The sequence below is a fragment of the Perca fluviatilis genome, chromosome 20 (assembly GCF_010015445.1).
Source record: "Perca fluviatilis chromosome 20, GENO_Pfluv_1.0, whole genome shotgun sequence".
NCBI classification, from domain to species: Eukaryota; Metazoa; Chordata; class Actinopteri; order Perciformes; family Percidae; genus Perca; species Perca fluviatilis.
Genome location: NC_053131.1, coordinates 22,286,536 through 22,358,624, shown reverse-complemented (window position 1 = coordinate 22,358,624; position 72,089 = coordinate 22,286,536). Strand labels below are relative to the sequence as shown.

Below are 72,089 nucleotides of genomic sequence, written 5' to 3'. Positions count from 1 at the left end.
GAGGTTCAGGAGTGAATAAAATATCATTCTTTACATACTATAATGCAAGTTGTAATTGAAGAAAAAACAAATCCCACTACGAAAAGTTATTTGACTGTATTCCAGACAGGACAACCTGCCGGTTTTTAACATTTGGTATTTAAAATAGAAAGACAAATTATTCTCAATTCAACAGAAGAAATAAACTTTATGCCTGGTAATGTCAAATGCGCAATACCTCAGACATGCCACACACAACATCAAGCTTTCTATAATAAATGTGTCTGATGGATTTACTTGCTGTGAATGTGTGTGGGTGAAGACCTGCACTGGATAGCTGCGCTGCTAAAGCAATTGCTTTAAATCACTGAGTGGGGACTGAATGGGAATGAATTATACAGCAGGCGGTGTGTGTATGAAGGTGATTTACTGTAGGTGTATGTTGGAGTAATAATCCATTATCCAGCAGATAGATGTCTGCTCTCTGATAGATTGGGTATTAGGGTTACACTCTGTATAGGTTTATATCTGCTTAATTGTGATGAATCGCTGTATTGTTGAGCCATGTATTTCTTTGTGAGACTTTTGCATTTTTACTTGTGTGTCTGCATCTGCCTGTGCAGTGCAGTTTCCCTCTGAGGAGCTTCACAGTCCCTCCTCTGCAAAGAGATACATCATTGACCTCCTTTCCAGATTACAGCCAGCAGCTTACATAATGCGTCTCCATGCTGCAGAGATATTATCCAGCGGCAAGGTTAAATTCTCCTTTCCTCCTCTTCTCTTTGTCTCTTATTTTTACTTTGCCTCACCTCTCTTCCTACTTCGTCATGCTGCGCTCACTGATAGCTGATACCGCTGGCTTTAGGAATTACACAACACAGCATAGCTGTACGTACATGGCTGGGAAGCATTTCAAGCGCTGTCACCAGGTTAACATTTTGTTGAGAAACACCAGGATGCGGTTTCAGTGGTTATGCATACTGGAAGGGTTTGTTTAGGGAGACTTTCTCTCAGTGATTAAGAATAATGTCATTAGGAGTTTGGAACAACATGTTCTTACACTCTGTGTCTTTTCTCTCATCACCTCGATTCAGATCTTGATTTTGTGCTAGGAGCATTTCCCTATTGACAACCACAACTGGGGCCAGTTGGACTATTAGTAACAGGAAACAACATGATGCGTAATAAACACAGAGGAACAGAGGAGAGATTTAAGACGCCTTGAATGTATCCACCATATAGCCAAGTTTGTCGCTCAGCATTCCTCATCTGTGTTGCATCCCAGTGAGTTTGACCACAGTAATGTGCATTTAGTAAGACAAATTATTACTACTGAGGCAAAGCTGACTCTGGATTTTTTAGTTAGACAGAGAAAAATAGACACAACAATTTATATTCTTTGTTATGTGAATCATCTACACATACTGTACTGTTCAGGTCTTCCAGAAAGCTCCAGAAACAGCTGTTCAAGATAGAAATCCTTTGGGATTATTAGCAAATCAGTGGCTATAAAACCTATGACTGACATTGACATGATTAATTAAATCATAATGTGAACGTTTCTGTTTAGACATTAGGTATTCACCCTAACTTGACGCTCTGCTATTGTAGACTTTCTAAAAAAAATCGGAACTATCCCTTTTTAAAGACCCCAGCCTGACCACCACTTTTCAGCTCATGTATTAACTTTTATTTCCTCTCATTATCAGATCATAAAAGTGTTTATTGCCATTTACCCCCTAAAGTCAAACATTTGTTTGAATATCCTGAAACTACATCAAAATGAAGAGAGAACTAGGTGAACGATGATGATGCTGGTAAAAATGTATTGCCTCAAATTATGGCTTAAAATTTAGAACATTTTACTGTGGTTAAATATACATATTTCTGAAGAATAACTTTTTTATATATATAATGCTCCTGTTTTAATAACATTTTAGATTTGAGGTGTTTTACACTTAACAGCTATTTTAGCATTATTTAGAACTGTCAGTTTATTATCCATCACAGCATGTCAGTATCTCTGTAAAGTAGTCTGGAAGAACAGCGAGGATGAAAAGTCTGAAGGGGATGGATCATTGTACAGAGAGAGGAATGACAACATGGATGCATACCGCTAGGACTGAGTCACATCATGATTCCCATCAGGCCTGTGGTTATTATCATGTTTTCTATTATATGTTGCAGCATGTGGTTGTTGTTTATGAACAAGTCCGGCAGAGGTAATTACTCAACGAAATCCCGACTGTTTGATGTCCTGGCTCCTAAATGGTGGAATGAGCTCCCTATTTACATCAAGATGGCCGAAAGCCTATGCATCTTCCGCCAAAGGCTAAAAACACATCTCTTCTGACTACACCTTGGATAAACATAAACAAAATAAATAAAATGTATATATATTTCTTGAAGCTGCACTTTCATATTGCTCTTTGTAGTTTTGCTTATTTGAAGCTAATGTACTTACTAATTGTTGTCTGGAGTTTGCACCTTCAGTAAGAAAGTAGGGCTGGGCGATGTGGAGAAAATTAAATATCACGATATTTTTGACCAAATACCTTGATATCGATACCGCAACAATATTGTAGGGTTGACTATTGGTGCTTTCATAAAATATTTACACAATGAGATTTTAGATAAATAATCATCAGTAATGTGGATATAATGACTAAGTGGGTAAATGCAAATAATAGAACAGTCTGGTAAGTTCAGAAAATGACATAACTTTACTGTAATGCTGCCTTTAAAACCAGGAAAAGACAACACTTATGTCATATCACGATATTACGATATCCAAAATCTAAGACGATATTTAGTCTCATATCATGATATTACGATATCCAAAATCTAAGACGATATCTAGTCTCATCACGATATCGATATAATATCAATATATTGCCCAGCTCTAGTTGAAAGCACTTAATTGGAAGTCGCTTTGGATAAAAGAGTCAGCTAAATGACATGTAATGTAATCTGCTCAGTGTATCGCTGCAGCTTCACTACACGAGGAATGGCTGCTTCTAGAAAAACAACTACGACATACTATATCATACAGGGAGCTCTGACAAGTTGGTTTACACTTATATATTACACTTATTTCTATACTTTATATATACATGGCATCAGGTCTTTTTCGTCACCCACTTCCTGTTAATGACTTCTGGTGATCACTTGTTGCCGTGGTTACTTTGCTATATAATGCTTAACTTGACCTAATGTGAGGGCTGAAGTGTCTGTGATTTATTAGGACTGTAAAATCCTTAACGAGCGTGCGTCAGCTACAGAAGCAGACATTACATTGTCCAATTCAAAGCCCTAAGATGATTTTCCATTAATAAATCAGGAGACCGTTGAAATGAAGAGCCTGACTGTCTGCTAAATATCCGGTCGGGGAAAGAACTGCTGTATGAACAGACTATCCAGATGCATACTGGTCTTTAATATTGCAGCCCACAGTTAACATTATAATCACGTGAAAGAGGAAAACTTCAATAGCTGCTGCCCTCACTTGCCCTGACAACAAAGGAGGAGTCTATTATGTGACAATGATGTCATGGTAGTACTGGCTCTGATCAAGACCATATGTCTCATGAGGTTCCCTTGCTTGCTCCATTACCTGCATCCTTCACATCACAAACTGAAATGGTCAGACTTAGAGTGATTGGAAGTACAGGTGAAGCATACAAATCACGTACAAACAATGTTGCAAACCCCAGACATATCGGTAAAAAGAAGTTATATTAGAAACGATCTATTGCCGCAATCATGCAAAACACCACTTCAACGCAGAACGACGATAAATTACCATCTGGCAGTGTGATTTTTATTGTCTTGTTGTGACAGATAACAAGTAAATTACCCCCTTCTGGTCTGAATCCCAAAAGGGAATGCATCCGGAATCTGACCGTTTAACACGATTTTGGGGTTTTGAGGAAAGCTAAGACTGGCCTGACTATCGTGAGTAACTCAGTGGAAATGTTATGGTTTTACAAGATGATAGATGGAGTTGAGGGCAAAAAGTCACATTCTTAAATGTAGTGTGGTTGGGAGGGTTGCTGTGTTCCCAGACCAATAGCTCACTGACACTTATCTAATTCATAATTTGCTGCTTTATTATACGCTTCAACTGAGGCACGGGGTCACGGGGGAGACACGGACACCCACACTGCTACACACAAGCACACACAATTACATGTTATGTGCTATTTCTGTTTGCATTTTCACTCCAATTTCTCAGTCTGTCTTTATCTCCCACTGTATTAAACTGAGTGGGAGGTTGAGTAATGAGGCTTAACATATAATCCAGACCTCCCTTTCTTATCATTGCTTGTTCTCTTCTTCGTTTTCACTCTCACCCCGTCCTCCTACGTCTAATTGCTTCTAGGAAAAGTCTGGGTTTCTTCAACACTCCTCTTTCCAGCTTAAACCAAATTGCATTCCACATAAGTCTGATCCTCTTTATCTTCTATTAGCACTGATGTTGGTGGATCACTTTATGATGTTGGGATGTCCCAGATGGAGCTTTTGCAGCTCTAGGATGTTAATTGTGCTTTCTAGAGCAGTAAATTAGTTGACTGTTGGAACATCTTGAGCGATAGTACTTTAATCGATTTGGCTTTCCTGAGCTGTAAAATGACCCTGTGTTCGAGGCAACTTGGAATGTTATCTCCCTGCTGAGAAAAGTGAGCTAAAACACCATTCTGTGTCGCATCAAAAACTACCACCATGGGCGGTTGACTAACATCGAAGAGACATGGAGATAGAGAGTTTAGAGAGTTCTATTGCTGGAATCAAAATGTTGCTTTCCAAAAGAGATGATTAAGTATGTTTTACTTTTATACGTGAGTTTTGGAGAAAATAAATCTTCATTTTTTAATCCTCCGCAAGCACATACATCATAATTTTAGTTGATAAGTTTTATCCATAATTTTGCGAATATTAACTAACCCCATTTCGAATTAGCTACATCTTCACAATTAAGAGGACATTATTTTATTGTTAACATTTAATTATGCTGTGTATATATATATATATAGAGGAGGCGTGTTGGTTGATCTGATTTAACTCAGCGATTGCACCTGTGTGGGATGGGATTGATTGAGGAGATTTATGTTTTCTACATGGAGAACATTATTGAAGACAAAGACGCTGAAAGACTATTCTTGTTTTTCCCACAACACAAACTTTTGTTAATACACCTTTCAATACCTGAACTACAACAACATGGAAGAGCGGGGCCGGCCCAGCGAGGTCACCGAAGCAAGCAGCCATCTTCAGATGCGAAACCATGCAGTGTCTGGGTGAGTCAGTTTAACACAGCACAAACCCCTCTAGAGGTAGGAAAGACATGCACTCATCCAGGCAAGTTTAGCCTCATCCTTATATATATATATTTATATATATAAAGGTTTTTCCTCATATATGTTGACATATTGTTGTTGGAAGGTTTTCTCTGCGTTCCAGCTAGTGATGGTCAAATGAAGCTTTGCGAACCACTGTCTTTATTTTCTGAACTTACTAGATGGCCCTCTCTGTTCAAAGAAAAAGGTTAAAGGAATGGCAATTCAGTGTGTTTTCAACCCTTTGTTGAACAGAGAGCTCAATCTAGTGAGCTCAGAAAGTAAAGACAGTGGTTCGCGAAGCTTCATTTGACCATCACTAGTTCCAGCTGTCTATTCTGTATTTTTCATATCAATACAAAGTTGATCACGATAGCCATGCTATGGTGTTTTACTAAGTTTGATTATGTGTTTCTTTGTATGTAGAATCCAACAACAATGTATGTCATACACAGTTTAAAGTAAAATCAGCTGATGTCTGATTTACGCAATAAAACAAAAGAAGAAAACTGAAAAACAGCTTTAATGCAAAGTATAGCAGTCAGTGGCTGCATTTCTATTTAGTATTTGTGAATAAATACTCTAAAAGTATACTGTGTTGGCATGAGTTCCCCAAGTGCTGCAGTGCTGAGACAGGATATGAAAACAATTGACAAAGATGTGTGCAAGATGACCTCTGAAAGATTAATACAAGGCATTATTCACTTTTGTGCTGAGTGTTCCAGGAAAGAAGAGCTTGTCTGGGAGCTGTGGTACTGTTGACTCAAAGCCACAGAGACTCCCCTTTCCTCCCCTCCGTCCCTCCATCTCCTCCCCTATCTACTTCATTCCAACCTTTTTCTCCTCCAGCTCTGCCTTTCCACTCCATCCCTGCCATTTTAACCCCCCTCCCCTCCCCGTTCCCCCCGTCACGGCCTTCACGGGCTGCTTCCCATCTTCTCTTTCGTCTCTGTGCACACAGCCAGCCTGGGGTGAGTATGGGATTAGTTTTGTGACTTTAATTCCAAGCAAAACTTCTCAAGTATCAAACAAAAAACACTAACTCAAGCAAAAAAATTGTCACCTCAAAGGTAAAACTTAAAACTTGCAAATAAAACATTTGTGTAGTTGTAAACTATTGGTCTTTTATTTGTTTGATATTTTGTCCTTTCGTTTACAGTTCCCTCTGCTTCTTTCTCAATGATCAGTCTTTTGCTCTCTCCATCACGTTTGCAGTCATGCTCTAGCTTTCTCGTTTGCGCTCCCTGACTTTTTGCTTGCGATTCTGACACAAACATCTCGCGTGGGCGGGTCTTACAGGGGTGCGTGCCCATTGGCTAATGAGACTTAAGGGGAAAGTTTGAGTGACAGCTCAGCCTCAGTGCAGGTAAACTAACGTTAGAGACTCAGAGTCTGGTCTGGAGGACACACAAGCCACTCCACAGGGGATTCCTACAAGATTAATAAAGTGTAAGTATTATTAATATATATATTATCTGTGATCTACGTTGCAAGCATGGTTACTAGACATTTGTTGTTTCGTTGTGTTAAGTGACTAGCTAGCTAGCTAGTAAAGCTTTTTTAAGTTAGCATTTAACATTAGCTATAGGCTACTGCTAACGTTATCTAAAACTTGTAGCCACCGGCTACCTTACTGAACTAATAATTTACCATGGGAATCATGTATTCTTCGTGAGGCCTTAGTCAATGGAGCTGTATTAATAATCGTCTTCTCTCTGTAGAGACCTGCAGGATCCGAGCAGAGCTACGATGCTCTCCCAGGTAACCTAAAGGTTAGTAACGTAGCTATATTATGGTCTATTAGGAAAAATTATTATCCAGCTAACTACTAATTGTTGTGGTTGCTATTGGCCTGATAATACACAATGCTAGGGTATTGGTTAAGTTGTACAATGTAGAAGCTGTGAATGTAATATATATAGGGTTCGACACATACATTAGATAATGTTCCATTTGTACACACTGTTCTTTCTTTGCACTACCTTAAGATGGCAGATAACGGACATATTATTTGTATTTTTTAGCGCTGTAAATGTCAACAATATTTAGTATTAATGCATAGTGTTACTACTGTCCAAACTATGTACTTTAACTAACACACCAGGCCCTTGACAAATACTTTGCTTAGTGATCCTTATGGTTTGATGTTTTGTGCATGTGTCCTGGTGGCTGGCCATATCTTACTTTACACATGTAGTCAACGTGGAGGTAGGAATCTAGAAAGTGTGATCAATAATATTCCAGAAATAAGTGTTCCAGTAGTGTTCAGAAAGCTAGAAAAATGTTTCTAGAGTGCATTACAATTATTTATTATTGAGCTAATTTCAAACACTTTTTTATCATCCAATAAGGTACTTCAAGCTTTACAATAAGAAGTCAAGGAAGTGAAGGACTACAGCCACATCCCAGCCCTTCAGAGAACTGTCCTGCAGAAAAGGCTGTCGTCCAGACTGGAGCGGTGGGCCATCAGTGAGCTCAGGAGACCAGATGATCCCAGGCGTCCAGGAGTTGTGTGTGATATTCCTGCACCACCCTCAGAAGTGTTGTTGCAGACACAAGTCAGCAGAGAAATACAGCTTGCCTTAGGTGAAACTGAATATGTGAAATATATACATAACCCAATTACTCAGTATGTTTGTGTATTGTTGGTGATGAAAAACTGACCCTGACCACATCACAGGTCAGGGTCAGTTTTTCATCACTGCAAATAATGACTGACACTGAGTTCCAGCTTCTTCTACCACCGGAGCCCCAGCTAAATATGTTCAAATATCCATTATGTATGTGAAGTTTTATATTGGACTAAAAATAAAGCATTATAATAGTCTCAACCTTATTTCCTGTTTTATATAATGAACCAAACAGACAAGGGTGAATGTAAAAAAAATGTTTTATATAGTATGTGCATTTTAAAATATAATTACAGTAAGACAATGTAAACACAAATTAAATTACAGGACAGTATACTGTAGTAGGATATATATTGACATACAATGGACTAAGAAACTACAAGTACACCAATGAAAACTTAAGAAAAAGGTTATTGTAAGTGTTAACTGAGTATCTGAGCAAAATATGATCAATACATACACTATTGGTCTATACCCTGGCTGTTTGAAGCCTTCGCACACAGTGTTTCCTCCACAGAGAGACTAAAGGCTCCTCTCCCTCTGCTGCTCCACATCCTCCTGGTTGGTCTGCCTGCTGCCTGATGTGAGCTGTGATAGAAAATTATAACAAAGTTTCTTACACAAATCAAATGGTAACAAAGTTCTTACTGATAACTGAGGCTTCCAAGGTTGTGTGATTTACAATTAAAATAACTTGCTTTTAAGTAGCCATTAGCAAATGTGTAGCCTTTAAAAACACTATGAACATTTTCCTTATGCTGACCTGCTTGCAAATGCAACAGAAGACATGTAATTAGAGTTAGGATAGCCAGTCTTTGTCATAACTAGGAAAGTACAGATGAGCACAAAACTATAAAGATGAACCAGTTAAGCAGTGCTAACACTGCATTTGTACTGTACAGTATGTGTCAACCTCTAGATATAATACATTACATTCACAGCTTCTACATTGTACAACTTAACCAATACCCTAGCATTGTGTATTATCAGGCCAATAGCAACCACAACAATTAGTAGTTAGCTGGATAATAATTTTTCCTAATAGACCATAATATAGCTACGTTACTAACCTTTAGGTTACCTGGGAGAGCATCGTAGCTCTGCTCGGGTCCTGCAGGTCTCTACAGAGAGAAGACGATAATTAATACAGCTCCATTGAGTAAGGCCTCACGAAGAATACATGATTCCCATGGTAAATTATTAGCTCAGTAAGGTAGCCGGTGGCTACAAGTTTTAGATAACGTTAGCAGTAGCCTATAGCTAATGTTAAATGCTAACTTAAAAAAGCTTTACTAGCTAGCTAGCTAGTCACTTAACACAACGAAACAACAAATGTCTAGTAACCATGCTCTAAATGATAAGACACACTTTCAACACGGGCCTTCCAGCCAAAGGTGTTGTCCATATGAACACCATTGGGCCTATAGGAGCAGAGCCGATGGATTGGTTCATTATTTATGACCTCTGATATCCTCTGACCCAGCTCTATCTCGAGAGTTATCTCAACTTCAGTTTCAAAGGGGGGGGGGCAGCTTTTCTTAGACATGAGTAGGGGGGACACCAAGGAAAAAAGGTTGGGAACCACTGACCCATGTCATGACCCTTTTCTCAGCTTGTGAAATGGTTGAATGAGATGTGTGAGTTTTGTCTTTGTGCAGTAGGGCTGAGGTAGAAGTGTGCCAAAAATGCCAAAACACATGTTGTATATGTATACATACCAAAACAAAGCTATATACATCTTACTCTGTGAACAAAAACCTCAGCAAAAATCTGCTTATCCTTTTAATTTCCTGAAAATGCTTCCTAAAACTAGTCCCTTCTTAATTTTGAAAAGGTAGTCTCAGTAAAGGCTACAAGCTGTAACCACGGTGATTGATATGAGGATCATCTTCTGAATATAATAATTAATATGTTAGGCCTACCATAAATTGATATTTCAAAAAAGTAATTTATTTAAAACAACTAATAATGCAGTGTGATTTTAAATCAAACTAAGTTCCACACATAAATATACTCATGTTTTTCCCCTTTAGTCTTTGCTATTAATATTCATCAACTGCAAAATTAGAAAATTGCGTTTTTAAATAACTATGCATGGAAAATAAAATAAAAAATGCTTCTCTTTGTATATAGTTTATTGTTTTTCACAACAGTACAATTCAAAACAAATGGAAATTAGTCAAACAAGCCATTAGGCTGTATTTCTAAACACTCAACTGTAGGTTTTTTATATAGTATATATAAGGCAAATCAAAGTGCTAAATATAAAACACCATTTTTTCATTATTAGTATTTTATTGTGTAAATTCTCACGTACAACGTGGAACATTCTTTCACAGACGAGGTTGTGGAATTTCCACGTCACTTCCGCGGATTCGTTTAAACGTAGACGTCACTTCCGGAGTTTTCCGCGAATTCGTTTAAACGTTATTATGGTTCATAACTTACTGGAACAAAACTGAGCAACGTGTTGTTGCTGGTGACGCAATCACTGACTGTATGTATGTATATTGAAGCGATCCTGGCGTTAAATACCCGCTGATCGCTGCCCGATTCTTTGAAATGAATGGCCGCATTGCATTGGGGGAATATCGGCTTTGAATGCGTCAAGCTCGGATCATATCGTAATGTTCTAATTACAGCATATACTGTAATATTTCACCGGTAATAAGACCGAAATAATATTATTAAAATAAAGAAATGAATACCATGATAACATCTAAATAAATGTTGATAGATGTAGCGTTATAGTTTAAAAAACTATAAATCAACAAAAAGCAACCCAGCTTCCTGGCACCAATAGACCGAAATAATAACATTAAAATAAATACATATAAACCATGATAATATCTCGTGAATAATGTTGATTAAAACAGTGGTTATTGGGCTAAAAATACCAATAATAACTGTCACAGATTTTCTGAAGTTATTTCGTTGAAACTTGACGCCAGGGTCCTTGACCATGCGTCATACATTTGACGAGTAGGGAGTGAGACTGTGTTGCCTGTGGAGTGGCTTGTGTGTCCTCCAGACCAGACTCTGAGTCTCTAACGTTAGTTTACCTGCACTGAGGCTGAGCTGTCACTCAAACTTTCCCCTTAAGTCTCATTAGCCAATGGGGACGCACCCCTGTAAGACCCGCCCACGCGAGATGTTTGTGTCAGAATCGCAAGCAAAAAGTCAGGGAGCGCAAACGAGAAAACTAAGAGCATGACTGCAAACGTGATGGAGAGAGCAAAAGACTGATCATTGAGAAAGAAGCAGAGGGAACTGTAAACAAAAGGACAAAATATCAAACAAATAAAAGACCAATAGTTTACAACTACACAAATGTTTTATTTGCAAGTTTTAAGTTTTACCTTTGAGGTGACATTTTTTTTGCTTGAGTTAGTGTTTTTTGTTTGATACTTGAGAAGTTTTGCTTGGAATTAAAGTCACAAAACTAATCCCATAGTTTTTTAGCCCTATCTCCCGGTTTTGAGTAAGATACTGGTTTCTGAATGTATCCTGCCTTCAGTCTCCGGGTGAGCTGTTCAAAATCTGCAGGGTTTTCTACGTCACTGTCCGAAAGCTAGCGGTTAGCCCCCTTGTTCTCAATGGCAAAACACTGCTAGAACACACACGAGTTCACCATAATCTACACAAAAACTACTTACATGTCCCTGTTATGCAGGTATTCCACGCAAAGTTGGAAGTGCGCCCTCATTTAGAAGAAGTCTCCCGGCTAATCCTGCATTGTACTAACTGAAGTTAGAGAAAGAGCTAGCTAGCTGATGTGATCCTTACCTAGCTACTGCGCATGTGCGACTCCCAACAAAGATGGTACAGAAGTGTGATGTCTCACTCTAGCTAAACAGAGACCTGAACACACAGGGTGAAAAAAGGAGCTGCAGCAATGTGCAGTACAACAAAAATATGGTGTTTTTTGAAAATTAAACCATGTAAACCTATTCTGGTACAACCTCAAAATACAATTATGAACCTGAAAATGAGCATAATATGGGCGCTTTAACACAATCCAAACACCATATACAATTTTCAACCCGTTTGTCACCTCAACCTGGCAACCTATAACCCAGTTGCGCAGTTGCTCTCTGCGCAAGTTTCACGGAAAGTTCAGACCCGAAAGCGAGCCAATAAAAATGGCAGGTGAAGGCGGTGTTCCCGCAAAGAAATCGAAATATAGCTGTAAATTTCAACAGTGTTGGGCGCAGCAATTTACATGCATCTTACCTAGTCATATCGACAACCTCCATGCTTTTTGTAAGGTGTGTCGCATTCATTTTAATGTAGCGCACAGTGGGAAAAGTGACATTACCCAGCACATTAAAACAGCGAGTCTTTTACAGTACACTTAACAGCTGTAACAGTTGAAACCCTCAGTATGGCTTGTTCATCAGTAAGTCTGGACCTGTACTTTGACTTATTGAAGTTCATGGTGGAGAAGAGCTTTTCACATAGATATGTGCTCCCAAAAAGGCACATGGTCCGCTTGAACATCCTGGAGAGCTCAGGGAAGGTGGGTGGCAATTCTCTCAAAAATTGTCCTAGCTTGTTTGCATTTCCACTCACCTCCCTGAACTTGGCTTTGAGTTCAGAATTGCACTGCAGGTCAGTGAGCTCCATTTGAAGTACAGGAGGAGCATCTTGCACATCGAAGGAGAAGGGGTCAGCAAAAATTTGAAAAGTGGCTCTGTGTGTCTTGAAGAAATGGAACCTGCGATCATATTCCTCCTGTAGCTTCATTATGGCATCTGCATACTTCTCACCACTGAATGGTGTGACCACATCCATGAGTGCCTTGCATGCTGGGAAATGGCAGAGGTTTGTCTGAGAGAGCTGGGCTTTCCATAACACAAGTTTTGTCATAGGCAGCACTGACAAGCTGCCCCTGGCCTTGTAACTTTGTGTTCAGTACATTCAGCTCCTGTGTGATGTCAACAAGAAAAGCTAGTCCATGAGCCATTTGGGATCACTTAACACAGGAACAGCCATCCCATCCTTCTCCATGAAGGCTTTTACTTCTGCTCTCAACTAAAAAAATCTCTTCAAGACGTTTCCCCTAGCTAACGTACCTCGGTGAAGTATAGCTCTGCCACTGTGTTAGCTGAAAGGCTGATGTTGCTAAAATGCCCCTTATTTTCCGGACAGACTTTACTTGCAGCTAGTAACATGCACTTTTTGATGAATTTGCGTTCCTTGAACGGCTTTCCGGCCTTAGCAATCATCTCACTCACCACGTAGCTAGCTTTGACTGCTGCTTCATTCTCTTTGTTTGCTTTCTTTAAAAAATCTTTTAAATCTTGCCTCAATAGACATTGTTTAAGACTGGCGGCCCGGTTCTATCTCCCATCTCCCTGGTATTTTGTAAACTCCTCAGCATGTCTAGTTGAGTAATGACGTCTGATGTTAGATTCCTTGTACACCGCAACTTTCTCTGTACATATGAGACATGTAGGGGTGCCCTTGTGCTCAACAAACAAATATTCCGTCTCCCACTTTCCCTGAAATTGCCTGTCCTCGTCGCCAATCTTTCTCTTCACGGCACGTTTTGAGAGAGACATGACTGGAACTGGGCGATGGCACAAATTTTCCGTCACTCCGGAACACGTTTCAACCACGTGACTAACGTTGATACTTCCCAAGGTTCTTCGCAGTTGGCTAGCTTGACAATCGTTGACAACAAACGCCGCTGTCAGGAGACTACCTATGGTAGCCCATAAGTGACAAATGCAATGACAAAAAGGTGACGCGCGGGCCGCACTAACACTAAACTTTGATGTCAAGTAGGGGACCACAAAATATCATCCCGTGGGCTTCAATTGGGCCCCGGGCTGCGAGTTTGAGACCCATGCCCTACAAGAAAATAAATTTGGGAACATACATAATTGACAAAACACACTCAGCTTCTGACCTGAAGCACACACGTTCACACACAGCATGCTCTCTGTCACGTACCATCTCCCTCTGGGTTTCTGGACCTCCGTGCAGCGAAAGCTGTGTGACTTGGCTGTACATACCGTGGCGCAGAAAACACAACACCCAGGAGGTCATCGGGTGTGTGTGTGTGTGTGTGTGTGTGTGTGTGTGTGTGTGTGTGTGTGTGTGTGTGTGTGAGAATGAGGGGAAAAGCCAGCGGTAGAGATACTGCATGCTCTGTGCAGTACAAAGTATGTTTTCACATGAGAGTGAGTGCATTCGTGTGTGCAGCATGTTTGTGTTTGTGCATGTAAAGCACCATTAAACAGGTGGCTCCGTATCACTGTGTAACCAGACCCTGATCCCCTCATCAGAGGAAACACTCCTACAACTCCCAGGTTCCCTGCTGGCTTTCTTCATTTCTGCACTGTAATAGCATTTGTCTCGCCTTGTCCCGTCATCCCTCCATATACTTTATTTGAACTCCCCCCCCCCTCTCCTGGCTATGGCTTCCTCTTTGCCCCCTCGGGCTATTTGGCTTGGCAGCTTGCCTGCATTAATACACATTCTGTCCCGCAGTCATCACGGTCATTTGGGAGGACTATTTTCCTTCATGCATGTTCAGTGTTCCCCCTGAAGTTCCTCCATTTACTCCCCCTCATCCTCCTTGTACCACTCCATTTAACTCCATTCTCTGGCACCCGGGCAAAGGAATGAGCCAGAAAAAGAGCATGCCACATGGAAATCTTTATGTGTTTCCTCCCAACACTCATCTGAAAGAGATGTCACAGGCTTATCTAGAGAATTGGGTAAGATTTGCTGCTCCCCTTCCCGCATCAGCGAGGCTTAGATAAAGCAATTTTCTAAAGATATGGGTCTGTTTTGTTATGCCTCAATATACCCTATAAATGTCAGATAATAACACACAATGTTCATCGCAAGCTATTTGACCACATCAGATGGCATGTAGCGGCTAAAAACGGCATCATAGGGATTTTGAATTTCAGTCCACATGCTAAGAAAATGCCAGCAAAAGCTTTCTTGGACTTGTTGCCAGATTCTTGAAAACCAAACATATTTCTTCTGCTGGTTCACCATTCTTATATTTCCAAGGTGAGGACCTGCCAAAATGGAACATGCCTCAAGATTTTTTATTTCCTTTACCCTTTCAAGTGAGTTACTTCCCTGTCCTGTTCCACAAACCCCTGCCTAGTCAATCACTTGTTTTGGCTGCGCAGATTCTTGCGCTGGCATCAAGCTGCACTTGTGTTTAACTGTTTAACTACATCCAGTGATAAATGTCCTTGGACTTTATGGAATTCCATCAATCCAGCACAGTCATTTCCTCGGTGCGAGTGCACCGTTTCACATGTGTGTTATAGTTGGCATGCTGAGCAACACGGTCTGCTTACATCTAATTAGCACTCTGACAAATTAACACTCCTCGTGCTAAACAAATGTCTTCCTTATTACCAATCACAGCATGAACAGCAATTCCCAGAAATATGGATGGTGCTGACTCTCTTTATACTGCACTCGTTTCCTGGCTTGGTTGTCTGTTATTTTTTATTCATCCTTTCAGCCTGCTCTTCGTTAAATCCTCCATTTCTAGTGCATTCTGAAGAAACAAAACATCGCAAATCACTGCATTATCGTTACCCGACTGATCAAGCTGTGGTAGATGTCAAAAAGATTCCCAATGCGAGAAGGCTGTTTTTGCTCATTGTACCTCAATACTTTTTAACCTTGTGGAAGTGGCATGATATTATCCAAAAATCAATCTGTTAAACTTCTTTTATTGAGCGCTGGCCTCTTAATGCCTTGATCACAGTCTGTGTAAGGTCAGACGGTAACCACAGAGATGCTTTTACTCTCTCTCCACCTCTTCTCTACTATATCCCTCCCATTTAGCCACTAATCTTTTCTAATTGGCTAAATTGACACAAGTCTAAATATTGGACTGTCAGAAAATACTCCCCTAGGCAATTGAAGCCCTATTATATTTAAATAATTTAAATTAAAAATATATATTTGTTGTTGCTATAATGCCTACATTGTTTGTAGTATTGTTTAATTCTTTTGTTCATTGTATCTACAATGTCTGGAGAGATCTTAAAGTTGAACTTGATGCGTGTGTGTTAGAGAACAGTATTAAGTGTTTCATAAAAGCTAAAAAAAAAATCATCCAATAATGCCCAGCCACAGGATAATGGTTAACATCACTGTCATGCTATTTTAACCACTGTGGGACCACGCAAGCTTTATGAATAAAGACATGGTCACACAAGTCACCACAGCCATTAGGAAAACAGATGCATTGTGGGATGAAAGCTAGGGATGATTGTTAGTAGTGATTTACATATGCAGCTCTCTTAGGGATGATTGCAATATGTATGTAGTTGTACTTAATGTAGTCGCTGTGCATTAGGATATACAAACTAAAATAAAAAAAAATATGCTGGAACCGCAGCATATTTCATCAGGGCTCATTCAAGCTCATATTAGCAAATATCCACCCTGCTCTCCTTATCACCTCCAGGGGGGTTCTTCAGCTCGCCCTGACATTTAACCTTCCTGGACTGAAGGAGTGGGAAAATAATTTATTTGTGATAATTCTGTCCACTTTTAACATCTCATTATTTTGTCCTTAGCTGTGTGAGAAACAGAATATAAATCTTGTAATTAAAGGTTTTGCGCATATTCTATTTACATTTAGTTACTAAATAAATGAATAATAAACTACACACCTGGTGGTGATCCCCTCCTGCTCCACACCAACACTCCTCCACTGACACTGGCTTATGCAGTCCTTGTAGGGTTCGATCACACAACAGCTCGATCAGGTATTTGTTGGTGCTGGCTGACAGATCCTCACTGATAGTGTCACAGTTGAATTGGTCAGTCACCCACTCAAACGTTTTGCTATCTTACCATGCTTCATAGGAAGACTGGCTTCCATGTCAAACTGTGCTGACTGCCAGGTCGCATTAGCGTTCATGAAGTTCAGTGGTCATGCAACTTAATTTAAACTTTAAAATTTAAAATTCTTTTTTTAAACATTGCAAACCAACATAATTCTCCAAAAGTGTATTCGCTGTGAGCGACCCCTTCCACATTAGGCATAGTCATTTGATCTATTATTAGTATAAAGATATTGAGAAGTGCAGCTTTAATATTTACGTATTAGAAAATCTGAACTATTTCAGGTGGGGTACTGTAGTTCCGAAGGTTGGAAAAGAATAGATTATTCCCAGATCCCTGAGTTTCTGAGTTGCTGAGTTTTCAAAAACAGTAGTACACCACAGAGCATTTCCCCATGTCATCCACTTTACATGATGGAATCGGATACGACTGAACTGCAGTGTTACAGTAAGTATACATTTTCCTGCAAAATCACCTGACGTCCTTTGTTATCTCACTCAAAAGCTCAGCGCCAGAATCGGTACTAGCTTTTATGGTTGGTCATAAATCAGCCCATGATGTACTGCATGTTAAAATCTTCACTAGCAGTATGTTATGAAATGAGGAGTAGGTGTGATGTCAGCTCCGGGCCAAACCAAATAGGTGCCGTGGGATGTTAGCGATGGAATTTAAAGTTTTTATGTTGCGCAGTGTGTAGCGAGGACTGTTTTCTCAGCTGCTCCACTCAGGAGGATGCAGGCAGCCGTCCCTTTGCACTCAAATGTCCACATGTTCGCGCTGGACCCAAAATACAGATGTGTCCATTACGTCAGTGAACATTTACGCTTCAATCCATTCAAGTTGGTGTGCCCCAATTTTGGTGACCTACCACAAGCACAAAGACAGATGTCAAATATGCATGTATGTCCGATTTGATACGTGAGCGCTTTTAGATCTTTTATTAGAAACTTACTCACTGGATGTAAAAGTCTATAAAATTTGCAGACATAAAAATACATGATGCTGAGCTAATTATAGGCTAGAGCTGGTTGTTAAGGTCATTTAAAGGCAAAAGTGATGTACCGTTGGGGTTGTAGGACGTCCGGATTTCTCCTTACAACAAATGCTTGAGACCATAATGACATTTATGTGTTGTTTTTCTTTTTTTTTTCACTCTGTGCAGTGATCACATTCCAACAAAAGAATATAACTAATATCTAAACTGAAATTAGAAAGTATTGCCATTATTTTGAAAAGAGGCTGCTCAGGGATTAGGGGTTTGGAACAGAGTTATAATTAGACTCGGTTAAAGTTAGGATAAGGATTACTGTCGACCATTTCATTGTTACTGTTATGATTAGTGCCTGAGGTTACAGCATGAGCATGACTCAATTACATGTCCCCACATATCTGCATGCCAATATTTGTATTTGTTTTACCCACAACTGTGCTAATGATATTGGCTGGTTCCTTTATTAAAGTGCAACCTTGGACTGGTTCTTATCTGTTAAACATGGCCAGAAGTCCAGATACTCTACAGCCCATGTAATTCCCTATTTCCAACCTAACAACAATAAATGCAACATGTGGTCTGCTCCTGTGTACATAGTAACCTATCTCAGGGAACACACGCCTCTCAAACTGGCTGGCCCCTATCTACATAAATGTTCTTGGTAAGTAAAGTAAATTTCTCTCACAAACAGAGGGGGGGGAAAGCCGGGGCATAGCAGAGTGTAGCTGTTGGCTGCAGTTTCTGGCAGCTCTTTGACTGCTGTGCTGCGGAGGGACTTGTGTTGCTGAGACGGCGAGAGAGAGAGCACAATGTCTTATTTTTGCTGGCAGAGGAGAGAAGTGCTACCTTGGAGGCGGTTCTCTGCAGAGGCCCATACATTTTAGTTTGGTTGGTTTGGGGGGGCTGGGGAGTCAGCCAAAGTCCAGGACTAGCTTAATGGGTTCTCCTCTGCTATGTGATCCCAGTTTGGAGAATTGGAGCAGACACCCCGACTCCTGTCTCCCCATCTCTGCCTACTGTGACAGGGCTTAGCATGTGGATGGTGATGGGTGGGTGAGATGAGGGGTTGTGGATGATTCTTTCTTTTCTGGTGTCTCCATATAGTCACAGGAAAGGCACTGGTGGACAAAACCAAAGCCACCTGTGTGCATGTGCGGCAATCTGAGTCAGTGGCTGTCATTCATACCAGGGCTCCCTCTTTCTCTGAGTCATCAAATGGCATTTACGTACTGATTTAAGCTATACACCTTTTGATTGAAACTGCTCTTGCACACTTCTTCTGTAGATACTCAAAGCCTGAACACTGTCTCCTAGGGATGGGACAATATGCTGTTGTCCCAATTTGATTCTTTCACGATACATGGGTGCCGATTCAATAAGTAATTGTGATTCAATAGTATTTAGTATTGCGATTTTCTTTTACTTTTTTTAACAAAAACAAAAGTTGAATAATACACTTTTAAAGACAATATATTATGAGATATTTCTAAAAAGTAATTGTTTTCTAAGAAGAATGCACATCACATGTCAGTTAGGCCATGTCCACACGTACCAAAACGATCTTTTTTCCCCCCGTCTTCCCTGGCATCGTTTCAAGAATGTTTGCGTCCAAACGGATCCATTTGTAAATGATTCAACACGCTACTTCATATTCCAGGCCTATAGGTGGCGCTGTTTCTGCTACAGAAATTCACCAAAAACAGAGAAGAAGAGGCGGAGTGTGCGCATAAAGCTTGTGCGCTGTATACAAACAGACAGTAGAAGAAACCAAACAGCCCTAGTAACCCTAATAGGCTCAATATCTCCTCCAGCAGGAACACAAGCATGTAGTCCGCCATTGTTGTTGTTATGAAACGTCGTCGCGGGCTAAGAGATCAAAGGCTAGAGGTCGAGGGGTGTGGCGATGACATCATTGATACGCAAGTATGTGGCTTCGCCGTCCAAACGAAGACGCAAGGCGGCGTTTTCGAATTTTTTCACCCTGGGATCAGGTTTCAATAAAGTGCGTCTTCAGGCAGTGCGTTAACAGGATTCGTTTGGACGATCGGCCAAAATTATGCAAAACATGTGCGTTTACACCAACAAGCGTCTCCGTGTGGAAGACCCCTGAGTCAGTCTGACATCTATTTAATTTGTAAAGAAGTACATAACATTTTTAACATTTTTAACATTTTTAACATTTTTAACATTTTCTGCATCTTCTGCATCTTCTGCATCTTCTGCTTTTGCTTTTTTGCTGGAAACGGATATGATGTAGTTGCCGTCAGCAGTACCATATACATTTTTATTTAATATTTAGGTGAATCATTGGTAAAAAATAAATACAAAAATAAATATTGATTCTAGAGAAAAGAATCGATTTTAAAAATCGTCGCAAAAAAAATCACGATTCATACGATTTTGTGTGTAAGGTTACCAGATGCCTTTCTTTATTTTTAATTTTCCGTGTTCTAGTCGACACTCTGCGACCACCAGAGTAATGAGAGGAAAATCATAATTAATCGTTGTTATGATTCCGTCATTTACCTCCTCTAAGGAAATCAGAATCAAATATTTTTTAAGTAATTTTACTGGGTAAGAGTTTGGGAAAGTGGGTACAATTTGCACAAACATGTAATTGTATTTGAAAGCTGAGCTGCAGCTTCATGTGAGAGGTCCCACAGCCACTATGGTTCAGACAGAGGTAGCTCACTGCAGCTGTGTTAACTCCTTCTCTGCCTAAACTGAATTATGTAATCACCAGTTTAGTGATTTAAACAGCTTACATTTATGGTTTTGTTTTACTGTAAACATGAAAGGTATTATTTTTTCAAAAACATTTTACTACCCCACCTCTTTTAAAAGCTTGGCTTGGGATTGTTACTGCGGTAATCAAGTTGACCGAGCTCAAAAAACTATTTCCAAGTATGGCAGGCAAAGAAGAGAGCTGCGTGCTCAGCGGCATGCACCTGAATGTCTCCCCTGCACACTGTCTGAGGGTCTGGCACAGTCATTGCTGTCTTACATAATGCTCTGAGATCACCCACCAAAGATTTAATGCTGTAATATGTATTTGTTGTCATCAGTCACATTGCATGGCTTTACACTCCAGTAAACTTAGTATCCATCCAAGTGGGAGCTGGAGATGATGTACCTGTATGCAGAACCCCCCCCAGTCTTTTCCAAATCTTAAATATTGCCATGACTTTGACATCTAATTTCTCTCTGGAATACTGAGTGGATACGATGCCACCGTACAAACACTCTGAACATGATCGGCTTCTGTGTCCTCTCAGTTTTTCCTCAGGGATGGAGCTGGTCTCCTTGTGCTGGAGGAGGAGAGGAACAGCCGGGCCAAGTCCTCTAATGCTGGCAGGCTGAGTAAACGGTGTCTCCGGAACCTTGTGTTAGCCCCAGCATTTCGATAAGCACCCTTCATCCCCGCTTTGTTATTCTTTATGATCCGCACCTCCGCTCCAGCTCAAGCCGTCTTCCAGGACCTCTCGCTCTGTCCTGAGTGCCCCCCCTGACACACTCAGATGCCATTTTACAGCGTAGAGTCCCACATTAGGGTCCACCGGATGTGTTGTCCTGCAAACTAACTGATAGCCAGTGTGATTAAAGTTGCAGAGTCACCCACACCCGCACATTTGACATCCTGTCAACAGCTGTTCTCCAGGAATTGTTGGATGCTTGTCTAATTGAATATATGTGGCGTTGTGTGTCCCAAAGAAACAGACTGTAGAATGTATTTTGTAATATCTGGCTCCTCAACACTCACATGATCAACAGATTCAGAGAGCACTGAGCTAGGTAAGAAACACAGATACGCAGAAAGAGACAAACTGTCCGTGGGATGTTGACCTCTCCTGGTGCAAGTGGACTGCTTATGTACCCTGTGTGCTGTCATGAAGCTAACAAGTGCTAAATAAAGCATAGAGTACACAGTGTCTTAGCCTGTCTGTATGTATGTGTCCACATGAACAGAATTGAACTCCAGGTACTGACTCCTAAAGTAGCTTCATTGTCAAAGTGTCGTTGCTGAATTTTTTATCAGATCTTTATAAAAGAATCCTTAACCAAAAAGTACGATATATTTAAGCATTTTTACCTAATATTTAAGAGTAAGAATTACAAAAAAAATGCCAAAATGTGCAGTCCACGTTTTCATTTTTTTCAGTGAAAGTGAACCCCCTCAAAATAGGCACAACATTTAGACGATGAAATTGTCGTTTAGGATAACAGCAACTGAAATATAACATCTCAGACTGTCAACATGCCAACATGTTCCAAGCGTGTACTGTTCCAAGTCTGAACAGAGCAAAGTATTTTCAGCAGAGTGGTCAGCTCCAGCAAACCGTTCTTCTTTATGTGAGTGGGGAAATTCTGACAGGCAATCAGAGCCCACTACAAAAGGAGAATGTAAAAACAACTGAAAATGAATCCCCACGAACGCAAATAGCTTATTGCTAAATTATTTTGGTCTGGCATAAAGCATTGCCAAGAAAAGAGCTTGAAGTGGGATGGCGTGAAAGCGAAGGATGTAAGGAGAGGGGTTCTGCTGCAGTGGAGAGCTGAATTATGGGTAGCTTGTTTGACATGGGAGCATGTGTCTTTATTTTTTGTCAGGGAGATTGTTACAAAATATTTCATATCCCAATACATCAGCTAGAATTTCATATACACTACAAAACAGAGGCAGGTTATGACAGATGCAGGGTCATTACTTTTTCTTCATTTTTTCAGTTGTTCATCATGACGATTATCAACAATGAAATAATGACGATTACACAAAGACAGTTCTGCCTGTCTCTTCTGTCATTTCTCCAAAAGATGATGATTACCCTCTGCACTCTGCCAAGGCCACTGTGTCAGACCACAGACACACACTCTTGGACTTCCATTGACTCAGACATCAATGTTCAGACTAAACCATTTATTGTCTGGTACACTATGTGGCCAAAAGTATACAGACACCCTTTTCTACTTCCTCTTGTGAACTTTTGCGTTTGGGCATCGTCCCTTTGTTCAAATGAATAGAAAACGTAATGCTACAGAAGACTGTATTTTACAATTGTGGCTTTCAACTTTGTGGCAATAGTTTGGTGAAGGCCATTTCTATTTCAATATGACAATACCTCCGTGCACCATGTAAGTTTTGGTGTGGAAGGGTTCTGTACAAAAACTTCAATTCATCCAAGTCATGACTTTTGAAAAATAGTCAAAAGTCGCATTTATTTGCATGACTTCTAGTTCATCTTCAAGTCTCTCTCCCACTCATGTATGGAATATCACTCTGTTGATCATTTCCAACATTCTCATGTTACTTGAAAAAATACACAGTGCAATAATCTGATTTATTTCTCTCTTTTCAAAACAAAATCAGATATGTCTACTTCTCACACAGGTTCCAGTCTGGGTTACACAAAACTGGTGCCAGTACTTTGTTATCGTCTGAGCAGACACCACTATCTATGACAATGCACAGGATTGATGGGCTCTTGAAGGTGCTTCCTGGATCTACAGGGAAGTACCAGATACTCACTCTGATTTATCATGAGAGAGATGAGATCACAAGCTGTTTGTAGGAGACATGTAGTCTTAGATAGATAGGCAAAGTCCCTCCCCTTTTGGTGGACCTCATGGGACCTTATTTCAGGAAAAAATATGTATGGTAGTGAACGGGGAGAGACTAATTATTTTTTGATCCCGTTTGAATTGAGCCATGAATTACACATATGATGTTTATCAGTTTAAAAGATAATTTTGCAATTAAGGAAAGTCTCAGTTTTTTGTAGGTTTGTCATAGTACCACTTAGTTTTATGTGAAACTGCTCAGTGAACTACATATCTCGTCTCACACAAAATACATTACCTTGCTTGATGCTCGGCTTGGTTGCTAGCTAGCTAGCTTAGCTATTTTCCACAACACATGTAACGTTATCTTACCTTTTATCAGCCGAGAAGCAAAAGAACAAGCACGATCCGTTGCTCGTGTGAGAAACATTACATCCCGGTACGAAACACACAAACTCCGTAGCTTCAGCGAGACGTAACCCATGTGACTTTGAAGTGTGTAGTCTTTCTAATTACGTATTTTCTTATACTTTAACAGTTTTACAACAAACTGAGACTTTCCGGACTTGAAGAATTACCTTTTAAACGGATATGTGTCATCCATGGCTCAACTCAAACGGGATAAAAAAACTATTTAGTGCATATTTTTTCTGAAATTAGGTCCCATGGTGGTCCACTGGAAGGGGAGGGACTTTGCCTCTCAATTGCTTTCTAGGTTTTAGCAGGTAAAAAGGGAGTTTTTGTGTTTGCGTGAGTTAAAACTTGCAGAGTCCTGTTCTTGATGGAAAGTACAGCTGTTTAGACACCGAAGAATGTGAATGGTGCAACTGCGGGTTGATAGCCACATCACGTCTGCGCGGTGTACACAGCCACGACCTCAGACTCCATATCAGCATGTCTTAGGGATGGACGGCAGACTAGAGGAGAAGAGGCGCAAACTTCTGCACCGCCATAGCCTCCACGCCCTTCTCGTCTCACTCCACTCTGTGAACATTAGTGCTTCCTGCACTTGCAGTCAACATAGCCATTTAACATAAATCACAGGAGACAGGGTTGCTGCATTTCCATACTAACCGAAAATGACCACTTAATATGAGTGACTGTGTCAGACCGTGATGTAAACTCCCATCCATGAACAAAAACCACATGCTCGTCGTGTTCTCATCCTGACCATCACGGATGACTTCCTCCTGCACTTCCTGAAAAATAATTGTTTGTTATATGGAAAGAAATGTGGCAAATGGGAACTGCATATTGTGTTATTTTATATCAAAGGTCCTTTCCTTGCCTCCGCTCCAAAACAATCCCAAGCACGGACAAAACAACAATCACTAACCATCCCGCCCTATAATAATGAGTTAGGTAATTGTTTATTGAAAAGGGTCACTTCACATGTCTTCATGATGGTTGCGTGAGGTTGTATTCCAAAACCATGAAGTGAATTGTCACTAATTGTTGGACTCCATGTCAGTGATGTGTTTAAAACACAGAGTCTATAGCAGGATATCGAACTTAAAGGTGGCACGACTTGATTATAATGTCAACTGGAACATTATTATAACTCCTGCTTAGTGTTTATGTCTATGACATAATTCCACAGGGGGTTTCAAAAGAGGGGAAACATTTTTTTGAGTTAACAAATGGAACATCACACACACACTGTGGAATATATTACACTGAATCAGAATGCAAATTACCACTATTTTCATTTTGCTTTGGACAAAATTTAATTATTTGTATATTCCAACATGCTCTGAGGACAGGATGACAGTCTTTTAAAACATGGACCCTCAGTTTAGGGAGGGATTGGGATTATATGCTACTGTAAAAAGACAGAGGAGAGACTGAGTATATGTTGACCTTTGGGCATTGACGGTTATTTGACTTGTTGGAAATTTCATCTATGCCTTCCCAGTGTGCTCTTTGGGAAAAAAGTTGATTTATAGTTAGCATGGTCTTCTTTTTTTTCCCCACACAGGCTATTGGTTCTTGTTATTCAAAGAAAAATGTTTACTGGGATACTTACCCCTCCCCAACTGAATGATTAATGATCTGCTTTGATCTGTTTGATGCATGCAGAATTAAAGTCATATTATTTGTCTGCAACATTTTGGATTTTGAATCAAGCTGTGGTCAGTGTGTTGGTGTTGAGGGCGGCGTTATAGGAAAGACTGACTGAATACGAGCATGGGGCCGTTTCCAGCTCAGACACAATGTTCCGCTGTGTTGCAGCAGTTGATGGCAGGGGACAGAGAAAGGGATTTTCTGGAGAATTACATTTGTCTGCTTCCAAGTAATTCTACCTCACTGTGTGTCATCTACCAAGCAGTGACTGCAGTTTGCATGTCAAACCTTTAGCAGAGGAGAGAGGGTTTTGGATAGAGTGCTGAGCTGTGTCTTGTGGTAGCTGAGAGAACCTTGTGGGAGGTCACTCTGTGGCTCTGTGTACGTGCAGAATGTGAATAACCTCAGCTTGTACACTTTCCTGTTTTCCTTTAAGGAGTGAAACTCCGCAGGTCAAGGGCTGCGGGGTATGTGGAGCTGTGAGAGGGTGACTCGGGGTGAAAGGGAGTCTTTCAGCTGGACACATTTTAAGGATGTTTTGGGAAGCAGTGATGGAAACGGGGGAGGTTAGGGTCCTTGGGGTGTCAGAGCAAAGAGAGAGGGATAGAGAGCCTGTTGCTGTACAGAATGTCTTCAGCCTGCTCTGTATTAACCTCAGTGAAAACAAGCCTCCGTCTTAATTCAGCCTCGATGCTGCTCCTGCAAGTACACAGGTAGACTCCAGAGCATAGGACCACTTACTGAGGAAATGTTCCAATGTGGCAAGGACGGGGAGATAAAAGGAAGAGGGGGTATGGAAATGATAAACTGCTAACCCACACTTAAACTAATATTTATGTAATCTACCTACAGCAAGGATATATCTTAGCATATATGCATTGGGCTGTTTTGGTTTTCCCAAAATAAGGAAAGTCAATCAGGAGGAAGAATTTTCGGGAGGTTGTTGACTGCATTTGTTGGAGTAGATAGATCTCATATGATTGCCACTGTAAATCCTAAGATACTGAAGGTGATAATGGCAACCTTAATCACCATGGCAGACACTATCAGGGGCATAGCACAAAATTCTGGGCCCTGTAGAAAGGCGTTTTCTATGGGCCTCTCCCCGCATTCACAGCTATTCATTCTAGCATCTTTTTGGGCCCTCCTCACATGAGGGCCCTGGGTACTCAGTCCCCTTCCCCCCCCAGTCCGACGCCCCTGGACACTAGTACAAACACAGGTGGGCCACGTCCGGTTAAATGCCAGTAAGCAGCATTTGACGGCCATGAAAAATGTCTAGTAATCATTGCTTTGGTATATGAGTTTATGTGGAAAAAGTACTCAGATCGTACTTAAGTAAAAGTAACAATACAACAATATAAAAAGAAAAGAGTCATTTCTTTATTATTTATTTAAAATATCCCCTAAGTACAGAAGTATCATCAGCAAAATGCACGTAATGTAACAAAAGTGAAAGTACTCCTCTGCAGACACGGCTGACAAATATTACTTACTGGCATACAACCTAATGTGACCCCCCTCTGTAACAGTGTTTCTTAAGGTGATTTAGTGAACTCACTGTGTTTCCTGTTCCCTAATGCCAACCTTGTAATTTTTCATAACTCCAGTCTTTACTATTTCACACGTTTTATTTAACATGATGTTAAAAGAAGAACTGCTCTGTGTATTGATAAATGGAAGATAACACTGACTTGGCTGAAACTGAATGTGCTTGTTCAGAAGAAGAAAAAAGACACAGCAGTCAAAAGTACACCGCGCTCCGTGTAAAATATTGACGAGTGAACCTTGTGGCTGCCTACTGTTGCCTGTACTGATGTACTGAGTCGCAGCCTGCTTGTAAGGAGTGGAGAACAAGAGCATGCAGGGCCTGACTGTAACCCATATTAATCTTTCACAACAACACTGAGACATCATGATCTATTATTACTTCTTTGACCTCTCTGGCCTCTGCGGTTCTCAACACTTTGGCTGCTCTGACTGATACACCCCACAGGTTCAGTTAGAAATCCATACAAATTGTTTATTGTACATTGTAGAGTACAGAGTGTATGACACTGGGCCATGTTCATTATGCAAAACATTATTTAGATATTCTACACAGCTTGTTATTCAGTGTGCCGTAATAGTTTATAAGCATGTTCTGTAAGGCTTTCAACATATAATACATGTGAGTTATTATCAGAATACAACAGTATTATGCATGATTTAAAAGCACGTGACTGTAAATGACTTGCACACTGTATTTGTAATAAGCTCAAACATGAAAAAGGTCAATACATGGGAAGATAAATGAGTCTGGGTAAATTACTGCTCTGTTGAGACCACACAGCTGGCATGTGATTTCTCCCCATCAGCGAGAAACACAAAATGCTTAAAGTGAAAATCATTCATCACCACCAGTTTATATTGCTATTTAGGGTGATTCCGCTGATTACCCTCATATAAATAACAATACATACTTAAGGTTTATTATGAATTGTGGTTTTGGGCAAACAAATCAAAAGCTTTCATTACATTTTCTTCTGTGACAGATGCATATATATTTAGATTTTCTCAGTTAGTCACAGTTTTTCAAAGTTTTACTAATAATACATTAACTGGCAACTTGTAACAAAGTGAATGGTTATATTGCTTGTCAGTCACAATTTTAAATGTCAGTAGAAGTAAGAAAGCTTATCATTTGCATATTGCATATTTTGGGTTAGTTAAAGCTTATTACAAAAAAAAAACAACTTTGATACAAGGCATAGATATTTATTTTAGAACACATACCTTATATTGCATTGCTGTTCTTTATTGGATAACCAGTTTTACAACACTTTTATTAGCCTTTAAGTAATTCTCCCCTGAGTTTGGCAGTAATCTTGTAATTTAAAGGCTTTAGTGTTAAACCATAGGAGCAGTTTAAAGACAGGTCCTCATGAGAACTTTTCTCAAAGCTACATTGATGGAGTAGAATTGCAAAGAACAAAAATATTTCGACTTTGGCAATCTGGTCCCCAATACATCTTCTCTTCCCTGCAGAAAAGATCATAACATTGTTTGTGAGATCCTTGTCTAGGGAGCCCTTTTCATCCAGGAAGCGCAAGGGGTCAAAGATATGTGGATCCTTCCACTTCAAGGGGTCGTGATTGACGGACCACTGATTGATGAAGACCACCGTGTCTTTGGGGATGTGGAGACCTTCGATGGTGACGTCTGAGGTTGTGGAGTGGGGGATGGTGATGGGGACAAAGCTAGTGAAGCGCATGGTTTCGTAGATGAATGCATCCAGGTAGGCCAGGCTGATTCTGTCCTCAACAGATGGCAGCCTTTTTCTCCCCACCACTTTGTCAAGGAGCTCATGGAGTTTGGTTTGTATCTCAGGGTGTTTAGCCAGCAGAAGGAGAATCCAATGAATAGCGGTGGAGACGGTATCCTGGCCTGCACCAATCAGATCTGACACCGTGCTCTCTGTGTGGCCTTTGGTGAGGCCATTGTCACTGTCAGCCTTGTCAATCACGCCAATAATGGCATCACTCATATCCCTCGTTACCTCTGGATCAAATGTCTCTCTGTGCTCCTCCACCTTGTTATGGACAAACCCAAAGAACTCTTGATTCAGGTCTTTGAAGTTCTTGAACATGCTGCGGACTGGATTAGGGAAAGACTGAAGCCATGGCATTACATCCACCAAGCTGCCAGCCCCTACTGTCTCTCCAAACTTATCTAACTTCTGTAACAATGCTTTAAACTCAACATCATCATGTCCATAACGTTTTCCAAAGCACAAGGCACAGATCACATTCGCTGCAGCTACTGTCAGCTCATGAGCGGGGTTGAAATACTGGCCCTGAGCACTGAGTTTGAGGAAAATCTCAACTAGCTCTGTGGCTTCAGCCACAATTTGCTGCTCAAAGGCTTTTTTGGTCTGGCTGTTGGCAGATGAGAATGCTCTGATCGTTGATTGAGCAATTTTCCTGTGCATCTTCCACTGTTTGCTGTAATTAGTGAAAGTCATACTTTTCCCCCCTGAGACAGCCTGAAAAGAGGCAAAGTTTGGTCTGCCTGCAAACTCTGTGCTGTGCTGTATGAGAGCCTCACGTATCGCCCTGTCTCCATTCAGAACCACAACGTTGCTGCAGCCCAGCCGTATCTGATACACATTGCCGTATTTTTTGGCTAGCTTGGCAAAGGTGATGTGAGGCATCTGGCCCAGCTGCATGGCGTTGCCGACCACGGGCCAGGCGAAGGGTCCCGGTAGTCTTCTCTTGAGCCTGAGGTTCCTGACCCACAGACAGGCTTCCAGACAGAAGAGGAAAACAAAGGAGGCGACCAGAGCAGGCTGGACCTGTCCACTCCATTCCCTGATGAAGCTGCTGCCCTTCACACCAAACTCTGCGTCGATTTGAGCCATTGTGTTATCCTGTAGTTTGTCTATCATCCAATAAAAAAGGCAATTTTCACTAAAAACAGGAGAAAGTTTCAAGGGATCTTTCTTTGTGCAGTCTTACATACATTAAAATACTAATTATTTTTGATTTCTCAACCTATATCATAATCACACTGATAAAAAAGCCAAAATAAAAGAACTCTAAGCAGCACTCACATTTTGTTTCACCACTCCACCACAGAAGCTAGTGAGAAGGACTAGATCAGGTTCAAGCCTTAATACTTCGCTTATATGTATCTCTATTGTGGGAGGGGTCAGCGACGTTTTTTTTATTATCTCTCCCCTCCCATTTTGACCACAGCCTGCAGTCCTTACTTCTCCCACTCAGGCCTCCTTCCTACCCTTGTAGGATGACAGAAAAGGAGAGCACCTACTCACTGTAATAGGCCCTGTTGCCAAAATCTACATATTTAAAGTTTTATTGCCCAAGGATATAACAGAGATTACTATGACACCTTTAAAAGATAATCAACTCTACACAACATGTGTGCCCTGATATGTATTTTCATAAAATAAAGTTGTTAATGTTGTTAAAGTTGTTAATGTTTGAAAATTAAGCACTTTAGTAATGTGATGGAATGGATGGAAGTGGTAGCATATACAGTAGTGTAAGTAATGGACAATAAGCTGGAGTTGATTGTTTTTTCCAATGGAGTTTCCTATGGACTTTCCGTGGCCATTTTTAAACATGATTTGGTTTCTGTTATTTACAGCCAAGCTGTTAATTATAACCATACTGGGAAAAGGGCTCTGGGGTATTATCATGAAAGCTGAGAGCTTCAGATTCAAACTCTGAACAGATACAAACAGCACAATTAATTATGCTCCATAAAACGTTCATACAAGTTATTGTTGGCATGCAGTAATAGCCCTTTAAACAAAGGTCACTGAGATAATGTAGCTGTTACATTGTGTGGCTGCATCAAAATACTTTTATAGAGAAATCAGTGTAGCTATAAATCTGCTTATGTGGGTGCTTGTGCAACAAAAGGAGGAACTTAAAACAACATCAGCTTTGGTTTTAGTAATGTTCAGCCACAAGTCAAGTATTTCAGAGGTTTCTGTTTTTGTAACAATGAGCAATGAAAGACATCTAAACTGTGGTGGCGCCTAATATCACATTGTTGGCACATATCTGCCAGCGCCAACACTAGCTAAGAAACGCTTTGAGACTTAGAAAGTAGTTCATAGTCACACCTTGCTCAGCAGGTTTAAAGGAGTATTGTGAGATTTTGCCTGTTTAGCCTAACTCTAAAAGCTAAGTGAAAATTAAACAGGACACATTGAGCATTAACAATTCACTTTATTAATTTCAGATATAGCTTATTGTTCCATCATATAAAGCCAACACATTGATAAAATATCCTCTATGAGGAATGCTTAAACATTCGAGGCAGAGAAACACATCCCTTGGGCATTGTAATATCTATAATTCCTGAATGCAGAGGCTTAAAGAGAGTGCTGTGACCATGTGATCCATGTAGCTTTGAAAAAGTGACTTTGTAAACAAACATGTTTTTGAGAATGCCCCAGGAGTGAAAGTTTTTTTTTGTACTGGTGAGATTTGTGTGTTTGGCACGAGGTCGCTGCAGTGCTTGTACAGTAAAACTGAACCCTTGTTGCATAAAGTTTGTGAAGGGTTCATGGTTCATGGCAATGTCTCTTCTTCATCCTGAAGACTTCCTCCTTCACAAACATGCCAGCCTTTTTCCTCCACTTTGATCAGCATTCTTTGTTTAATGTGTTCATATGCTTTGAGTACAGTAGATAGTGAAATACCTTAAACATCATTACATTTATTGTCATACCTGAAATATGAAATTATAAAAAACAAATTGTAACTGCTTTACGTGGCAAAGGTTAAATATAATCTTACATATTACAAATGAGAACAAGAAGTCATCAAGTGACTTTATAACATTCACAAGCATTTTGAATACAATTATATTAGTTTAAATTGACATTTAAGGGATGTAGCTATGTCTTGCATACACACTATACATGTACATGCGCAATAGTGGATGTAAAACAAGCTCACGATTCAGAATTATATACAACATCTGATCAAGTATAGAGTATTTTGTAAAGCAGAAATGTAATACATTTTCATTGATTTCAACAGTCCACAGCCTTGAATTCTACCTGTAGCTAGTATTGCATCTTTGACATCATATTCTCAGCCCTGCACCAACAATAATTCAAATATGACTGTGTTAAGATACCCATTAAATATTATTAAATATGAAAATCATACAACAGTAGGATTTAGTGCAGGCATGTTGATACTCACTGTTAAATGTCATTGGTGGAAAAGTGTTTGCTGGCCTTGAGTCACAGTATTGGGACATGCTGTTCATGCTGGGGAAACTAAGCCCAGCAGCTTTCCCCTGAGCTTGGCACTGACAGAGAATTGGAGGGGCTTCAGCGCGAGCCCGTACGAGCAGTCAAGAGTGAGAGGCACAGATGGGTTGCTTTCAAAGCTGCACTGGTGCAGCAGGACAGCTATGAATAAAAACACTTCCACCTTGGCGATCTGTTCGCCGATGCAGCGTCTTTTACCCGTGGAAAAAATCATCACGCCGTTGGTTATGTCCTTAATGAGGGCCCCAGTTTCATCAAGGAAGCGTGCAGGGTCAAAAATGTGAGGGTCCTTCCACTTCAGGGGGTCATGGTTGACGGACCACTGATTGATAAAGACAACCGTGTCTTTGGGGATGTGGAAACCCTCGATAGTGACGTCTGAGGTTGTGGAGTGTGGGATGGTGAGGGGGACGAAGCTGGTGAAGCGCATGGTCTCGTAGATGAAGGCGTCCAGGTAGGCCAGGCTGCCTCTGTCCTCAATTGATGGCAGTCTGTCTGGGCCTACTACTTTGTCTATGAGCTCCTGCAGTTTGGATTGCATTTCTGGGTATTTGACCAGGAGCAGGAGGATCCACTGCATGGTAGTTGACACAGTGTCTTGACCTGCTCCAATCAGATCTGTCACTGTTGCTTCAACAAACTCTTTGGTCAGTCCGCTGTCCTGTCTGTGCTCAATCACATTGATGATGGCATCACTCATGTCTCTGGTCACATTTGGGTTATAGGACTCTCTGTGCTGCGTCACTTTGTCTTTCACGAAGGCGAAAAACTCCTCGTTGAGGTTTTTAAAGTTTTCATAGACACTGCGGACTGGATTAGGGAAGGACTGAAGCCAGGGCATGACATCTACCAAGCTACCCGCCCCCACGGTCTCCCCAAACTTGTCCAACTTTTTTAATAAGGTCCTGAACTCCAGGTCGTCATGTCCGTATCGCTTGCCAAAGCAGAGAGCGCACATGGTATTAGCAGCAGCTACTGTAAATTCATGAGCCGGGTCAACATACCGTCCATCAGTGCTGTGGCGCAAAAATGCCTGCACCAACTCCATGGCCTCGGCTGTAACATGTTGCTCAAAGGCTTTTTTGGTCTGACAGTTTGCAGAGGAAAAGGCTCTGAGGCTGGACTGGGCTATTTTCCTGTGCGCTTTCCACTGTTTGCCATAATTAGTAAATGTCACACTTCTGCCTCCAGAGATCATCTGAAAAGAGGCAAATTTTGGTCTGCCTGCAAACTCTGTGCTGTGCTGTATGAGAGCCTCACGTATCGCCCTGTCTCCATTCAGAACCACAACGTCGCTGCAGCCCAGCCGTATCTGGTACACATTGCCGTATTTTTTGGCTAGCTTGGCAAAGGTGATGTGAGGCATCTGGCCCAGCTGCATGGCGTTGCCGACCACGGGCCAGGCGAAGGGTCCCGGCAGTCTTCTCTTGAGCCTGAGGTTCCTGACCCACAGACAGGCTTCCAGACAGAAGAGGAAAACAAAGGAGGCGACCAGAGCAGGCTGGACCTGTCCACTCCATTCCCTGATGATGCTGCTGCCCTTCACACCAAACTCTGTGTCCAGTGCCATTGTGACTAATTTTCTGCACACTTGTTCCTCAAAAAAAATAAAAAAATCTTTTCACCAAAGTCTGATCAGTTGTATGTTTTCAAGAAACAAATCAATATATCCATATCAGATGAGAAAAAAATATTTAAGGTATCAATGTCAATCAAATACTTTATAATAAGTCATAGTGGTAAGAAAAAAATAACTGATAAAAAGAAGTGAGTTAAGGTGATTTATTTTTTTTTGTCTTTAGTCAGTCTTTTCATGAAGATTTAAAGCTTAAGTGCCTGCTTTATGCTCCACTCCAGCGTCTTATATGTTTTGCAGTTGGTGGGCAGGGCTCAGGGTAACTTCCATACTCCTCCCATTGTGGTAGTCCTGCAGACCCCGCTCTCTCATCTCTCTGTTGTCACTCGCTGTCGGAGGCGCGCGCTTCTGAGCGTCGAGGGACACCGTGAGCGTGCAGCGTGGACGACCGCCGTCCACTGCAGAGAAAAAAAAGTCAGCAACTAGTGACCGATTCAATAGGAAACGTGTCGAGCCAATTTGTTTTACTAATTGGAGGACTGGCAGAGTTTGCACGTTTCAAAGTGTATCGTTCTAACATGATTTATTCTCTGGCTGCACAGCACTCAGCGGGCGCAAAAAACTGTTTGCATACGGGTTGTCTAACACTTGAGTGAGTTGATAGTAATTACATTTATACAAAATCTGTTTTAAAAGCGTAATTATATTTTCAGTTACGTGACTTTTCCTTTCCTTTTAGCCTGACTTTTGGTCTGCTTAAAAACTTAGTTTGCATGCATATCCACCAGATGGAATCTATATGCAGCATAACGTGTCTTTAATGTTTAGTCTATAGTGATCAATTCAGTGATTTCAAAAGTGTATGTTGTCATTTTATTGTTGTTTTTGTCCGCAGATTCTGTGTTAGTTTGTCATAAAATGTCATTCCAAAAGAAAAAGTTGAGAGAAGGTGACGCACCACAGCCCGACTCCAACGAGTCTCTGCCGACCGCATTTATATTGGATTTTAACGTTTTACTTGATTTCTATAACTTTATCGCAAAAACAGATTAAAAACAGTTAACAGGGAAGACAATAAACAGTATGCCCACTATGAAATGTCACACTTGCAGTTTGTACATTAAAAAATAAAAATCACACCTCAGATACAGTATAATAGCAAATTCCAAAATATCACATAGGCTACATACATATCAAGATCAATATGGGCTCGATGATCCCTATTGAAATATTACAGTCATTTATTGGATTTTTCTTTATTTTAATTAGACCGATTTTTCACATTACAGTAAAGGCATCTGACAGTGGCAGAATAATTTCACTGAAATCACATCACAAACAATAACGCAGTGTGGACATGAAATATTTATACTTGAATTTTCTTCAACGTCTTGTTTTTTTCCAAACACATGAACTGCAGTTTTGTATTACACGCTAGGTTGCATCATACCACAACAAACTTTAGGTGCCCCCCCCCCCCACCCAACAGTGATTCTCCTTTCAAGCTACAGTCCCCAAAATATGGGGAAATCACATTAAACTGAGGACAAAAAAGGTAAATCTGAGGCCAAATCTTGGTCATATTTAATTTCTTTGCCTCAGGTAATAAATCACAAGCTCTGTGTTGTTATAGTTGCACAATCACATTAGGTAAATAGTTTTTTTTTCTGTCAGATAGATAGATAGATAGATAGATAGATAGATAGATAGATAGATAGATAAAAAGATAGATAGAAGCAAATATGGCATTCGTTAAAAAATCTTTGTTCTGTTGATTCTGTTAAATGTACAGTTCAAAGTGATGTGAATTCCCATGGCAAAACATTTTCTCTCTCTTTGCAGTAGGCAAAATTTGTTTCTTGTTTTCCCACCAACTGTGAAGTTTATTTTTGCAGGGAGGTAATGGCCTTAATTGAAGGTACTCAAACATTTCCGTAGCAAGGCGCTAAGTCAGAGGGAAAGAGACTTCACTACCACACAAGCACAGTCAGTCAATATCAGCAGGAAAGGGGGAGGATGGGTGAGGAATGGGGGCAGAAAATGATATCTAATTAACGTTTCAAAAATGTGTTTTACAACAATTATTGATACCGAGTTATGGGTCCAATTTATTGACCCATTGTTAAAACAAATTGTAAAGACAAGGACGCAGGAGAACGTATTACTGTATATGCAGCATTAGTCAAATAGAACATAAAACATGCGCTAATTCACCTTAAAGTTGAACTGCTTCTGTAACATCGGATGTTTTACAACCCTCAACATTTCACTGCTTCACTAGATATAACAGAAAACTTCTGCAAGTTACAATTTCACAATCCGACCAGATACACTCCCAAACTGTTATGTCTGATTTCATTAACTGATAAATAACAGATCTTATAGGCACAGCATGCCCAAATCGTCAAAACAAACAGGTAAACAATAAAAGTAACTTAAGTATATCTACATTATGTGTTATGTGTCATTCTTTCACAATAATGGTCCTTAAACAGCCTTTACAGATGTCGAGAGTCTTGCTGGTTCAGAACTCTGCCTGAGAGCTGTTTGTCTTGAGAAATGCGGTGTGGCTCAGCACCAAAGCCTCCAGAACGATTCCTCGGTTAACCAGAGACATAGCAATGTCTTCGAATACACTGCCTGCACTGGGGACGACTGTTTCTTCTCTCCTCTATTCCTATAGGGGGAATCCCCCCCCCCTCCCCTCCACCACCACTACCTCCTTCTCCTCGCCTGAGTCTGCTCCTCATACACATGTGGCCACTCGCATCCCCATCACGCTAATTAGAGCCAGGTTTGTGGCTAAGGAAGGGGTGGTTGGTTGGCGGGAGGGAGGGGTTGTAGTTTGTGTGTATGTGCATGGGAGGGGTGGAGGCTCGGGTTGTGTGTGTGTGTGTGTGTGTGTGTGTGTGGGTGAGAGGGTGGGGGGTGTCGTGTGTGCGTTTTGCGTGTGGCTGCTGTGTTTGCCCGTGATTACCCCTTGTAACCTGGCTGTGAAAGGTTGGCCCTGACCCTGTGTTGACTCTGGCTGAGAGGGGGAGTAGTCGGAGGGGGTTTGGGGCTGGGGAGTGGAGGCGGGGAAGGTCTATAGGCCGCTGCATGTCATGTGCTGGCGGGTGGGCACTCGCTGTGTGGAGACGGGGCCAATAGCAGACCAGGCTGTCCCGGCTCTGGAGCTAATCATTGTTTACTAGTCTCATTTCCACTTCTCAGTGAGCTACTGTCACGCACAGCACCAACAGAGAGGAAGGAAGGGGAGCAAGGAGAGGAAAGCCAGGGGTCCAACAGGCAGTTGGGGAGCTGGTGGGACTTGGGAAAGGGAAGAGTAGAGAGAATGCAGTAATTAAAGTGAAGATTTATTTTTTTCTTGAGTGAACAAAGGTAAGCCAAGACTGAAAAAGCTGCAGCCAAAAACAACCTGACAAACCAGTAAACAGACCAATAAAAACATCCTCTGGGCCAAAGCCACCTCAGGCAGCCAGGACGTAACCACCGGACATTGCTAGTTAGGGATGGTGATGTTTCAAATGAGAACATTTTCGCTTGCCAGACCACAATATGAGGAAAGAGAGATACTTGGAAAAATGGTCACTGTCTGACATGATTGTTGTTTGTTTGTAGCAAGCCTGAGAAAAGACATGCAAAGGCAAAATTCACTTCAGTGGGGTGATACCAAACGGACTGGTGGTTAAAGTGCTATAAGTATTTTTTCACATACGGTGTATACAAAAAAAAAGAAAAAAGATCCATTTCAACCCTGTGCTGTTGAGTTCAACTCTTAGAGGTCATTTTTTTTCACATGGTGTTATCATGTTAAAAAGTGAAAAGGAGACAAATTAGTTTACCACAAACATAGCTCTGAATGTTAATGTTGTTCCGTATCCTCTGGGTGTGCGAATAAGCCATAGCAACTCTATAACGTGATAATATGTCAATGTTGTCTTTACAACTTGTTGCGCTACTTGTCAAAAGTGTCTATTAATGCAGGTTTACTAGTGTTTTTCTTTTTTTAATTCAAAGCACTGCTGTGAAATGTTAGACTGGATAAACCCAGCCCGATCTGCCGACGATTTTATTTTGCCCTGCAGCTCAGGCTGGAAACCTGTATGTTTATCTATCCTGCTTCCTTTACAATTTTGCGGGGACCGGGACCAATCACAAACTGGCTTATCCACCTGGCGCGCTATTGGCAGGTTTAACACGATGACGATAGAGAAGCGACCAAGCAGCTTCTTGTTTACATTCGGCCACCGAAGCGCAGCAACCCGTTGATGCCGTTGTCGCTGCTACGTCACCCGGATCGTTGGTCTGATTGGTTGACGGACTATCCAATTGCGTACAGAGTCATTTGAACTATGGCCGTTGATCACGACTCTTGTGCAGTAGAGACTAATGTTCAATCTTAAAAGATTGAGCTTGGTCTGGTGATAGCCAGACTACTGGAATGTGCCTGTTTTACAAATGTTTTAACGATAATCCAAAAGTAGAACACTGATGATTTCATCCACCAACAAAATGGTTGTGAAAGTGAAAATATTGCACTTAGGTTAAAAAACTTCCTTTTTGAAAATGTCTAAATCCATGCTCAGACTGATTTGTGGTCCAAATGTGTGTTGTATATTGTAAAAAAATGACAAAGTATTTGTACACTATGACCACTCTGCATGTATTGCATTACATATACATTTCACCACACAGCACAATGAACCTCAGGCACACAAAACAAGATTGAGTAATTGAGAATTCCATTCCTTGTTTGTGAACTTGTCAAAACCTCCATGTCTTCACTCGTCTGACAGGCTGTTTCACAATGGCCCAGACAACCTGATGTCAGATGGGGTGAATTACAGTATCACAGCAGGTCCAGTGTCCTGTGCTGATTTAGATTTGGGGTAAAAGAAAGAAAATACCATCCCAAGCAATCTAGTTATCTCTGATAGCTCCGTTGTGTTAGACCTGCTGTGGCCAAAGATGTGTTGCTGTAGGCGATATCAAACAGCCCACATAAAAGAGGAGAGCACTACTTTTGGAAAATGTTTTCCTGGAATGATTTAAGGTCTTTGGTTAAACCATGAAGACATGCATTTAGAACCTTCCCAAAAGTATGGGTTTTAACCTTAGTACAATGTTTTCTTACACATACTGCACTTTCATGTGGCATTGTAGTTGAATAAAGCAACGACACATTCAAGGTTAGGGGTTTGATTCAGTCCAGTGACCACCCACACTACACATTTTTCACACTTCTATCATCCAGGGTTCCAGACATTTAGCAATTTGAATATGAAATGTTCTTTCAAAGTGGCACACAGTCATTTCTTTCAAGATCCTGAGGAATGAAAGTTGTCCTTAGATGCACTTATACCCAGATCAGCTTGAAATTATAGTTTAAATTTCTGCATACATATAAAAACAAGGATATTAAACTAGCAATAAAGGGACTAAGGAAAGACAGTTACATCATCAAAGCTCAGGAAGGTCACCCTGTAGGAAACTGCAGACAAATTTATTATTGTTAATATAGTAACTTATTAGGATGTTTTTCTCTTTTCCCACACTCCTCCTGGACTCCTCTTCACTGTGTGCAGGCTGCATGATAGATCTTCACTTAATGTGGCACCCAGGACAGGAGCCATGTATTATGTACAGTTTAGAGATATTTGTTTCTAATCCCATAGAGTTTTTGCGTGCTATGGGAGCAGAGCAGGGATGAGCTTGCGTGCCATGCTGGGCTGGCGTGCACGGAGCTCGGTCACTGAACTCCGGCTTCCCCAGGGAGCGGGGGCGGCGGGGGAGGAGGAGGTGGTGTGGGGCTGCAGAGAGATTAAAATGAGACGAGGGAGAAAGCACAAGTAGAAATGGCTTCCAGATGACCCCGACTCTGTGAGCTCATCATAGAATCGGTAGGACACAGTTCATTACGCATTACCCACCTCCTGCCTGATGAATTAGCTTATTAATTAAATACTTTAAAGGAAAGTGCCACAGTGGCAATATTATAAGAAGTGAGGATAGCCTACATAAATATTTTAAAGAGCAAAAAAAGATGTTATTTGGTCAACTTGCTGGCCGCACAGGTCTCTGAATGTTATTACATTACAATCCAGAACAGCATTAAATGAATACAGTAATCTATCATGAGGAGACAATTTTAAACTGACATTTTAGTAAAGCTAAATCTGAATATTATTCTGAAACTTTCTTCTGACATGCCACTCAAAGAATTACTTTGAACTTTTATTGTCTTCTCTGTTTTGCAGCTCAGCCATCCATGTAACTTTGTAAAAAGATGTGGGTTGTGTCTCATGACATTCTGTATTTTATGCCTTTTTTATTCAAAGTATATCTTGTTTTTGGGAAAAGAAAAAAATTTTTTTAATTTTTTTTGGAAAACATTTTGAAACGACAGCTTTGGTGTAGGGTTTTATCACCATGTCGCCAGCAAATGATTGCAGTGTTTTCAAGGTGCATAAAGGCAAGAGAGTATAGAGACCTCATCAGCTATTCTTTAATTATTAGTGGATAATTTAATACTTTTTGACCTAAAATTTAGGAATTCAACCTTTTGTAATACGCCACTTTGCAGCCTATGCTGTTAAAATTGATACTAAGATTATAGGCCCAGGTGGCTCCTTTTTGTAAAGGTCAGATTATTACATCCATGATATACAACCTTTGCTGTTATGCATTATATTCTTTGCAGTGGAAAAAAATAGGGAAGATGGACAGCCTACCATTAAGAGTTTGACATGAACTTTACGCTCTGAGTCATCAGAATGCACTCAGGTCTCCATAGTGGTTATGCAAAAAAAACTCACAGAAGAAGCCCTAACTTGTGTTTAATACGCACGTATCCATATTCATCCCATTTTAAGTGCCATCTTCGTATGAGACATGGCAGAAGTACATTTCATGAACAACCCTTTTTTTTTAAGACTCCTTTTTGGGCTTTTCCACCTTTATTTGACAGGCCAGCTAGGTGAGAAAGGGGGAAGACATGCAGGAAATCGTCACAGGTCGGATTTGAACCCTGGACCTCTGCGTCGAGGCATAAACCTCTCAGTATATGTGCGCCTGCTCTACCCACTGATCCAACCCAGCCGCATAAACTAACCTTTTTGCAATTAAATGTTCATAGTAGCTTGTCAAGAGTTATTTCAACAGAAACAAAAGATAATGTAAAACATACAATATGTAAGTCAGTTTCTCCCGGTTAGGATTCCTTCAGTGTATATCATTCATGAGGTTTTTACCTGGAGCCGAATAATGCGCAGGGGTCTCTCCAAACAGACTCGGTGATTTAAACCGGTAAAAACACTAAATACAGCAGTTTCACTTTAAAAATCTGTGTTTCTCCGATGCTTTTTGGCTCGTCGATGGAGGGGCTGCTGCTAACTTTTACTCACCTTCTTTTCTTTGATAACTTAAGATCCAGACGTTCAGGAGGTTTTTACCAGCAGCCGAATTATGCACAGAGGTCTCCTACTTTCCAAAACAAATGGACCCTGTAAAAACCGTGAATATAGCAGTTTCACAATAAAAATCATTGTTTCTCCTACGCTGTTCGGCACGTCTATAACTTAGACGTCCTTCATCCTGTTAAAATATATATAATATATGTTAGAAGTGACCAAGATCTAAAAAAAAGTGCGTCGTAAAAATGTGGCTTAAAACTGGATAAAAAGTCAATTTAGAAAAGCGTCTGACAGACAACCACAACGCTTGATGCATGCGCAAAGGAGCTAAGACGCCATTGACAGTGAAGGCGACCAAATGACACGGACCGTATCCTTGATTAAAATGACAGATTTCTCTGGGTTTAAACATTTTTGGAAGCCAAGAAGTGTTGTAAGAACACAACTCAACAAAATATATAATAAAGGTCTAGTCGTTTGTCGACATTTTAAATGCGGAAAAGCTATATATTATACCTTTAACTGGCACAGCAAAGGGCAGTACTTTCTAAGTGTTCATACGTTTTGAGAGACAGTACAGTTACCTAAGATGTGGACGACGCGGACAGACGAGGTAAAAGTAGCCAGATGGCAGCAGAAAGATTGAGATTCCAGGCTTGCTGTGCGGTTATTATGTGTACAGCACTCTATGTGATCAAGATTTGCCTGGTTGCAAGGCTAAACTTAAACATTTGGAAGTTACTGGGTTTATTGTTCCCGATCTTTTACAGTCTTTCTGGGACATAGTACTCAAAGTGATTTCCCAGAGACAAGGCTACTGACTTGCTCGGCACTCTCCTTAACTTCTTTCTTGCTGTCATTAGTCAATATCCGGCATTGTTTGAAATGTGCAATGTTGTAGCAGGTCACTTTAACTGTATCCATAGTATATAAAATATATATTTTCATTCCATGTTGTCTATTGTAGATCCTGCACTTCCACTTTGCATAGACTATAAGATTGCCAGAGTGATTCCATTATATAAGAAAGGGAGTAAACTAGACCCTGGTAATTATAGACCTGTCTCAATTCTAGGTTGTCTGTCAAAGATAATTGAAAGGATCATATTTGAACAGATTGATAATTACTTAAAATCACAAAACCTACTTTATGAGTTCCAGTCTGGCTTTCGTAAATCACACTCTACGGATTCCTTCATTTAGGGAAAACTGAATCTATATTGTTTGGAACAAAGATAAAGTTAAAGAAAGCCTCAGGTTTTAAGGTCCTAGCTGGAGATGTAATTACTGCCAAGGAATCAATCAGTTACCTTGGATGTATGTTAGATTGTAACTTATCTGGAGTACGTCAGGCCCAAAAGGTAATCACCAAAGTAAATCAGAGAGTCCATTTTTTGGCCAGAATATCAAAGTTTTTGGATGAAAAAAAGCTAATTCTGGCAGGAGCTTTAATTCAGCCTTATTTTGATTATGCGCATGGCTCATGGTACAATGGTGTCACAGGGAACCTGAAACATAGGCTTCAGATGTCTCAAAATAAATTAATAAGGCTTATTTTAGACCTTCCCATAAGAACTCATCTGGAATCTTCCCACTTTGAAAGGGTGGGATGGTTAAAAGTTGAGGATCAAGTGTTTCAGATGCAGCTGGGTATGGTACATAAAATTGTTTATGGAGATGTTCTCAAATATTTTAGAAATTATTTTAAAGGTACAATATGTAACATTTCTGCTTTAAAATGTCTAAAAATGACCATACCTATGTTATATATTTTTATGAGTTGTGTTCTTACACTATCCCAAATGTTTCCACCAAATGTCAAACCCAGAGAAATCTGTTATTTTATTTTCAGACACGGCACGTTTCCTTTAGTCGCCCGTCAGTGGCGTCATATAACCTTTCACCCTCCAGTTACTCTAACTTCCGTCAGAACACTGGCACCAAGATGATACGTTCAGGAGTAATTGTAAATCATGCAATGTCACAGAAAAAAAATACTTGTAACCGTAATACTGCTTTTTTTTGGCCATAAAGCATCATTTTGTGATTAATTACATCCCACTTTTTATCACAGTAATACAACAGATACCTGATTTATTTTGAAAGTTCAATATCGACAAGTAGCTAACATTGATGCTAATGCTTTGTGGGTAACATTATGAGGTTACAACATCATTCAACACGCTTTAGTATGACTGTTTCGACCACAGTTAACAGGACTGGGCCAAGCCACGAATAACTTCACTAGCAACGTTAACTGTATAGATAGACGATTAATCTAATGCTAATTTAGCCAGCTAGAACACCCCGGTCTGTCTGCCTCACTCCCCCGGCGCAGAGAGACTCAGTCGGGGATGACAGCTGACAACAGCCCCGGGACATAAAGCTAGCTAGCTATCGTTAGCCCCCAGTCAGCTATCAGCCAGCTACTTTTATTACAGCAACCCCCCGGCCAGAACTTATCTCCAGTGCCTGGTGCTTACGACGCTAACGGCAGTTTAATTAAACGTCGGGAAACTGACCATATCAGACCAGGCACCGAGTCACAACAGCGGCCATCCATAGAGTTAGCTACATCTCCCGCGCGCTACCGGTTGTATGTGCTGAAAATCTCCCTCCGCCGAATTTCTCCCCTCTTCGCGTTAAGCTGTCTTTACGGTTAGCTAAATTAACCCGACAAAAGGTGAGTTAAGCACCAAAACGAAAAGTTAAGATTACTGAAAAGTGAAGGGGAGATAATTCCGGGCAGCTGGGAGATGTTCTGCTGCTGCACAACCGGCATCGAACGTCCTGGCTCGCTGTCGCGGAGATTCCCCCGACAATCCCCACCCACACCCGTCTCTCAGCCTCGTTTAGTAGCTAGCTAGCGTTACAACAAACCCCGTCCGCCCCGGTGTTGAAACGATCCAAAAGGTGACACTGATATGTGAAATATGTTGTGTTTTAGCTGCTGGCTACTGTTAGCTTGCTGGCTCACGAGCTAACTGGTCAGCTACAAATAAAAATCTAATCAAGAAAAACGTAATTATGTTGGGGAAACTGCAGCTATTTTATTAGAATGAATAAACGTAACGTGAATAAACTTGAACGGGTAAACTCGTCCGTGAACTGATGCATTCTAACTGGCAGCGAAGGTGTTTAACACTTAAAACTCCCATAATTCCACGCAACTTCCCAACGTCATCAAAAGTCCAGTTTTACCGTCCATTGTTTTGGTTGAGAGACCCCTAGTGGCAGAAAGTTACATATTGTACGTTTAATAGGGTAAACAAAGTTCACAGGTACTCCACTAGGGGTAGCTCAACAGATTTTGTACCCCCCAGATTTAACACTAATCTGGGCAAACAGTCCTTTCTTTATGCTGGAACTACCCTTTGGAACCGGTTACCTGGTACACTCAAGACAGTAAGAAGCATAGGCAGTTTTAAACAGGGTTTGAAAGTATGGCTTAGGTGCCAATCATAGTCATATAGTCACATATCATATCATAGTCTATTTTAATTATTATTTTTTCTGTATAATATGGATGAATTTGTTTAATGTATGATGAGTGATTGATATGTGATTTGCTGCCACTTGTCTTTTCCCCTGCCCTTATAGGGACCACAATGGAAATAAGTCTTTGGGCTTTATTGTGTCATCCCTGACTATTTATGTATTTTTAATGTATTTATATGTATTTTAATGTCTTATTATCAATCAAATAAGGTCTTGATAACTTGTTTGTTGTTTGTCTGTATGTACGATATGTTAGCCATTAATACAAACACTACATCAACAGCTGACACTACTTGTTGCTGCTGCACATGCACTCCTACTGGCATATTTAGTCATCTGCATTAAGGATTGTAGTCTATAGGAGCGATAGCATGACATCCTACATATTGTTTATCATTTTAGTATGAATTGTTATATCTTGTTATAAATGTTATGGTTTTATAATAAAGGGCTTATTTTAAAATTGATCTGGGAAATAACAGTTCCCCAGGTCAAGAATGAATGAGCTATTTCCATTACAACTGAGCTAGTCTACAGTATATGCTCGACATTCCACTTCCAGGATTGCTCCGGTGCCGCAGGAAATTCCGCCGGATGCATGTATTTTCCGTTTCCTTCCGCTCTCTTTGTGTTGGAATTTTAAACTCCAGTGGATTTATGAGGACTATGGTTAACTGCTCCTCTGATCTCTGCAGGGTAAATTGAGACAGCTAGCTAGACTATCTGTCCAATCTGAGTTTTCTCTCGCACATACTGTTTTTTTTACATCGACTCCGTGCTAGACTAAAGTGCTGATTATTCTGAGGCTCTGTATTTGTTCTATAAGTTGCATCCCAATAGCCAAAATTACACTATAAAAGTTACACGTTGCTTATCAGGGATTCTTATCACTCAAATGAAAACGGTTAAAGAAAGTTTTACGCAGTCTACCCCAGTTGATACCCTAGAAATCACATGGTCTATAGTGCAGGAAAATGAAGTAGTTTGTTCTTTGGGTATGACACAGGATGTTCCTGTTTCTTCTCCATACATTTTACTAACATACATATTTATGAGCTGTTTTGTGTCTGTCTCTCTTTGGGACGCTGCAGGTGGGGAGGCTGAGCTGGTCTGATTGAGGCTCAGACACAGGCACACTGAACATTATGTGCAGTATGGATACTACCAGCGGGTTGCTCTTCTCATTGTGTAATTGGGCGGATAATGTTCCGTGATTCCTTCTCTTTTGCACCTCCATATGTTACGCTTGAGCAGCTCGGTACATTTTAGTATCCTGAAAATTAACTGGGGTCAACGAGCGGTCGGGTAACCCCCCTTCACTGCTCCAATTCTGCAGATGAGCCGATGGTACACAGCAACAGCGGTACAGACACCTCAGAGGGCAGAGCTCATCCACTGTCCTAGGCTCACTGGTGTGCATACATCATTGCAATATAAGGGCAGAAAAATCCATACTGTAAATAATTATTGGCAGATGGGAAAGAAAGAAACTATATTAAGAATATAAGTAATCTGTGTTATAAAAAAAAACATAAATATACACAGACAAACTCAAAATCTGTGAAAGTCATTTTGTTCTGAACTAGGAACAAGCAGAGCTTAGGAGAGTGTAAATTTAGTGTGTGTGTGTGTGTGTGTGTGTTAGTCTGTACTACACGCCCCATTTGCACACCAACACAGCCCTGCGTATCTGGGATTGTAAATTGTGAAGCAATTACTGTGAAACAAGGTCTTTAAGACCAGGGAATTAACTTGAATTGCTTTAAATCATGACTACTGCCAAGTGCTTTCCAGTTTTGCCAGCTTTTTGTCATTTTTCTGCATTGTGCCGGTAGTTTTAAAATTACTTTGACTGTACAATTAATGCCATCTTCTTGACACTGTTGCAGCTCCTTTTGCTCAATTGACATTTCACTTGTCTCAAACCTTAAAGTGTTTTGTTTGACTCACCTGCTTCTATTTATCCACGCTCCTTCATTTGTGGATTGGTATAGATTCAGTGAGGGAAACTTTCAATGGTTGTCAACTCAGTTGAACTTTATTAGTTCAGTTGCAGTTCTCACATACTGAGGAGACTGACTCTCTTATATAAGCTGCAGACATTCAATACTCTCCTCGCTGCTGCTTGAGGAGCAGAGATCTCTCAAACAAGCCGCTGAAGTGTTTATACTTCTGTCCTCGAATACAGAGAGACGGATTACGGCTCTTAGAGCAAGCTGACGTAAAATAACAGTGTGAATCTTGGAGATGACACAACGTCTTGTCCCTTTTGATTTGATTGATTGATTGATTGATTTCTGGATCAAGACAATAAAACAGTAATCCAAAGAATGACATGCTAAAGTAAAATACTTATTTCCAGCACGAGCCTTGGTGTTACACACAGGAAACAATAGACAAGCAGACAAACTCAGACTAAAAAGACATAGGGGGGAAAAAGACATCACATAAAACAAAATAAATAAGAAATATAAAAACTATCCAATTTCTCAATAAATATTCACCTTTTTCCATAAAAGCTGCTTGACCTGTCTTTTAAAAATCCCTCATGATGATAGGAGTTTTGTAGCAGTAGGCAAACTATTCCATGCCTTGATACCAGTGTAAAAGAAATAATTTTTAATTGCATTAGCTCTAGGAACTATGCAGGAACGGATGCTGACCCTAGTATTATGACTATGCTGCGTGTGGACCATGGTTACATTAGAGCATAAATATTTGGGGGCATGACAATTAACAATGTTAAACATAAGGTTCAGCTTAAAGTTAATTAATTAAATAAACGTTAATCTTGATCGCTATAAATATGCGACTACTTTCGATTGAAAAAACCCCGACCTGAATCGGTCCTAGCAAACTGGAGTTGCTGCAGCTACCTCTACGAGCTTCCACTGAGCTAAAACTGCAGTTGTCGGGGCAGGTTTTAGAGTGCCTTTGTGCCTCTTAACAGACACCAAATGCAATTAAAATGTCTGTGCAACATGAACAGGGCCCTTACGTGACAAGATGTGTTTTCAACTCAGACCTTGTTTAAATTCACCTATGCTGTCTCTATCCTGCTGGTAGCTAGCTCGCCTTGCTAGCTGCTAGCTGTTAGCTAGTAAGTGTGTTCAGCCATACTTATTCTGTGATAATCATCATGCGACAGTTCCGTGTGTTTTTGTAGCTCATCAATTTTGTGTGTAATCGATTTGGTGTTGGTGAGTAGGAGGCTTGGCATTGTCAATCTGTGTGGTAGTTCACTTAGCCGCGCTAGCAGGCCCGACCGGGATCCTTGCTTCTGATTTCTCCCCGCCTTGGTCACCTCCCGCTCCCGAAAACAATCCAGTGAGTGCCCCGTGGTCTGGCTATGTCCTCCAGAGGACAGGTCATGCCTTCGCAACAAAAACTTGAAGTTTATTCCCCCTCAAAAATAGGTAATTGAGCACTGTAGTGGTTATGACCATATCAGTGACTATGTAACTACATGGAAACGGGCCAAATTATGTCTGTGGCTTGCAAGGATTGCTTCTCGGAGTGATCTGCACACTGTTAACCTTTTCCTGCTACACTGGGACTAGAGCTAGCCTTCTCTAACACTATCAGTGTGCAAGCCACAGACATCATTTGGCCTGTTTCCATGTAGTTACATAGTCACTGATATGGTCATAACCACTGAATTCTCCTTTAAAGGGTTGATAGAATGCTACCTTTGTCACGCCCCAACATTTACATACAAACCACTGATCTGAAGCCAGCTGGTCTTCTGAATCTAGGTCGCGCAGATCTCAGAAATGTTTTACATTGTTCATCTGCTATTTCATTACTAAATTCACTTCTGAGACTTTTTTATGCGAGAAATCAACTATGTAGAGCTCAAATATGGGCCATTTTACGAAAATTGATGTGTCGGACTTCACAAGCTCCACAGTCTGACATGACAGCCGGCGGGTGCCTGCCGGAGTCGCTGGCTTGCATCCTTCACAGACCCCGCTGTGAGCTGGCTGAAGCTCTATCAGGAGACTCACGGACAAGAGGCGTTAAATTTGCAATTAGCCATCAATTTTCGTAAAACGGCACATATTTCAGCTCTACATAGTTGATTTCTCGCATAAAAAAGTCTCAGAAGTGAATTTAGTAATGAAATACCAGACGAACAATGTATAAAATTGTGTGTGACGTGGTGTGCACGGAGCGGCACGGAGGGGAGGGGCTGTGTGTGTGTGTGTGTGTGTGTGTGTGTGTGTGTGTGTGTGTGTGTGTGTGTGTGTGTGTGCACTTCAACCAACCAATCAGTGTGCAGCTCATCTAAATATTCATGAGCAGACCATTCAAGGGAGAAATCCTCTCATTTCATCCAGGGCTTTTTCACAGGGTTGCATTACAGCCCATAGAACAGCACCCGGCCATTTTCAGCCCAACCAATGTTACATACCCTATTAGGAGACCTTAAGGAACAGTGTGAAATACCCTATATAATCATTCTATCACCCCTTTAAGTTGTTCTACTCTTAGATGTACAGATAGTAGACCAGCTCTTGTAAACTCCTCCCTACCAATATGAGTACATGGGGGTGCTTTTAACAGGTACAGAATAACATTGTTTTGCAGCACTCCAAAAAGGGATGTCATATTTGGCTTTTGGAGACAGATGGTCAAGGGTCAGAACTTCTCAATGTCAGAGAGCTGTAGAAAGGCAGAGAACAGCAAAGTGTGGCTCTAAAATGATTTATTTTATGACTTTGTCTGATCCCAGAACCTTTGTCTTCTTGTTGTTTTGCGTAGATGATAATTGAGAATATAAAACAACATTCTCTGATTAACAAGTAACACATTTATCCCAGATATTTTTAATTTTCTGCCTTCTTTTTGTTGTTGCTGCTTACTAGTTTGTTCACTTGAGCAACACAGCTACTCTACTCTATGAATTATAAAAGCGATCAAGAAGTAAACTGAAAAAAGCTGACATCATAACATATTCTTTTTTTATTTTTACCATATTAAGTGCCTCTTATAGAGAAATGAGGACTGACATCTGAATAATAAGTCTGGGATGCAAAAGACAACGCCAAGAACTCTGTTTACTTACTAAATGTAATTTCTGTAACATATCTTATAGCATCATTTCAAATTATCACTCATTTTCCAGGCTTAACTTCACTCTGATGTGTTCTCGAGTCCCAGCTGCACTGGAGTCCATCTCGCCCTCTCTGTCAGACTGCAGCGCACCCTGTGGCCCGGCCCATGTGGAAATAACCTGGAACCATTGACCTGTTCAGCTGTTTGGCTGAGACAAGCTGTACAGGCATGCATACTCATGCATATGTATTTATGCAGTGCAAGCAGACATAAGGATGCTTTCAAGCAGTCATCCACATAGACAAAGACACATGCTGTTTGTGTAAGGTCTGCCAGCATGATGAAAGCTCTTATATCATTGTACCTTCCCTTTCATGTATAATCAGCCTGAGGATCTCAGGGATTTCATGCTGGAGAAAAAAAAAATACATTTACAGTGATTGTATCTCGCCCAGGTACTTTGTTTAGGTATGGGATAGGTTCAAATGCTACACTCAGTGGATTTTGTCTATATAAGGCGTGTTCTTTTCGGAGCAACAGTCATTTATTGGGGAATGTAAACACATAGCTGTTAGCAGACTAATAGCCATTGTTCGAGGAGAGAATTTCTAAACTGACACGGTCAAAGAGTATCTACTGTCGATCATGTAGTGTGATATGGTAGTTCGGATTTCACACCAGCAAAAAGTGACACACTACGCATCATGTATGTAGCTTGCAAATGGATATATGTGCTCAATATTGAACTTGTTCTACCTCTCTGTCCTTGAGTGGAGTGGACAGAGTCCAAGGAGGTGGTAATTATCAGTAGAAAGTGTGAAGAGGTCCTTTGTCAGATTCCTGTTAATTTGCAGAACAGACCCCAAAAAGGTTCAATTAGCATGCAACAGTTGTTTTTTATGGCATTTTAAACAAGCCCTTTAGGCATAGATGGAGCGAGTGGTGCTCTGTCATTGTTTGGAAACAATTTCACAGACATGTGCAATGAAGACTGGTGTTGGCCCTGTGTTTCATATGGAATGATATGCCTTTTCCTCCCCATTCGATATGCTTTGGTAATTCATTGACATTATTATAGGAACCTTAGGGAGGAGCTGGATTTGGGGCAGATGTGAAGACTGAAGCCCATATTTTGTGAAAATACAGAGATGGCCAAATAAAGAGGTCCAGTTATTCTCATGTAGTAAAGTAACGTACATAACATACATTTTGTTTGTTGTAGGCCTACGGATAACATTCTGAATGACATCCTTTGAGACATGAGTCCCACCATCCCCAGGCTTCCCATAGAGGCAGACCCAGACACAAACAACCTTAAATTTTGACCTTCTTACCCTGTCCCCCTACATGCTTTGCTGCCCCCTTTTCTCCTTGTTGCACCCTCAACTTAAGGTGATACATCTCTAAATCCCACAGTTTCTGTAGGGGAAAGCGGGGGCTGCCTCAAAACCCAAATAACTTAAAAGAGAACAGTCTCGGAGGAGTCCCTCAAGCACAATGTATTCCATATGCTCACTCAGAAGCCAAGAGGCACCCTATACCTCACATCTGGCACAGACCACCTATGCTAGCTGACATATTCCTCCTCAGACCATCAGACTGGCTGCCTCTCAGTGGAAGGGAACTGGCCCCATCAATGATCTCCAGCTTCTCTGATGTTTGTATTTGTTTCCGAACTATAGACATCCAGGGGTAGCGGGTTTATCACGCTATGATCAGGAAAAATGGATACAATTAACTTTTCACTAACATTATCCCTTGCAAATTGGCATTGTATTTATTATTTATGTTATTTATGTATTCAGTGTTTTCCACATCACGTCAAAAGCAAGAGGTCTTTGAATCTCAGCCTTTTGCGTAGAGTTCGCATGATCTCCCTGTGTGAGTTTGCCTCCTCGTGTCCTTTGGTCTCCTCCCACAGTCTGAAGACACGCATCTGAGACGAACTTTACATTACATTATTACATGTCATTTAGCTGACACCAAAGCGATTTACAATTGCTATGTATGTCAGAGGTTGCACGCCTCTGGAGCAACTAGGGGTTAAGTGTCTTGCTCAGGGACACATTGGTTGATGTATTGCAGTGGGAATTGAACCCAGATCTCCCACACCAAAGGCATGTGTCATATCCACTGCGCCATCACCACCATCAACCATGAACTAATAATAAAGAACCTTACATTCTCTGAACAACTCTATTAGGGGCTTTAGAGCAGTTGAGAGAGTAGATTCCTACCTGTAGGTGTGAATGGTTGTTTATGTCTATCCATGGTAGTCTTATATTGGCAACCTGTCCACAATGTTTCCCGCTCTTTTGTTGCTCTAGCCTTCCAGCTGTGGATGGAAGAGTCTAGAAGAGTCCAAAATTGACACATTTCCTAAATGTAGATGTATAGTGCTGCATTATAGGGTTACAACATAGCTATGTAGCCTAGGCACGCAGCCGCCATACGCTGTAGCTGATGTGCGCCTCCTCAAAGATGTAGCTGCATGTCATGACTACAGAGGCTACAGAGATACCACAGAACTGTTTGCAGTAGAATTTAGAGTGGAGTACCTGCATACAGCCAAATAAATAGGCTTTTCCAGAGTTTTCCATAGTACTTTTGAGAGAATTGATGTGACGGATCCTTGTATTCTTTATGTTTGCTTTTCATTGAAGGTTAACTGAGGACATGGTGTGTGTGTGTGTGTGTGTGTGTGTGTGTGTGTGTGTGTGTGTGTGTGTGTGTGTGTGTGTGTATGTGTGTGTGTGTGCGTGCGTGCCAACAGACAGTGATTGTTTTTACCATGCAGACAGTGTGCCACTCTGAGGTACACTGAGGTTACCAGAGTTGTTTTGTAAAACTCTTCTAAAAGGTGAACAATCTGTCTTCCCTTTCACTTTTACACTCGACGAGGAGAAGGAGGGGATTGCTCCTCACTTTCTCCTCCCTTTTAGCTCCCTCGCTTTATTACCTCCGTCAGCCCTAATTTGGGTTGATGGGGTGGCTGTTGCATGACAAGACACATGTCTGGGCCCCTGCGTGAGAAGGCTGGCTGGCTCTTGCTGGGCTTGTTTTCTTTGCGTGACCATGTCCCTCCCTCTGTCACTCCTGGCACCTCCCGGTGAGCCCCCCTTCTGACCCTGTTCATGCCCTCGTTAGCTGGCATGTGGCTGGTTTATTTGCTTTGGCCAGCCGCCCGTGTGAAAGGCACATTTTGACCACGCTCAGGGAGGGGTTATGTTGGAGTGGAGCAATGGCAGAGGTGTTGGTGTGTGTGTGTGTGTGTGTGTGTGTGTGTGTGTGTGTGTGTGTGTGTGTGTGTGTGTGTGTGTGTGTGTGTGTGTGTGTGTGTGTGTGTGTGTGTGTGTGTGTGTGTGTGTGTGTGTGTGTGTGTGTGTGTGTGTGTGGAGACAATCTTAGTGAGGGGCGGTAGGATGAGCAGCTGAAAGAGATCTGTGCTATGCGTGTGTGGCTGGTATATGTGAGTGTGTGACATCCCTGCCTGGTCGAAGGGGAAATGTGCCACACTGTAACTGCTTTTGAGGAATGACATGCATAGGCAGGTCACTCAGAGTTCACCGTCCTGGTTGCGGTCCACAGAGAGTGAGAGAGAAAAGGGAACAGGAGGATCGTGGCAGTGTGTGGAGATTTCACTTGTTCCCACTGAAGTAATCTAACAAATTGCTCGTGCTAACATTCATGTCCCTGCACATTCTCTCTCCTGCCAAATTGCCTCTATTGTATTCTGAGTGGGTATACGAATACACATAGGAGCAATGGGACAGGACTAAAACGAATCTGCAAAATAGGGTTGTGCAAGGAGATTGCATTTAAAGCCTTCTCCCACACTTGCTGCTGAACCTGTGCAGATTCTTTGCAGTCCCACAGCACACAGGGCGAGTAGAACTTATGTGAAACTTTAACTTACTAACTAAGCTACTTAATCACATTAATACAAACACAGATACAAAAATGGTTCTAAATGAGTTCTGACATTGGGACGAGTCTTAAGTAGTAGCTTTACTAACTAATCTGAACATCTTCCAAAATTTCACTTCTATTTTAAAAAAACATTTTATTTTGTAGCTTGTACTGCAAAGCATACGAAGAAATGAACAAATGGAGGAATGGCAGTGTTAAATAGTTATCGCTCTGCATTCTGGTGCACATCCATTCAATAACTGGCTAACAAAAATTGTCCTGTGTGTGTGCTACTTTTTATGCAATTCTAATGGACAATAAAAGTCTGTATCTGTATCATGCATACTGTAGGCATTAGGCTATTTTAGATGTTGCAATAACTAACTAAATAAATAAAGACACAGAGAGCAGGAGAAAACAGCATGTACACACATGTCCTAATTCTGTGGATGTTGACTCAGTTGACTCTGGTTGTGTTGATTTTACTCTCCACAGTGTTTAGTGGACTATCATTAGATCAACACAACAGCATTATGAGATTGGACCAGAAGATTTATAGTTCATAGTGAAACAGAGGCATCTAATTTCACCTACTGTACATATGGAACGCTTGACACACAGACCTTTATTACACGTATGAGCATAGACAGAGAAGCAGGAAACTTCAGTTGACGTCACTTCCCGCTTATCCTCTAAGTCAGAGAAGAGACATGGTATACAGCAGCAAGATGAGGCCCATAAATCAAACAGGATGTTGGACAGCAGGATAACACAGCCCGACATGTCACAAGTATGTTCTAGATTAACCTCTGCCACCACTTCAGTCAATACCTCTGCTGGGATGGAATCACTTGGAGCTGTCTGGCTCTGGAAGCTGGAAGTCATGCTCTAGCTGTAAACACAGACACTAGTCTCTAACGAGGAGCTTTAGATCAGGGGAGTCCACAGAGTCACGCCGCTCTTTGGTCTCTTGGGTCCGTATAACTTATATTCCCGGCACAGAGTTGTGAAATTCTCACATGATGATTTTTTAAACATGTTATTACTGACCGACTGCTGCATCACAGGGGTAAAAAAAAGAAGAAAACCTGTCTTTCATTCCATGTATTTAACGGACACACAAAGCAGCACGTTAAGAAGATTTATTTGCCCCAAATGAACACTCATCATACCTAAATTGTGCGGTTTGTCCAATACCATTTTGTGAAAGAGCTGGACCACATATTGGGACAATACACAAATGACTTAGAAGAGCCACATCCTTATGTTCTGAGACTGCCATAAATGACAAACAAGAGACATAAAAAAATGAGCCATGGAGAAGATGAAAAAACAATCTTCTCCTGCTGCTCCAGGAAACAAACTTTTCTGGTGGTCCCTCACATTAAACTGACACTAACCCAAATGCAAACATAGAGTTACAAACAAGATTTGATTAGGATTGGCACGAGAGTGGATGCTTTCAGTATTGGTCTCCTCATGTGATCTTAGTTCATGTATTTGCACAGAGGAACCTATTCTCACACTTGTATCTGTAGAGGGAAGCACTATAGGGTGATTAAAGGCTCCCTACGGAGTGGGAAAGAGGAAACAGACAGTTTATCGTGCTGGGGCAACAGTGTAGCTTAACTGAAATCAGATCCCTGCAGGCTCTGCATGCTCATATATCATAGACACGCACATATGCGAATGTACACGTAGATTTGAGAATGAAAACACATACACACTCCACTCCTTTTGGGGTTGCCACAAGAAAGAAAACAGGATTTATTTTCCCCACAATAGTCTCATAATATAACTTTGAACTAACTTTTAAAATGTGATAACTTACTTAAAGCCTGTGTTAACTGATTTTTTTAGCCACTTTGGGGCAAGCGGAAACAAGCTGTAAAAACAACATGGACATAAGTTGATATGGTGAACTTTTTTACACATCTAGCAGATACGGAACAACAGTAGCATTTGTGTGGAGTCTTATTTCTGACCACCTGATGAATATCAGGCTGATTCAAGACCCCTCCGCTTCGCGTCGGGGTCCTGATCACCCTGTCGGGGTTGTATTCGCTACAACAACCGCCTCGCTCTACATTATCCCGCTTATTACATGGCTACTTACCAAATAAATCAATAATTTGACTAATAACTTGACAAAATATAGATTTAAATGGGAGTTTATTGATTTAAATACGATTGTATTGCTTCCACTAGAGAAAATAGTCCGTTCCGTCTCTACGGTTGGAATCCTGCGTCCATAGCAACGTAAAAACTCTGTAATGCAATCCTTCGTCTACACCACCGTACGGGCTGTGGTAGTAGCTTACATTGCAACTTGTTTAACGTTAACTTACAGGTGTGTCAACATGCAGCGGCTCTGCAAAAAGGAAACGAGATGAATGAGGACATAAACGTCCACATAAATATTCCCAAAGAAGCCATTTACCGTGTCTCACTTCACCGTCAACAGAAATGTTCAGTTTAATGTAAATTATAGCAGCTGATAGCCCGCTAGCTCACTACAACGTTTCAGCTAATGTTGTGTCAATTCCTGCAGTGATTAAAACAGCATCTGGGTCATTTGTCCACCACGGCAACACCCCATAAAATATACGGCAGCTGGTGTTGAGTAATAGACGAAGGATTGCATTAAAAAGCTATATGTCAATGAAAAAGCTACAGAGTTTTTACGTTGCTATGGACGCAGGATTCCAACCGTAGAGACGGAACGGACTATTTTCTCTAGTGGAAGCAATACAATCGTATTTAAATCAATAAACTCCCATTTAAATCAATATTTTGTCAAGTTATTAGTCAAATTATTGATTTATTTGGTAAGTAGCCATGTAATAAGTGGGATAATGTAGAGCGAGGCGGTTGTTATAGCGAATACAACCCCTTCAGGCTGATCACCCTGTCGGGGTTGTATTCGCTATAACAACCGCCTCGCTCTACATTATCCCTTACATATTCACTTCCATTTCACTCTGTTTTGGTCTCCACCAACTCCTGAGAGAATTATCTGACTCTTTAGCTGCTAAATGTGTTACTGCAATCACTAACTAGTCGATAAATTTGCTGTTTTGAAGAGGTAGTGTACAACTGCCTTTGGTACCACATCACACTGGGAATATTAACAATATAAGTACCTGCAGCCATTATAGAAAACCTACACTGCTAGATGCTGTTTAGCAAGCAAACCAGGTGCTTATTTTCTACCTGTGAAGATTTTGTGATTGTGCAACATTAAACCAGCGGGTGAATCGGTGCCTGTGGTAAGCTCTTCATCGTTGTGGGGAGAGCCTGCACATTTGTGTGAAGCAAATACCACAACTTCACCAAGTGTGAATTTTAAAGGCCAAACGACAGCCAAGTCAATAGCAAGCAAACTAGGCGCAGTATGAGTGAATCCAGACGGCTTTAGCTTCTTAACCATAAGCTTTCATGTCTCTTAAGTGTGGGACCAAACTGGTAGTTATGAGGTCTGTTTAAATCCTGCTTAAAAGAGGAAATACTTCAGAGTGAAATGCTGGCAGCAATGACTTCTAAGAACCAAGGATGATGTAATAATATGCATACGTATTCATTACGTATACATGAAATCCATTTTAGAGATTATCACATGTGTTATCAATATTAGAAGTTGACAACTGCTTTTATTTATTAAGCCTGGTCTTAAAGCTCTGCAGCAACTGTGAAATACAACTGATGGTTGAACAAAAATGACCACAACATTCTTTGCATTGTTGCATGCAAAACATGCAAGAAAAGCCCATGCTTGCATATGTGTCGGCTGCACTGATAGAGTGATTGTGATACATCTGGTGACTTTTGATGGACAGATCTGAATGTGTGAGAGTTCTCTATAGCTTTCTCCACTTTTATCAGGCTGCTTCGCGTAGCGGTGAGTGAGGGATGAGGAGCTGGGAAGGTCAAAAGGGGACAAGGAGAACCCCATTTCGTGACATGAAGGGGAATGATCCTTCCTGCTGCTGCACATGACGTGAGAAGGGAAGACTGTAGGGAGGAGAAGCTTGAAATCCAGAGGTCAAGTTTTCAATCTGAATGTTTCAAAAGGTCGCACCCCCAGTCACCTCCCCCTCCCTTCCTCTTCTCCGCTTTCGTGACCCCTCCATTCTCACTCTACCCAATGAAAGATGTTGATGAACAGCAAAGACAGAGCTCCGACTTCCAGGACCCAGGCGAGACAGTTCTTCACAGTCAAGTGCTGTGTATGGAGCCATCTGGCTACCCCTCCCAAATTGCGAGGCAATGTGTTGTTTGGAGAGTTTCCTAAGTCACGGCCAGTAACCTGAAAGCACCTTGGGCTTTTTTTTCTTCCAGTTCTCTCCTCGTTTTCCCATAGGAGGAGGCCTCATTTCGTGCTCCCTGCAAATGTAACACAGTTTCTCTGACATGCTGCAACCGGCCATCATAAATCTACACACTTAACTATGGGCCCTCAAATCTATCAGCCTGAGTGCTTTGAGTCTGGGGGCCACATCATGACATGCAAGGAGGTGGAGGGGGCTCTCAGTCACGCAAGCGCTGCCCCGTGCCTGGACCTCAGGCTGATTTTACTGCAGCCAGCAGGGAAACCAGACGCTACAAAGGCCCCGGGTCCACATCAATTTCACAAGCAAAGTTACTAGGAAATAAATCATTTTGAGGATTTATGAAAAAGGAGAGAGGGGGGATGCCAGGAAGTGGGCTGCAAAACAAGGGGTGCATAAGATAAAGTGCAGGGTCACATTTTATCTTCATGGTAACTCCATGTTGATAAAAGCCAGTTATCTAGCTCTACATTATTATTAAGTTAAATAAATAATACATCTAGGTGCATGAGTAGCTATATTTGACTAATCATATTTCCTCCAGACACGCAAGGTTCCAGGAACAAGACCTTAATGCTTTATAGGTCATTTGAGATGGGCAATTTGGCTTTTACAGGGAAGGATTCAGTCCAGACTCTATTTAATAAAATACATGCAAAGACGATGTCTCTTTTCCTGCACCTGAAATACGCCAATCATAAAACCAAACCTATTCACACTTTGGCTGTGATTAGTAACAGTGTTAGTATTACTGTTCCTGTTCTGCTAAAGACTAATGATCTCCCAGGGAAACTGTGGTTAGATGTGGTGGAAATCTTGCACTTTTCCAAGAATAATTCCCTCGATTAGGCGGAATAAAACTTATTTAATCTAAGTATGCATCTTTCCAAGGAGCATGCAGCAGTGAAATCCACCCATTATTTCCCTCACCTTATTTCAGTATCATAGAGTTTTGTGCCATTGGGCTGTCTTACAAAATCTGAAGATACATGCCAATGTGTTGGTGTTTAATCTCCAAGCCACTACTGTACATGTGCTTTAAGACTGAGAGTAATTAAAAGTGCTTTCTCTGTTTCCCTCCACTAAAAGGAACACATCAACTCATGTTCAAATTCAATTCTGGTGGCCACATTTTCACTCTGGTAACAGACAGTTTTATGGGATAGCGTGACATTCTTCACCCTTCTCGTTTTGAAATAAATTAGATTGGCTAAATGTTCCCAGACACAAGGGCTTCTATTCATACATGTCTAGATTTATGTTTTTAGGAAAGCAGTAGAAAAACACTTCAAATCATTATCTTTGTGTGTGAAACTGATTTGTGATTTTGTAAATTAATGAATAAAAAGCAGTGATCGTTGGCTCAATTACCTAGCTCTTGAAATTGACATATTTTTTTCTACAGTGTGTTTCACCATCATTTACCACAGTGATCTCAGTTCCTAGAAGAAGGCTCTGCTGTGGCTTACCTAGAGAGCTCTAATGCATGGACACACACAGGTATCATAGAAGCCCGCTGTGCTCTGAATGAAAGGCCTTTTTGGGGGGGCAACACAAATCAGATGTGTATGGCAGTAATTACCCTAGTTTTTGGCTGGCACGCTGCGGTCATTTAGAAGATTAATCAGTCACGGAGAAATAAACATACTTTGCTCTCTGAATGTCACTCCCCAACCTCACACACCCAGAGTTGTGCAGATGGAAAGACTCCTCTGGTGTCCACTTAAGAAACCTTAAACTTTATTGCACTTCTGCAGGCAATCTCACTAAATTCATTAAAGCAATTTACACATTTTTAGTTAGGTCTGCATATGTTGTCCTGAGATGCTGAATCAAGGATCAAGCCATACCACATTTTATTAAAAACAAACCTTGACAAGCCGTAACAAACATTTCAATAAAAGACGAGTGTGTTCCTTTTAAGGCTATTAGAATACAAAAACAAATAGAAAAGAAGCAGGCATCTGTATATCTTTATCCAAAACTTATATATCCAAAATATTATATTATATATCATGGTTAATGTTTTAAGATTGAATCTGTTATGAATTTAATATTTAATACATTAAATCTATAGGAAACAATTGCACACACACAAAAAAAACACAATTTCCAATGACTCCTGGTCATTAAGGTAATGCATTTCGCCAAGATACACTTAACTTATTAAACGGTTTAAATGCTAGTTAACTACAGCCATATTTCAGAGAATAGTTTCAACATAGTGGCGTGCCCTCAGGCCTCTTATCACTATAGGTAGCCATGAGCTCATTTCTTGTTAGCCAGTTAAGGCTCCCCGCACAGTGGATACTGCTCTCTGTAGGCACAAGGTAATTATCTGCAGGCACGCAAAGCGCTAGCTGGCTAGCTCGGCCCCCAAACACTGAAGAGTGTGAGAGATAAGACTTCCCTGCGATTTTTTATTTTTTTTTTTCTTTACGCTTTGCCATCTTCAGTCCATATGACAACCACATCGGTCATATTTCTCTGAACATTTGAATATTTGAACATTCCAGTTTATGACTGAAGCTTTGATTTAGGACCTTTGTGATATATTCTGAGTGAATAACAATCGTTTCTGAGTGTTTCACAGTGAGTAAAACAGGGCTTCTGTTGAGTCATCGGCACAAATTATTTCCAGGAGATTACTCCATCTCCTGTGTCAGTGCTTGACTCATTAGTCATTTTTCTCAATGAAGGTAATCCAAATTATCTGGGTAGTCAGGGAGAATGAGAAGATTTTTATAGCATCTTACCAGCGCCTCATTCAACAGAGGCTTTGCTTGAATATAATAAAATGCTGCCCTCTTGTGTCAACATAATCTCTGGCACAGAACACTTTCTGTCCCCACTTGAAGAGCATAATCAATGTGGATTTGTGATAACTGTGTTTGATGTATCTGTGGTGCTACCGCTGGTTGTAAAGCTTTTGTCCTCTCTAGTGATCTTGCTGGAATTGAAATAGTAGATGAACAGGAATAAACCTGCAAAAACAGGGTAGATGGGTTACATTTACATTACATTACATTACATACATAAATACCATTGCAAAACAGACAGTTTGTAGTTTTTGGAGTCTACCTTGAAAGGAGTTGAGGATGGTGAAGATATAGTAGGAGGCTATGAGCAGAGGTCCATAGCTGAAGAAAGCAAAAGCCCAGGAGATGCCGAGCAGGAGGAACAGGCCTAGAATGGAGAAAGCGTTTGTCCTGATGGAGCTGGTTTCTTGAGCTTTCCCTTCTGCAGGCTTCAGGAGAGCAATCTTCCGCACAGTCATGATAAATACGATGAAGGTGAAGATGAACACTACAGTATAGTAACCAACGTTCACCCCCTGGTGGACAACAGCATTAGAGATCCAGCACCTAAAAAATCATGAACAATAATGCACTTCAGTGACATTAATCTCTCTTTGTTTTTAAATAAGAAATGACACTTGGCAATCAGTAAGAGTTGCTTACATTTTTGCTGAATTCCCATCTTTGGTGTAAATGACCATGTAATCATATTGTCTCACGGCGACAAGAGCGATCACCACTACAGCTGGTGTGCCTAAAGAAAAAGTGTACATATTTTTGTTATGCTTATGTGGTATGAATTTAAGCACATATGATTGTTTTGCTCAACTATGCCCGGTTTCAGTTCTCTTACCCCATCCTGCGACGCAAATCTTCATCATGTAATGTTTGATGTCAGTGGGAAGCTTCCATAGAGTAAAGTAAAAGTGTAGACCCTCTATAAAAAACCAGGAAATAGTGGCCAACATAGTGTAGTGCATAACTGCTGCCACCGCCACGCATGCACCAAAGTTTCCCAGATTGGCAATGCTCTCATTTACCAGGAAGGAGAAGTCCAGGGTGAACATGGAAACAAACAGGTTCATCAGGATCTTAGTTGCTTGGCTTGCTTTCCCTTTTCTGTGGGGGGAGTTAGGTTTGTGTCAGCATAAGCCTTTAATATTATATGTTAAAATTTAAAAACTTCCCGTGGTTGTCCTTACCTGATCAAACAGTACATGAAGAGAGCCACCGCCAAGAAAAACATCGACAGGCCACAGCCGATTGAGGTGATGTAGGTCAGAGACGTGAAATCTGAAGAGCTTATGTTTCCAGGTGTAGGGGACTGATTTAAAGAAGGATGTGTTAGATTATGTGTGGAATGATGAATCTGGAATGACTTAATACAATGATCTTACCATGAGTATTGCAAAAAATGTTAGATGAGAGCACTGGCATGTGATGCTGCCATTGGTTTTTTTTGTCTTACAGCCATCTGTGATCCAGATCACCTTTTTCCCTACGAAGAGAGAAGATGCTACTGAAGTCCTTTTCACATGAAAGCTGCAGTTGGTAACTTTTATAAACATAAGTTTTTGTCATATTTGCTGAAGCTGTCTATATCCTGCAGTAGCAGATGAGACAGATAATCTGTGGGAAATTCATGTTCCTCTGCCTCCTCCTAGTGCTCCTATTGGCATTTGCAAGATTCCACTGATATCTGTCTAATATAGTAACAGGATATTGTGACAGTTTGAGCAAATATTACAAAAAAATTATTTCTTATAAAAGTTACCAACTGAGCCTATAACGGATAGCGGAGGTGTGACAGCAGCTTGTGGTTTGTTTAAGGCAGTTTTAAACTGAGTATTTTACAGTACCTTTTCCATCCCACGATCTACAAGAAGCAATGCTTCCATTCTGTATTGGAATAAAAAAGAAAAATCAGTCCACTCATTGTTTGCATAAGCAGTTATTATAAACCTGTTAATATATCTTATAGCTTCATCATCTCTTTTACCTTGTCCACATTTCTGTAATTGATGTCTATGGTATGTGAGAGATTGGATATTTCTGTTCCCATTTCAATTCCAATTGCCTCATTGTTAAGAAAAATACTTTTGGGGTCATCCTGTTGGAAATACCATATACAATCATGACAGGCACGGGGGGGGGACAGTTTCCGGGGTGTAGATATAATTATATAATCATTGTGCAATTAAGTCAACTTTTCTGTCGTTTTTTTTTAACAAGTTTTACCTGACGAATTCCTGGAAAAACTAGAAGTGCAGCAAATGAACTATTTCTTTTCACTGCCATGGCGCTGGCCTCTGAAGGGATTTTCACTGAAAAGCCCATCATCGAATCATTATCCTCAAGAATCTACAAAAAACAAAAAAGATGATCAGAAAAACTACAGGGTGATTTAACTCTATTTAATACTGTGTTTTACTGGCAAACTGCATACATTTATATCACCACTTGTTGTAGTGCCAATGATGATGTTGGTTTGATTTTTTGGGGGGAGTTTAGTGATCACCCCTTTAATATTGCCTATTGTGATGGTTGCTGTGCTGTCATTGACCATGCGTTCCAGCAATAAGGAGATATTATTCATGATTTTTCTGTAATGAAAAAACACACATATCATTTCCCATTTCCAGCAAACTGTGATCATCGTTACAGTTCCTAACAACACCACACCGCAATGGAGCAGTTGACTCCTGTTACCATTCAATTACTGAAATACTTACGCTGCATCTTCCACGCTGATACCAGTGCCATTATTCCTATCAGGGGGAGGGAAAGTAATAGCACCACCTGGCTTTTTTCCAGGTGGCTTACATGGCACACAATGGTGGCTCTTGTTTGAAAAAGAAATGGTGAGATTGTAGTCTGTTTCTTTTAAACCTGCATATCAGGACACACACACACACACACGTACATACACAAACAGAAACACTTGATTTAATTAGCAATAGAAAATTGTAAATATAATCTAATAAAAAATGATAATACCTTTGCAAGCGTCTTCGTCATAGCGTTGAATTTCTTCACAGAAGCTGTTTTGGCTCAATCTAATATTTTGGACACCTTAAACATATTAAAACATTACATTATAGTTATACATGTGCCTTGTTAAGAGAGCTATCAATGCTGTTAAATGTGCTCTTATAGATATGAAAGTAAGAGATGTGGTAGAATTGTGATTTTACCTGTATTCAAGCACTGGTGAATTTTTAGGAGGAAACCTGCAACAGAAGCAAGGTTCTATAAGATGATTGGTTTGAAAAAGAAACAGTCACTGTGTGAGTTATTTTAGTACAGAACTTTTTGACCAATAGGGGGCAATCTCTCACTGCGTTTGTGTGCCAATATGTACTCTTTAATAAAGTGTGCACAGCTTTCAGTTGCAATAATGCCAGTTACATTTTATTTTACATACGTATTTGTGTATGGCATACGTACTGGTACTTGTGTTTGATGATGGCATACAATTGTAGTTTTGATCTGGTGACTTCATCAGTACAATATCGTGCTTGGAAAGAGTCTCATTATTCAGAATCAGTATCCAGAAGTCGTTTTCATGACCATTCCTTATTGTGAAGTTGCAGTTGAAATCTTCATTTTGACAACAGGCTAAAATACAAACCATAGAACACTTACATTCATCAAATGACCAAGAGAAACAATTGAATGGTTGATTTCAGTGGACTCAAATCAGGCTAATTAGGTAACAGTACCTGGTGTTTTGTTATTCCCCCGAGGTTTGATATTGAAACAAAGTTTCATTCCAGTGAAGTTATTATAGACAACCTCTGAAAAATGATAAGAAACCACTGTTTACTCTGAATTTTCTTTTAAACTTTCAATTGAAGACCTTTATCTTTCAACAGTGTTGTCAAGTTTACCAGATGGAAACTGATATGATGACTCTATGGCACTGGCAAACAGTACATTCTTTTGTCTGCAGGTGTCATTTGTGTCTATAAAAAATATTACAAAATGACAAATATGGTATACATGTTAATCTGTACAACAGATGATTAATTGTGTTGAGAAATACTGATTTGTTTCAAGTTAGTTTTAAAGTTAAACATACTCACCTGAGCTCCCAACTATGTTGTTCTTGACCAATATCCCATAGAACAGGATTGCTACAAACATCCAGCGATGCTTTGCATCCAGTGGTAACATCCTGATGAGTAAGTACAATGTGCATTATATAATTAAGGATTTAGTCATCTGACATATCTATTTTTAAGTGTCACCTAACTGTATAGCAGCTTTCGTTACCTGAGTGAGGTGATTTTCGGCATTGTCACTCCTGGGAGCGACTCACATCCACCTTACAGTTATTGCATGTCACTGTAAGATATACCACTGATGTTCTTCCTGTCTGATTTACCTTGCAAATAAAGCTCGTCCACTTATCACACCACATGTTGTGTCCGCTTTCCAAGGAAACAAACTGCCACATTTCATTATTGACTGGAATGAGGTGTACCTGTAAGCTGCTGAAACCATCAACCAAATTTAGTTTTGTTTTCTTGTGGTGGTTGGTACTTACTTTATCATACCAACTACTACTGTACTTTCTTGTAGTTCATTTGATTTTGTTTCTCAAAAGTATGTCTCTGTGTCCACATGATAGGATGGATTAAAAACAAGTGGAAAATACATTCTATGGTTTATTGAAAGAAGAAAGTCTTTATTTAAATAGCTCATTCATTGGTTAATTGATTCACTTTTAGTCATGCTGTGTGTAGCTCTCTGGATGGCAATGTCCGTCTGTCAGTCCACTACTTTGTGCCCGACTGAAATACCTAAATAACAACAGTATTGGATGGGTTTCCATTAAATCTTGTATTCATGGTTCCCAAAAAATGAATCCTACTTTGGCGACCCCCTGACATTTTGTCTAGTGTTACAATGAGGCTGAGTGAAATGTCTCAACAACTATTAGAGGGATTGCCATGAAATCTGCCACACACATTCCCACCGGAGCCCTCTCTTTCAAGGGCTCTGATTCACAGCTCCCTAATAAATTAAAATAAACAAATTGTAACAACTTTGCTGATCTACTGACTTCTACTTGATTTGTGACCAAATACCTGCAAAACTAATTATGTTCCCATCTGCCTCAGCTGTACTGGCAATGTCTGTGTTTATTGTTAATCAGCAAATGGTGAGCATGGTATTTAAACATCATACCTGCCTGACGCCAGCATGTTAGCATCGTCATTGTGAGCACGAGTTACATGCCGATGTTAGCATTTAGCTCAGAGCACAGCCTCACAGTGCCACTAACATATACATATACTGTAAATATTAGCAATCTATGGTTTGTATAAAAGTTTTTTTCCTTTTCAGAGTCACAGGAGGAGCTCAGGATTTTTACTGCTGACAAAACGTTAAAGAAATAATCAATATAAGGCTACAGCCAGCAGCTGATTAATTTAGCAAAAAGACTGAAAACAGGGGGAAACAGACTGGCTCTGTCCAAAAGTAAAGATCAGTAATTAACACTATATACCTTGTTTGTCCTTGGTTTCAAACTCCTGTAGTGCAGAGAAGTTTTGCTCAAACCTACAAAACTTCACTTTAAATTGCTTTTAATTGGCACATGGAGGGCAGACTTAAAAGAAGACATTTCAGAAAACGATTGGAAGAAAACTCATGATGCATCTCAGAAAAAAACTAAAGCTAATTTAAAGCTACGCCAACATAATTGGCTGATGCAGACATACACAATTCCTGTTAAATTGAATAAATACATCAGCAATATACCTGACCTTTGTTTTAAATGCAGTGAGGCTAAAGGAACATTATGTACTGTGTCTGGGAGTGTGACAAAATTATTGAAAATTGTATTTAATGAAAATGATAGCCCCTTTACCATACCAATTGTTTGTCCTGCTGATTTACATGGAAATGTTTTATAAAGACACATAGGTCTTATCTGGCGAAACGAGTAATACAAGAAAATGTCTGAACATGATGTTTGAATATTTCAATCAATAATACTGTACATTAAGTGTGATTTAGTGTCAATGAAGAGCTGGAACATGTTGATGAAGCAGTTGAATCTAAGGGAAAGTTTTATGGAAATATTGTCAACTTCATCCATCTTTATTCTTTTTTATAGGTTGCATGTTGTTTCAATTTTGAAACTTGCAGTCATAACACATGATCACAAATTGTGTTTGATGCTCACCTGGAGCGTAATGGAAAGTTGTGTCTTATTTAATCATACAGTAAGATAATAGACTTGTGTCCTGTAGGCTTATTTGATGCAAATGGAACAAACAAATGACAGTCAAAGCCTGCCCAGCAAGGACTTTGGACAGTAGGCGGCAAAATGACATTTGCATTTGTGTGCTTTAATGAAGTCAAAGCTTTATGCGTAACTGTCCACAGCATCAAAGCCTTGTTTGGGCTCTTAAATGATCCAGTAAATATCCTCGGAGGAAGGACAGGGGGAGGGATACATGAAGGGACTGAGTATGAATTTGACGTCTGAAAAATGTGTTAATGCTGCCCCCTGGTGAAAACTTGAAAGCTTGGCTTGGTTGCCACCATTTGGTTGGTATTAAATAATACAAGCCTTTTTTTGTTTTGATAATCTCTGGCTCAAAACATGAGAGACCTGAACAAATAGCACTGTAGAATAAACAACACTGCAACTGACCGTAAATTGGCGGATGACAGAGCCTTTAGAGGAACAACTCAAGCTCCTCTGTGGTTGTTAACAGGTTGATAATGTCATTACAGCCAGCCTGCTAGCCTGCTAAGGCAATTACCGCCCCACCAGCAGCACTAAACACATTTAAGACCCGATCGCAGTCTGGATAGGCCTGCTTGGATTCATTGATGGAGTTTTTATTGACAGTTTGGAGTTAACTCAACGTATTGAACCATGTGGTCAGTCTGATGATGTCATTGCTATCCTCATTAATGTCTGCGTGGCCATTAGTTGTTTGTCAGCGCTGCATAATGTGGGCAGGTGAGAAAGCAAACTTCTCCCTCCATTACACAGGCATTAGCTTAGTTAGCTTGTCACATGAAAGTACTGTGCAAATTGAACAGCCGTTAAGTTAGTAATGCTTGGTAGTTTTATGTATATTGCTCTTAGTTCTGCCGGTACTCATCAATAAATAAATCAGTGTTTCCTGGTGTGAGGTCAAAAGTAATGAAAGCTGTTTCTTAGCTCTGCACTGCAGGCTGTTCACTGTGTTGTTGTTGTTGTTATTTTCAGGAGCCATTTTCTTGGTGGTTCGTTTTACGATGCTGTGAGGATAGAGCCAAGGGCTCGGTGCCGTATGGCAGATGAATATTTGATGGCCCCTAATGGAGCTTCGTCCTCATGCCATAGCTCTGTTTTTCCCACCACGCGCTGCAGATGGTGGAGCTATGTGGTCGCCATCCATTTTGGCACTTCCCTGGTGAATTTGGTTGCCTGTCGGGCCATTCCATGCGACAGCTGCCCGTGATTTCACCGTACTGGTTGGGGGGGGGGCAGCTACAAAGCTTACCAGGCAGACAACTGGTAGTGATGCTGACGCTCCAATGCTCCGGCACAATGTACCAAATCCACACCCCCGAGCACCCAGCCCTCACAGGCAGCTCGCAATGTGCCCTGTGCGTGAACTTATCATCACCAAGGTCAGCAGATCACCTGCCATCTATCACAGAGGGACAGCCTCATGTTACACATCATCCCATATACATCTGGATACGTGTGTCAATATTTATGTCCACTGGGTATAAAACATTGTCGGCATCAATCCTGTTGAGGAGATTAAGATCTTAATTTAGTAGCGATGTAACCCAGCCTGTCAGTCCAATTACAGAAGTGACAGTGAGGCAGATCAGCTATGTATTTCCTTGGTGACCTCATCCTCTATACAGCACAATCCATAACTATGACAGAGAGTTACCTCCCACTAATGTTTCACTATCAGTCTGTTAGGGTAAATGGATCTCACAATCAAAGTGTTTGGAAGACGTAAGAGTTTCAGTTAAAGGGTGTGAGGAAAATGAGGAGTGGGCTCAGCCTTGTGCTGGAATGTGGGATAGCAGAAGTTTTGTTTGTGCGTGTGTGTGTGTGTGTGTGTGTGTGTGTTTTCAAGGCACCTGTTTATGCTGTCTTTGCATGTCCGAGCCTGTATACACACACACACACACACACACACACACACACACACACACACACACACACACACACACACACACACACAACACATCACAGCTGCCCCTCACATTACACAGCTATTTCTGATCTGCTCAGTCAGCCACAGGCATGGGGGGAAAGCGGGGTCAACACTTTCTCCTTTGGTAAATAACACACACTCACAGGCGTGTACAGCAACCACACATCATAGCTAATCCTTAATGTGGTATCTTTAAATGTACAGTACAGTGTCAGTGACTGTTTTTTCACCTTGTGGTCTGTGTGTCACCCTGCACAACGATGACTGATGTGGTGGAGCTTTGGGCTCATTGATTGCTTTACAGCCTCAATGAAAAACCTGATCGGCATGCGGCTAAAAAATGTCCCATTACAGATATAAATCAATTTAATGCAGCTTTGTCGCTCTTCGGTTAACTAACTACAACCACAGCAACCTGCTTTGGGTCTCCGTACAATTGGAGTAAACATAATTTATGAACTGTGGAGGTTCTGAATAGCAAAAGAAAACAAACAAACAAGCGGTCAAATTTCTTACATAAATGTTTCATCTCTTCTCTTTTACAAGGACACAGGTGGCACCCTATACTGGCCAGTGCTGTGCCTCCCCAGTCCTCTACCATCCAAGCAAACAAAAAAACATAAACATAGACAGACAAACACTGTAACCTTCTCAAGTGGAATGTCTTTGTGGTTGGCAGAGAAGCATTCGTCACCATGCTAGAATTACAGTAGGCTCGCTCACGGTCACCTTGGCCAGGGGAGGAACTTTTGTGATTTAAGATCTTTGCTGCTTTTGGCTGCAGTGCACATTATGACAATAGGAAAAAGCTGAGAAAAGATACACAATCTCTGGACAATGTCAGTTTTTACTAATTCCATCCTGTTTTCATGAACTGCACCAGATACAGCCTCATTGCATCAGTGAGAAACACAGTATGAGTGACACGATCTTGCCGCACTGAACTTGCCATCATCTGCTTCATTTTGAACACATTCATGGACCCATCTCCTCCATCACCCACCCACCAGATTTCCAAGCATACTATGACATCACCAGTCTGCAGTTTGTCCCTGAGGCGCCTCGCCATGACATCAGCGTCTGCACCGAGGTGGGGGGTGTCTCTCTTCTTCCTATGACCCAATAACGTACCTCTTCTTGCCGGTCAGTGACCCCAGTACAGTAACCTTATCCTGGACCTCAGGCTCTACACAGAGAGGAGGGAGGTGGGGTGGGGGGTGGGGGCGGGTAAGGCAGAGCAGCGAGTGGCGACACAGGAGCTAGATGAAGAGTGAGAAGAAGTGAGGATTTAAGTGGGAGGAGGAGGAGGGGTCCGGGGGGCAGCTAATCTGCTAATCTCCTTTCAGGTGTGGAGGCCACACTGAGGTGTGAAGGGCCTGGGAGGGAGCCAGAGTGGGACCGAGATTACAAACATTGGAACCATGTAACAATAGAGGTGTGAACTAGGAGATGAGTCTCAAAGGAGTGTGAAAAAGCAGGAAATCAAAGGAAGGCGACGTGGAAGCGCAGGTGATGATGGGTCATTGGGAGGTCTGCTGAGAGTAGTGGGGAGATGAGAAAGACTAAAAAATTTTATATTTGGAAGGGTCATAGGATTAGGTTTTTGTTCCTTGAAGTTTTAACCTTTATGCGAAAATGTCTACTTGAGATTTAAGTTTAAGATTTATGTAAAAGAAAGAATACACAAGGGGGAACACTAACCCATTCTATTCTCCAAATTGTCACCGCAATTTGTTGGAGCTTACTTAACCACATCCCTTCAATCTGTCTCTTAAATAACCCTCTAGGTAAGTCAGGGTGGCAAATAAAGAAAGGAATGATCTCACTGTGGGAAACGCCTACAGATCCACTTTCATTAGGAATTGACGATTTCATCATGCAGCGGTAGAGTTACATACTGCATGTGTGGCAGCGGGAATACTTCAAGGCAATTTGATCGAAATGATTCTTTGTGGTGCTTCCTTACAAAGCCTAAGTGCTTTGTGGTTTGTCGTAGTCTTATACATTTGGCATTTCTTCCAGAATGTTCTGTTTATAGCGGTTATATTGACTCACTGCAGCTTCACATCATACACTTGCAGTATTTAAAACTTGCAGTTTGAAATTAAAGAGGTAAGCTGTAAGTGATGGAAACTGCAATTAGTGGTGGCTTTAAATGCAATGGAAAGCAACGACAATGGCGGAGGTGATAAAGCAAATCTGTTCATTTAGCAGCTTCTGGGTCAGTCGACAAGCCTTTGTACCATAATTATGAAGAGTTGATTGTAACAACAGACAAATAAACCACACATTCCCACAGGACAACGATTATAATGATATTTAGGACTAATTACAAACTTTAATTACAAGTTTTACAATTGCGACACTAAAACTGATGTAGCACTTAATACTTAACACTTAAAAAATTTCCCTCTTGTCCATACACACTCGCCAAATTATTGTCACCAACTTCCTACTACCAACGCTAAAATACAAATACCATGACTTTCCCGACTTTCCTACCAAGAGCTTTCATTTTAAACACAAGCCAACATTAATTTTATAAGCCTCAACATGGTAAACATTACTTTTCTTTGCAAACAGCTTTAGATTGAGTTGCCGCTGCACAAGCTAAATCTTGTCAAAATGTCCTTGGGGTTCCATTATTTGAATATAATGAAGGCGATGATGGAAAGGAATCCTTTATTCCCCTGGGATCACTGTAAAGGGGCTTGCCCTGGTCACTGCCCTGATGTGGGGGGGCATAAAAAGGCATCCCAGCTTGACCTTTGAGAGGTCCCTTTGTTGAAGGCGATGTGATCATTCCTGGGCTGTCCTCAGCTGCAGGTGGCCAGGAGCTCCCTGCTGAGTGCTGGAGAATCCCAGAGTCAGCACATTAGCCTGTCAAAGGGAGCAGATTAGCCAACCAGGGAGAGCTGGAGGGAGAGACCCCTGCACCCCCCCCGCCCCCCACTCACCCCCTGACTGCCGCTGCTTTACAGCTGTAAACATTTATGATTGTTTTACCAACTAATAAACTTAAATGGTAAACTTAAAGGTCTTTTGTTAGACCTCTGGAATTTACTTTTGCTTGTTACTTATATGTTGTGGCACTTGTCAAAGATTGTTTGCTTTATACTAAT

At 40.9% G+C, this 72,089-nt stretch overlaps 3 protein-coding genes across 3 annotated transcripts; all 3 read right to left on the bottom strand.

The window, feature by feature from the left end:
- Positions 1–26,772: 26,772 nt before the first annotated feature.
- On the bottom strand, positions 26,773–30,024 carry LOC120548853 (cytochrome P450 1B1-like). The gene is made up of 2 exons (XM_039785373.1): positions 29,989–30,024; positions 26,773–29,816 (listed from the first exon to the last, which is right to left on the bottom strand). Exon 2 carries the CDS (start codon positions 29,794–29,796, stop codon positions 28,225–28,227), a length of 1,572 nt encoding a protein of 523 aa, XP_039641307.1. The 5' UTR covers positions 29,797–29,816; positions 29,989–30,024; the 3' UTR covers positions 26,773–28,224.
- A 1,091-nt stretch (positions 30,025–31,115) lies between these two features.
- Positions 31,116–34,004, bottom strand: LOC120548854 (cytochrome P450 1B1-like). Its single transcript, XM_039785374.1, has one exon. It carries the CDS (start codon positions 33,761–33,763, stop codon positions 32,186–32,188), a length of 1,578 nt encoding a protein of 525 aa, XP_039641308.1. The 5' UTR covers positions 33,764–34,004; the 3' UTR covers positions 31,116–32,185.
- Positions 34,005–59,837: 25,833 nt separating this feature from the next.
- LOC120548852 (adhesion G-protein coupled receptor G1-like) lies at positions 59,838–65,093 on the bottom strand. The gene is made up of 18 exons (XM_039785372.1): positions 65,051–65,093; positions 64,861–64,952; positions 64,666–64,740; positions 64,498–64,572; positions 64,223–64,393; positions 63,970–64,005; positions 63,773–63,847; positions 63,508–63,664; positions 63,222–63,378; positions 63,014–63,136; positions 62,775–62,885; positions 62,635–62,674; positions 62,173–62,273; positions 61,978–62,099; positions 61,629–61,894; positions 61,439–61,529; positions 61,059–61,342; positions 59,838–60,961 (listed from the first exon to the last, which is right to left on the bottom strand). The coding sequence occupies exons 1-18, from the start codon at positions 65,071–65,073 to the stop codon at positions 60,843–60,845; spliced, it is 2,118 nt and encodes a 705-aa protein (XP_039641306.1). The 5' UTR covers positions 65,074–65,093; the 3' UTR covers positions 59,838–60,842.
- Positions 65,094–72,089: the final 6,996 nt, after the last annotated feature.

What these genes read in the sequence shown, in the direction of transcription:
- LOC120548853 (XM_039785373.1), bottom strand. Translation starts at nt 29,796, where the DNA reads ATGGCTCAAATCGACGCAGAGTTTGGTGTGAAGGGCAGCAGCTTCATC.
- LOC120548854 (XM_039785374.1), bottom strand. Translation starts at nt 33,763, where the DNA reads ATGGCACTGGACACAGAGTTTGGTGTGAAGGGCAGCAGCATCATCAGG.
- LOC120548852 (XM_039785372.1), bottom strand. Translation starts at nt 65,073, where the DNA reads ATGCCGAAAATCACCTCACTCAG. An exon ending in CCGAAAATCACCTCACTCAG is followed by an intron (nt 64,953 to 65,050) that starts GTAACGAAAGCT and finishes CTTACTCATCAG; the next exon opens with GATGTTACCACTGGATGCAA. An exon ending in TAGATCGTGGGATGGAAAAG is followed by an intron (nt 62,274 to 62,634) that starts GTACTGTAAAAT and finishes CTCTCTTCGTAG; the next exon opens with GGAAAAAGGTGATCTGGATC.